Source organism: Pelodiscus sinensis, chromosome 17 (genome assembly GCF_052426305.1).
Source record: "Pelodiscus sinensis isolate ZL-2025 chromosome 17, ASM5242630v1, whole genome shotgun sequence".
NCBI classification, from domain to species: Eukaryota; Metazoa; Chordata; order Testudines; family Trionychidae; genus Pelodiscus; species Pelodiscus sinensis.
Window position 1 is genome coordinate 33,422,907 of NC_143068.1, and position 60,948 is coordinate 33,483,854.

The 60,948-nt window shown below is 55.0% G+C and overlaps 1 protein-coding gene across 1 annotated transcript; it reads left to right on the forward strand.

The window, feature by feature from the left end:
* The first annotated feature begins 29,286 nt into the window (after window positions 1-29,286).
* Window positions 29,287-58,982, forward strand: RSPO4 (R-spondin 4). Its single transcript, XM_075900895.2, has 5 exons — window positions 29,287-29,684; window positions 47,540-47,728; window positions 48,071-48,214; window positions 50,796-50,981; window positions 56,477-58,982. The coding sequence occupies exons 1-5, from the start codon at window positions 29,606-29,608 to the stop codon at window positions 56,554-56,556; spliced, it is 678 nt and encodes a 225-aa protein (XP_075757010.1). The 5' UTR covers window positions 29,287-29,605; the 3' UTR covers window positions 56,557-58,982.
* The last annotated feature ends 1,966 nt before the right edge of the window (window positions 58,983-60,948 follow it).

The following is a 60,948-nucleotide window of genomic DNA, read 5'->3' on the forward strand; positions in this document are numbered from 1 at the left end:
CACTTTCTGTCCCGGCCACCTATAGGAGACAGGCCTCTGCTGGCTGCAATCATGCAAGTAGCAGCTGGGGAGGAAAAGTATTGCTTCAATTATTTCCATTCTCCAAAGCCAGGCTGTTTAATACACACTCCCACCCAGGCACGAAAGGAACGCAATAAAACAAACACGGAGAGTGGGTTCCGTGGGCAGGAGGGAGGAATGACTTCTGCCCCCCTGCCTCCCTCTCCCCCTTTCCTTCTCTTCTCCCCGTCAGCTCCTCTTCTCCGCCCCCTACCTCCCTTCCTCCGGTGCGGCGCGACACACATGTTGGTTTTCCCGTTCGCTTCTGTTCTGGCACCGAAACCCTCCTGGACTCCCGCGGCATTTGGACAGCCGCGATCCCAGCACAGATGGATTTTGCCAGCCCTCTGGGGCGGGAGAAGGAACATTCCGGATGGCTCTCTGGGCCCGGCAGGCTTTTAAGATGTTCTGCGTCGGTCCGGGCGCGAGGCCCAGGCGCATCGTCGAGCCCCCTGGAGGGAGTTCGGCTTTGCCTGGCTGGTGGGGAGTCCGGCAGAGGGACACTCCTGTTGGCGTTTCTCCCTCGTCTCTGGGGGGAAGAGAGGAAGCCAAAGCCGGGCCGCTGGCAGCAAAGGAGCTGCCCTTTTGGCCGGGAGAGGGAACGCCAGCTAACGTCAACCCGGATTCAGAAAAGCTGCCTGGCTCCTGCTGGGGCTTGTTTTGGAAAATCACATGAGGCCGGGTGGGGCTGAAAGAATCCGCAGTGGCCTCCCTCAGAGCCGTGGTGTGGAGGCCAGGTGTGCAGCGGCTCTGTTTCTGCTGACCGCCGCAGCCAGGGGGCCGGGCCCACCTCTTCGGAGCGGCTCGTGCCCAGGGCAGATGGCTCAGGTTTACGGCACTGCCCTCGCTGGCCTGCCACACCCGGGGCATTATCCCCAACGTACGGCCCTGTCCTGTCAGGCACTCAGGCCGGGTTCCAGGCCCTCTCCAGAGAGCCGGCCGCCAAAGCCAAGCGGAGCGCTCCTCGGCGCACAGGAGGCCCAGACGCCTTCCACCAGGGAAGGAGGCTGTGTATAGTCTGAGGCCTTTCCCCGCAAGCCCCACTGGGGCGGCTCACAAAGCCCAGCCATTCTGGGGCGGCACTTTTCAGGGTTCCCTCAGGCTGGCTGAGGGAACGGAGAACCTTCCGCCCCCACCCCCCTCCCAAAGATTCCGCCACGGGGACGACTTCCTCGCTCGCTCTCAGCCGCAGCCTGGGGCAGGCCCCGCGTCTCTGCAGAGAGACTCCCGCCATGGGGCAGCATGGCCGTGGGTACCTCCCTCGTTGGTCTCATAGGGCCGGGGTCCCCCACTGACTCAGAGATTCAAGCCAGATTAAAACCAGCCCATGTCCCATGTTGGAGCGTGCAAAGAGAAGACTGAGAGGGGACATGAGAGCAGTTTTCAAGTATCTAAAAGGGTGTTATGAGGGGGAGGGAGAAACATTGTTCTCCTTGGCCTCTGAGGCTAGGACAAGATGCAATGGACTTAAATTGCAGCGAGGGAGGTTTAGGTTGGACATTAGGGAAAAACTTCCTAACTCTCAGGGTGGTTAAACACTGGAATAAATTGCCCAGGGAAGTTGTGGAATCTCCATCTCTGGAGATATTGAAGAGCAGGTTGGACAGACACCTGTCTCGGATGGTCTAGACGGTGCTAGGTCCTGCCTTGAGGTCAGGAAACTGGACTTGGTGACCTCTCAAGGTCCCTTCCAGTTCCAGGAGTCTATGATACTATGATTCATAGAATCCTAGAACCATAGAGCTGGAATGGCTGAATGAGCACGGGTGGGTCGGCTGGGACATGCCAACTAGACCTGGATGTTTTCTCAGTGCTTTTCTTCGTCAGCAGAAGTCGGCGTGGCCCAACACTCTCCATCCCCCGTCCTGGACTAGGAAACCCCCTGCCTCCCCAGGAATGACTCAGGTGGCCTTAGCTCAGTCTGCCCAAGTCCGAGAATGGTGCTATGGGTGCGGCCTTCCACCAGGGTGGACAGTCCGGGGCTTGCTGGATGCAGATCCTAACCCCGTGGTGAGCTCTGGTTCCTCTCTTCCTGTTAAAAGTGTCTAACGGAAGCTTGAGGAAGCTGCCAGCTGAACTGAACAAGTTACTGGGCTCAAGCCAGGGGTAACTGGGTGAAATTCACTAGCTCGTGTTACTCGGGAGGTCAGCCTAGAGTATCCCAGTGAGACCTTCCCACCTTAGAAGTTCTATGAACTGGCAGCTAAGGACAAATGCAGCGCTTTGACAGCATGAACACGGCAGACCGTATGTCGCTGAGCTGGGGCAGATGTCACAGACAGAGGAAATATTTAGAGGCTATCGTATCCACTTCCGAAATGTTCTGTGTTTCTGTGTCCTATGGGCCTGCCAGGGACCGGGCTCCGGGCTCAACAGGGCAGCTAAATGATGCTTCTGCAGGAACCGAAATCACGGGGTTGGGGGAGGAGGGGAGGTAATTCATGTAAATTCCTAAATCAAGGCCGGACCGAGTCATTCTGGTGCCCTGGGCAGACAGCTGAATTGTGTCCCGGGTTGCACGGCCCCACCCCCGCCCAGCACATGGGAGAGGGCACGTGGAGCTGGCGGTGGCAGGATGCACGTGCCCGGCCCGGCCCAACCCAGCTACCACCGCTGATGCGTAGCCCAGGTCTGCCTGGGGCTGGCCGAGCCAGGCCGTGGAGGGCCCCGCAGCTGTGGGGGGAAGGGTGGTGCTGGCCGGCACTTTGGGGGTTAATGTGGCCCCCGTCCTGGCTGGCCACTGCAGGGTGCCCACTGGGGGCTGATGCAGCCTGCAATCTGGGAGCCGGGCGCACGGCGCCTGATGGCAGCTATAAGGGATGCTGCGTGCCCCTTACAGCTGCCATCAGACGCCCCCCATAGGTTGGCACCCTGGGCAGCTGCCCAGCTAGCCCATGCCTTAATCCGGCTCTGTTCCTAATACAGGGAGAAGGCTGGGGAAATTACAGCCCTTGGGGAAATATCCGGGATTGCTCTGTCCTGGTTCAAGAGACCTGGGAGGCAAGGATCAAACTGCGTGTGGAGAGACAGCCTTGATCTGGCAGCAGGGACTCCCTCCCTGGCTCCAGAAACTGACATGAAATGACGAGGAGTCCGGTGGCACCTTAAAGAGTCACAGATGTATTTGGCCACCAGCTTTCGTGGGTAAAACCCACTTCATCACATGCATCTGATGCCCAAATAAATCGGTTCGTCTCTGGGGGTACGTCTACACTGCACACTTATTCCAAAATAAGCTATTCCGGAAGAAATCCTCTGAAATAGTCAATTTCAGAATAGCACGTCTACACTGCAGGGAAGCCTCACCATTAGTCCGAGGCAGGCTCCTCTAACGTGGACGGGTTACCTCGATTGAGAGCCCCAGGAGGCACTAGGGAGGATTTACTCTGATTGGCCCTGGGGAGGAGCTATTTTGAAACAGCAGCAGTGGCGCGTCCACACTATTTCAGAAGAGGCGTTATTCCTCATGGAATGAGGTTCACTGAAGTCGGAATCGGCCCTCCCTCCGTTTTTGCGCATGTATCACGGTATTGCCGTGCAGACGCTCACATTGTTCTTTCGAAATAACTGTGCTGTGCAGATGCACCCTGAGATGCCACAGGACTCCTCATCGCTAACCTGGCTCCCTCGCCGAGACCCGGCATGGAACTGTGACCAAGAGAGGGACGGGGGTTCTGTGCAGGGCCTGAAGTAGTTCAGTGGCTTAGTCCTAGCGGGGCTCCGTCTGGAAGAAGAGCAAGCGCCTGGCACCCTGGACGAGCCTCTACACCCTCAGGAGACAGGGCAGCTGGTGCCGAGCCCACGCCGGACCTGCTGAGAGAGCCCCAGTGAACTGCGGCCTACAGTCCAGGAGCAGAGGGAGAGAGCTGTGGGACTCCTCATAAGAGCGGCCAGACTGGGTCAGCCCAAAGGTCCTTCTAGCCCAGTGTCCTGTCTGCCCACAGTGGCCAATGCCAGGTGCCCTGGAGGGAGGAAACAGAACAGGGAATCATCCAGTGATCCCTCCCCTCTCGCCCATTCCCAATTTCTGACAAACCGTGGCTGGGTACACCATTCCTGCCCATCCTGGCTATCAGCCATTGATGGACCCTAACCTCCAGGAATGTATCTAGCTCTTTTTTTGAACCTTGTTACAGTCCTAGTTTTCACAACATCCTCTAGCGAGGAGTTCCACAGGTTGACTGTGCATTGTGTGACGAAATACTTCCTTTTGCTTGTTTGAAACCTGCTACCTATTCATTTCATGGGACGATCCCTTGTTCTTGTGTTATGGGAAGGAGTAAATAACAATTCCTTATTTCCTTTCCCTTCCCCAGTCATGAGTTTCTAGATTTTTATCATATCCCCCTATAGTCTCTTTTCCAAGCTGAAAAGTCCCAGTTTTATTAATCTCTCCTCAGAGGGCTCCCATTCCAAACCCCTCATCATTTCTGTTGCCCTTTTCTGAACCTTTTCCAAATCCAATCTATCCTTTTTTTAGATGGGGTGACCAGATCTGCATGCAGGATTCAAGATGTGGGCATACTGTAAAGTTATATAGAGGCAATGTGGTATTTTCTGTCTTACTCTCTATCCCTTTCTTACTGATTCCCAACAGTCTGGTTGCTTTTTTGACTGCCGCTGCGCATTGAGGGGATGTTTGCAGAGAGCTCTCCACAGCGACTCCACGATCTCTCTCGTGCATGGTAACAGCTAGTGTAGACTCCCCCCCCCCTCGGTTTGTACGTGGAGTGGGGTGCTTCCCAGTGTGCATGACTTGCATTTATCAACACTGACGTTCGCCTGCCATTTTGTTGCTCGGTCACCCTATTTGGTAAGATCCCTTTGTAGCTCTTTGCAGTCAGCTTTGGGCTTCTCCTCCCAGAGCAAGGAGACGGCAGGAGGCCTGACCCCTTTTGGGGGACCCCACACAGGCAGCGGGGGGCAGTCACCTCTGGCTGACAGTAGAAGAGGCGACGGATTTTGTTCTCCCTCTCTCGCACTGGGGGAATTCACTGGGCCCTGTAGCAAGGCCGGATACCCAGGACCCCTAGTCCGAATGAAAGAGGGGTACCCCAGGACCCCTAGTCGGAATCCAGTTAAGCCCACCCTTGCCTTTTTACTCTTGCTTTCGCTTGTTCTAGCCGGTATGCCCGGGGTTTTTGGTCAAAGTTCAAACTCCGGCCCGGGTCTCTCACTCTGGAATTGCTACTTGTCAGTGTCAGCGGACGCGATGCCGACCCTCTGGCCCCTCAGAGTCTCTGGGGTTTCACCCCCTTGTCGTGGCACCTGGGGAGAGGGAAAGCAAGACTTCCTAGTCCAGCCTGAACCCTCTTTCCTCCCTCCGCCTCCTCGGGGCTCCAACTCCCCCTTTTCAACCACCTGGGTCGGCCCCTGGAGATGACGTCCGCTCTCCCTCGCCCGTCCTGCGGAGCGGTGCCCAGGGATGACATCAGCCTGCCGTGACTGCCTACTCCCCAGGGACACCCTGCCCCTGCCTCCCGCGCGGGTGCTGGCCTCTTCCTCGTGGCACAGACGGCCGCCGAGTTGCCAGGTCTCCGGCCGCCAACGTGCATGCGTGGCATCCAATGCCCGGAGACTGCCGGATGGCGGTAGCTCACACCCCGCACCGGAAGTTCGAGGGGGGCGTCTGCCTCCGGGCGGAGGGAGGCGATCCCCTGTCACAGACCTGCTCCTCAGCAACGGGGAGGATGCGGGACAGAATGGCTCACCTTGTACTCGACTAAGCCTTAATGGCATGAAACTGGCCACAGTGCACTCTTTGAAGGCAGCCCTCTTTGAAGAAGCCGCAGTGTCTCTTTGATGTGTCTGCTGGAAGGCTGGGGAACAGAGGGAGAGCGCGGGCCAGAATTTCCCCTGAAATGTGGAAAATCCCCACACACACACTAAAGAAACACGCCGGCATGCGAGAGGCTGTCGATGTCCATTCTTGTGAGGGCTGGGTTGCTACCACCCCCCCTTCGGGGGCTGGTGTGCTGGAAGAAGAATGCCGGCTATGTTTCGTCCTTATCCCTGGCCATCCCTTCAAATCCTTCGCTCACCCCATATTCACCCTCCTGCGTGCACTTGAGTTTCTCCCTGTGGCAATCGCTCCACCAGGGTTGACTCCAACACAAATGTGTCCACACAAATGTGGAACGTAGCTCGAGCAAAACTGCCTCTTGCATTCCCAGAAAGAATGAATTCACAATTTCACAATTTCTCCATCACAATTTCTCCCTCCTCTTTCCTTCTGTCGTCACCGTCAGCCCTCTGTTTTCAACACGCTCCAGAAAGCGCTTTCTCGCCTTTCCCAGCTCTGCCCTAAGACAACCCTCTCTTGGAATGCATTTCTTCTCTGTTTTCTCGCCACGCTTGGCACAGAACAATTCCAGAATAATATCAAAGGGTCCCTCCTTCATCCAACACCAGCTTATTTGCGAAAATTCTTGAGATTCTTAGTCAATAGGTGGCCTGTGAGCCAAATCTGGACCGCCAGATGCTTTGGAGCATATCCTGAACTCCTTTTATTGATTAGTATTTTCATTATTGTTATTAGTGGTTTAAATTATTGTCGAGGAGTCTGGATCTTGGTTGTACCTTAACCAATCCATTTGGACCTTCATGAAAATAAGTGCCTCTCCCCATTCCAGGGACATCTGTTAGACCGGACTGTTGTTTGGGAGCCTTCAACCATGAATTATTTTGGAGGGCCACAGACTTCGTCTAAGAATTAAAGAGAAAAAAAATGGCCACGTTTCATTCCCTTCTGAGTTGTGGCAGTGAGAAGTGACGGTGGAATTACTCACTGGGACTAATACCCGGGTATATTTAGCCCTTTGTTCTGATTTCAAATCATTCTTCAACTTCTTCCATGCAACCCTTATTCATACGTATTTGCTGGGTGTTTCATGCAGACAAATTTCAGCCTGTGGAGCGTTCACAAATGGTGAAACCGTGCCCATGTCAGGTGGTCCAATTTGCATTTCCAGAGCGGAGACCCAAAACTTTGCCAACGGAAGCATCAAAACCGAGTGACTGTTTCAGTCACAAATAACAGATCATTCATCCTGCCCAGGACATATGTTCCGAGGAGTAATCCCACCCACTCGTGTTTGTGAAAGTGTCCGGACACATCAACATTTTCACAGAACCCACCTGAATACTCACTAGCGACAAACCCTTAACATGACTTGTGGTCGCTAGCTTCGCTCACGCTTTCACGTGCAAAGTTCCTGGTGCTGATTGAGCAGCAAAAATGAGGAGCTGAAAGACTTCCTGGGTGTTGTTACAAAGGCTGTGTCTAGACTACATGCCTCTGTCGTCAGAGGCAGGTAGATTAGACACATAGGCAAAGGCAAATGAAGCCGCGATTTAAATGATCGCAACTTCATTTACATTTACACGGCTGCCGCGCTGAGCCAACAAACAGCTGATCAGCTGTTTGTCGGCTCAGCGCGGCAGCCATGTAAATGTAAATGAAGCCGCGAGCATTTAAATCGCGGCTTCATTTGCCTTTGCCAAAAAAAACAAATCTACATGCCTCTGCCAACAGAGGCATGTAATTTAGACGTACCCAAAGAGGACAGACTGTAAATGACACCCAGCCTGTCCGGTTGTGGACCACCTTCTGTGAGAAAGTAAGTAGGCCTTTGACCACAATTTTTGTATCTGACAAGTGACATGGTCCTACCAAAGAACATGAGGTCATGTGGAACAAGATAAATAATGGGGGGTGACAGGAGTCTTACTCCGAAGCTACGTCTAGACTGGCATGATTTTCCGCAAATGCTTTTAACGGAAATGTTTTCCGTTAAAAGCATTTTCGGAAAAGAGCGTCTAGACTGGCACAGATGCTTTTCCGCAAAAGCACTTTTTGCGGAAAAGCGTCTGTGCCGATCTAGACGCGCTTTTCCGCAAAAAAGCCCCGATCGCCATTTTTGCGATCGGGGCTTTTTTGCGCAAAACAAATCTGAGCTGTCTACACTGGCCCTTTTGCGCAAAAGCTTTGCGCAAAAGGACTTTTGCCCGAACGGGAGCAGCATAGTATTCCCGCAAGAAGCACTGATTTCAGACAGCAGGAAGTCAGTGCTCTTGCGGAAATTCAAGCGGCCAGTGTAGACAGCTGGCAAGTTTTTCCAGAAAAGCGGCTGATTTTCCAGAAAAACTGGCCAGTCTAGACACAGCCCGATTGTTGATCCTGCAATAAGTGGATCGAAGCTGATTAGGTCTCAACTGGACTATTGTATCCAGGTCTGGGCACCGCATTTCAGGAAAGATGCGAAGAGATTGGAAAAGAGCAACAAAAAGGATTCAAGCTCTAAGAAACATGAGCGATGAGGGAAGACTGAAGGAATTGGGTTTGTTTAGTTTGGAAAAGAGAAGACTGGGACGGAACGTGATAGCAGTTTTCAAGTATCTAAAAGGGTGTCACAAGGAGGAGGGCGAAAAATTGTTCTCCTTGGCCTCTGGTGATAGGACAAGACGCAATGGGCTTAAATTGCAGCAAGGGAGGTTTAGGTTGGACTTGAAGAAAAACTTCCTACCTGTCCGGGTGGTTAAACACGGGAATAAGTTGCCTGGGGAGGTTGTGGAATCTCCATCCCTGGAGATATTGAAGAGCAGGTTGGACAGACACCTGTCAGGGATGGTCTTGATTGGGGCGGGGAATCTTGTGAGTTGGGGGCCACTGACCCACAGAAAAATCAGGCGGGGGCTGCACACATGTGGAAAAAAACCCCAAAACGCCCCTCACTGATGTGGGGGAGAAAACACTCCCCACATTCCCCCCACATGCCAGAGCCTAGGAGGGCCCACTAGGGTTGCCAGATGGTTGCAACAAAAATACCGGACACCCTTGACATGACGTCACAATCGACATTCCATCTGAGTGAGAAAATACCAGCCAGTTCTATTTGCTCAGTTATATTCTTTCAGGTTGTTTCCCAGACAGAAAGCTCAAATACTGGACTGTCCGGTTCAAAACCGGACACCTGGCAACCCTAGGGCCCAGCCTACTAGATTTTGTGTGCTCCAGCGCCGTGGGGGAGTAGCAGGGGGGCTGGAATGCCTGCACAGGCTCCCCAAAGCCGGGAGGGTGGGGCTAAGCCTTGGAAGCCAGATCCAGGCAAGCTGGGAGCTGCATCCAGTCCCCAGGCCTGAGGTTCCCCACCCCTGGTCTAGATGGTGCTCAGTCCTGCCGTGAGGGCAGGGGGCTGGACTTGATGACCTCTCGAGGTCCCTTCCAGTTCTAGTGTTCTAAGCTAGGTAGACTTGAGTGACGCTACTAACGTAACTCACATGGCACAGCTAGGATCGGCTTTTCCCCCTAGCGTAGACCTGCCCTTAGCCACAAACGACACCGCAGCTCAAAATCATTGCTAAAGAGCTCCCTCTACTACCACTAAACGCAAGTTGTTTCTTCATGAGAAGCATCCAGCTGGCCACTAAAGAGACGATTTAGGAAGCTAGTGGTGTTAATCCTGTAATTTGTGTTGCTCATAATATAGGGAACTCTTGCCAGCAAACCGAGGGCAGGACACCGATTCTGCTCTAGAGCGTCTACTCATCTTGGAAAACAGCCTATGTCCAATCACTGAAAAAAAACCCACGACTCTGAGACTCATGAAATTTCATCTTCCCCTTTTAATAGGTTTGACTTTGGGATTGTTTTCTGGGAATTTGCTGTCAGTTTCAATTAAAGAGACAAAAGACACACAGCTGGGGAAATGGGAAGATAAAGGCTGGGGTTTGGGAGGAGGATTTTTCGGAGCTTAGGTCAGATCTATGTTGTGTACTAAGTAACTTTATGGCCCTTCAGGGAAGTGCTGCTTGAGTGTCTGACAGAGGCTTTGATTTACAAGAGGGCTTTGTCTCCGTACCAAGGGAAGTTTGAATAAGGGACCAGCTGCTTGCTGGAGATTTAATTCACTTGCGCCAAAGCTGAGCTCGTGGGATCCCGAGATGGGACTGCTCTCTGCCCCCTTCATGTTGTTTTAGGGCCTATGCCTGGGACAGCACATTACATTTCCAGTTACTCAAAGGGGTCTCTATTAGGGAGCCGAGGAAACAAAGCTACCGAGGAGACCGATGTGAACAGGCCAATCAGCTCCTCCCAAGCTGGTACTTAAAGATCTGAGACTCTGAGATGTTGTGAGCGTCAGCAGGATGGTGCAAAAATGAATCAGTGCTGCTGAGATGCCTCTACTGACCATAACGGCTTTACGTCCGTGACAGACGTGTGGGTGGCTAAGCAGCAGTTTGGCAGAAAAGAACCTGGGGGTTACAGTGGATGAGAAGCTGGAGATGAGTCAACAGGGCGCCCTTGTAGCCAAGAAGGCTAATGGCATATTAGGGGGCATTAAGAGGAGCATGGCCAGCAGATCCAGAGATGTCATCATTCCCCTTTATTCGGCTCTGGTGAGGCCACATCTGAATATTGTGTCCAGTTCTGGGCCCCTCACTACAGAAAGGATGTGGATCCATTGGAGAGGGTCCACCGCAGGGCAACGAAAATGATTAGGGGGCTGGAGCATATGACCTACGAGGAGAGGCTGAGGGAGTTGGGTCTGTTTAGTCTGCAGAAGAGAAGAGTGAGGGGGGATTTGAGAGCAGCCTTCAACTCCCTGAAGGGGGGTTCCAGAGAGGATGGAGAGAGGCTGTTCTCAGTGGGGGCAGATGGCAGAACAAGGAGCAATGGGCTCAAGTTGCAGTGGGGGAGGTCTAGGTTGGATATTAAGAAAAACTCTTTCCCTAGGAGGGTGGGGAAGCACTGGGCTGGGTTCCCGAGGGAGGGGGTGGAATCTCCATCCCTAGAGGTGTTTAAGTCTCGGCTTGACAAAGTCCTGGCTGGGTTGATTTAGTCGGGATTGGTCCTGCCTTGGGCAGGGGGCTGGACTTGATGACTCCTGAGGGCTCGTCCAGCTCTAGGATTTTAGGATTCTGTGATCAGGCATCACAAAGAAGTACGGGCCCAAATGTTGGTCGCAGCTGTGTGTGGGGTATGTATATGGCTGTTGTCCCTACCACACATGTTCATCAGTTCTCCTACAGACCCAGGGTTCAATTTTCCAAAGGGGTTAGGCATTGAGGTAGGCATGTGGTGTTATATGCATTTTATACCCAAAACTGCAGAGCTCTCAGGAGGCTCTGGGTGGGAGGGAGGGCATGGGAACGGAGTAGGGGTTCGGGGTCAGGGTGGGAGGGAGGGCGCAGGAGCGGAGTGGGGGTGCGGGGTCTGGGTGGGAGGGAGGGCATGGGAGTGGAGTGGAGGTGCAGGGTCTGGGCAGGAGGGAGGGCGCAGGAGCGGAGTGGGGGTGCGGGGTCTGGGTGGGAGGGAGGGCGCAGGAGCAGAGTAGGGGTGCGGGCGGGAGGGAGGGCATGGGAGCAGAGTGGGGGTGTGGGCGGGAGGGTGAGCGCAGGAGCGGAGTAGGGGTGCGGGGTCTGGGTGGGAAGGTGGGCGCGGGAGAGGAGTGGGGGTGCGGGGTCTGGGCAGGAGGGCACGGGAGTGGAGTGGGGGTGCGGGGTCTGGGTGGGAGGGGGCCCACAGGGCTGTAGCACCGCTACACCAATGCTGGGGGGCGCCCCAAGCCTCAGGGGCTGGATCCAAGCAAGCCGTAGGCTCCCCAGCCCTGGCTAGACCCTTCCAACGTGATGTGCTGCAGTACACTTGAGTCCCGAGGGTCACGCCGTCTCCATTCCCACGCCCTGGGGCACGCTCTGAGACGTTGCAGAGCTACCGATCCCCTTTGCACCAGCCTCCTCCTGATCCCACCCCTTCCAGTTAAAGAGGATGCAGGCTGGGCAATTGCCATGGCCACAGCTGATGTCCCCTCCAGAAAGTTGTCCATGTTTCAGAGACCAGCCCTCGCAGCCCCTCCCATGATGCCGCTGACTGACCCGGGTCCCTCTGTCCTACAGGGAGGGCCACCAGGCAGCTTTCCTGGGCATCTAACAGGTATTTGTTCTGAACAAGTAGAGCAAGTGGTTTCGGATCTGGCCCAATCCGCATCCTTCCTGCCACCACACGGTAGCCTCTCGCCGGAACACTAACCAGCTGTCTGGACTACTGTGCTTGGCGCCGAACCTGGAGAGCAAAAGCAGGTCAGAGAGCTCTTTCTTTTGCCTGTTTAGGGCTAGATTTTCAGCAGGCCGTCCTAACTGCACCCGGGAAGTTGCACAAGTACCTCCGCTTTGCACGTGCACATCGGGGGGATCTGCAGCCACGGGTCCCCGCCGGCTTTCGTGTGCTGGGTGCTATCGTAGAGATGAGCTCCGAAAGGGGTAAGGAAGCTGGTTGAGTAATTGACCATTTGGGTCTCTTTGTCTCGACGCTGGGACGTGCTGGTAAATCAGGAGGGTTCCAGCTCTAGACGGCTGTGGGCGAGGGGCACGGGAGGGGTTCTCCCTGCGTCTGGAAAGGATTTTCCGCAGCGCAGCAAAAAGCAATTTTAGGAGAGGAATATTTCCAGCCGCAGATGTGCACTGATGCACAACCCCCCACGACCAGCCGTGCCCACAGCCTTCCCGGCTCCCCCAGCTCCACCCAGTGCTGGGGGGGAGCCTCGTCACTTATGCACACGCCGAGAGTCCTGCTCCCCTGCCCGCACGGACACGGACGGGGCTGCTTCTCCCCTCCCCTCCCCTCCCACATACACAATAGCACACGCTCAGTCGGAGCACCCTTTCCACGCACACAGACACACACACACACACACACAGGCTGGCACTCTCAGACGGGTCTGCTCCTCCGCTCCCATATATACTCACACAATGGCACATGCTCACACTCGGAGCACCCTTTCCACACACACAGACACAGAGATACACACATATACACACACACTTACATACACACACACAGGCTGGTACCCTTACAGATGGGTCTGCTCCTCCGTTCCCATATATACTTATACAATGGCACACGCTCACACTCGGAGTGCGCTTTCCACACACACACACACACACACACACACACACACACACACACACACACACACTCAAAGACATACACACAGACACACACTCTTAAGCGATCCGGGGATTGAAACCCTTCCAGGCATTGCTTTCAGCTTGTTTGTTTATGGAATGATACGCTGAGCCAGATGCAGAAAACCTGCATTTTAGGGGTAATTTTTCAATTTATTTCACACTGGCATTTAGAAACAATCCCAGCCATTATTACTTTTGCTTTCCGATGGCAAGGGCCAATGGTTCTTAAATGGCCTCCTGGTTGTCAGCATCTTTAACTCTTCGGGACAGGGATTGCTCCTGTCTGATGAGAGGGGAAGAGCTGGGGCAGAGGACAGGACTGTGAGGGGAAGACACCAATGTTCCCTCTAATTGTTTCCATCTGTGTGTGGAATAAATTTTGTTGTATGCGCCGAGGCATGTGCAGATGTGCACTACCAGTAGAAACACATTCTGCCGGCTGCTTAATCAGCTGGGCGGCATTTGAATCTCTACTGGGCATCCGCCCACGCGCTCAGGCTAGAGGGAACAATGAAGGACACTGCTAGAAAGGAGGGAGCAGGAGAGAAATCCAAGCAAAGAAACAAAGACAGGAGAGAGGAAAATTCAGCCTTCACACACCTCCTGTTAATTTCATTGGCAGCTGAGGCTGCATGCACCCCGAGGGTGACATTTTGCCCAGAGAGGGTGGAAAGGAGAGGAAGGAATCCAAGTGGCCCGACATCTCCGCCTGCTGCAATCCAAGCCCCTGGTCACGCTGGAATTCCCTTGCATTCACAGGCGTTCTGATGACGAGCTGGAAAGCCCGGCCCAGGAAGAGCTCTCTGATCTCCCCAGTGTAAGCAGAGCTGAAGTCGAGTTACCGGCGAACGCTGCGATGTCAGAGCGCTGTCGACACAGCCGCCTATCCCACACCCCACCCACACCAGGCTGCAGGCTTGCACCTGGATGCGGCGTAGACCTGCCCCAGGCTGCCAGGAGCCACTGTTCAGTGCTCAGTCGCTTGGGAGGGGAGCCTAGTCCCATTGCTACGTCCCGGGTGGCAGAGAAGTGACGTTAATAAACTGCGCTCGGCAGCAAGCACCTAGCTTAGCCGTGAAGAGCCTTGTGGAGCAACACCCAAGCCAGCATCATTATCGGGGGCGTGGGAGGGGCACTTTCCTTGCAGATTCACTGCAACTGAACACTACTCCGGTAACGACAGGGGCCTGCCCAGAGGCGATGGCCGGGCAGGAGGCTGGATCAATGTGTGCGGGGGGGAGGGGGGGGGCGCTGAGAGCCATTGAACCAAACCATAAGCCCTTTATATAAGTGAAACCGCTTCAAGCCTGCAGTACCCCCTGGTGCCTCTCGCTTCAGCCGGGGTTCCCTGTAAGCTGAGCGCTTGGGCGGCCGCTTGGGAGAGAGTCACCTGCCACCCAGCTGATTGGCAGAGCAGCCCAGCCTGGCAGCCTGTGTTCCTACTGGTGGTGCACATCCACACCTGCCTTGGTGCACAGAACAATGTTTATTCCACTCATGGATGGAAAAAGTTAGAGGGAACTTTGGTTCCAGCACCTATATGAGTGGGAACAGATTACCCATCCGGGGAGCCTCTGATCAGGATTTATATTGTGGTAGCAGCACCTTGTGACACGTGCTCACACGGAAAGAAGAGCCAGGTCCTGTCCTCGGTTGCTTACAGCCTGAGCCGAGACCTGGGTTTTGCCTGACACCTGGGTCTAAACCTGAGTCAGGCTGCACACAAAGGGCAGGGTTAGAGTAATAGAATCCTAGAACACTAGGACTGGAAGGGACCTCGAGGGTCATCAAGTCCCATCCCCCGCCCTAACAGCAGGACCACGTACCCTCTAGATCATCCCTGACAGATGTCCGTCTAATCTTCTCTTCAATATCTCCCAAGATGGAGACTCCACAACCCCCCTCGGCAATTTATTCCAGTGCTTAACCACCCGGACAGGTAGGAAGCTTTTCCTAATGTCTAAACTAAACCTCCCTTGCTGCAATTTAAGCCCATTGCTCCTTGTCCTGTCCTCAGAGGCCAAGGAGAACAATTCCCCCCCTCCTCCCTGTAACATCCTTTCAGATACCTGAAAACCGCTCTCATGTCCCCTCTCCGTTTTCTTTTTTCTAAACAAAGCAAGCCCCAGTTCTTTCACCCTTCCTTCCTAGCTCCTGTTCTCTAAACCTTTCATCATTTTAGTTGCTCTTCTCTGGACCCTCTCCGATTTCTCCGCATCGTTCTTGAAATGCGATGCCCACAACTGGACACAAGACTCCAAGGGTTCATCTAAACTACATGCCTCCGTTGATGGAGGGGCGTGTAGATTAGTTTATTCGAAAAAGGGAAATGAAGCGGCAATTTAAATAATCGCGGCTTCATTTACATTTAAATGGCTGCCCCGCTCTGCTGACAAACAGCTGATCGGCTGTTTGTCGGCAGATCGGGGCAGTCTGGACGTGCCGCGGTCGACAAGGAAGCCTTTGTCAATCGGCGCAGGTAAACCTGGTTTCACGAGGCATACCTGCGCAAATCGACAAAGGCTTCTTTGTCGACTGTGGCGCGTCCACACTGCCCCGATCTGTCAACAAACAGCTGATCGGCAGAGCGGGGCAGCCATTTAAATTTAAATGAAGCCGCGATTATTTAAATCGCGGCTTCATTTCCCTATGCCGAGCTGTCTAATCTACATGCCTCCGTCGATGGAGGCATGTAGTCTAGACACACCCCAACCGAGGCCTAACCAGCGCAGAGTAGAGCAGAAGAATGACTCCTCGTGTCTTGCTCACAACAGTACTGCTCATGCCTCCCAGAACCATGTGCTTTTATTGCAACAGTGTCACACTGTTGACTCATATTGCACTGTCCTCTCACCCCCTGACTTAGAGCCGTGCCGGAGAGAGCAGAATCCGGCCTATAGCCTCACACCCCACTGAGCTGAGCGTGCCTGAGGCTGGGGGTTTGAACCAGAGTCCTACCATTTGCGAGCTGGAGGCATTGCCATCTTCAGCCTAGCGTGGGCATGAATGCGTGTGCCTAAAATAGGGCTCTCCCACTGTGGTCTACCTTCCAGGCGATCCGTGGCTTGAGCTCAGCTCCCTCCGTGCTCCATCCTCGTCCTCCCTCCCCATGAAGTTGGAGCGCCTGCGTTCGTTTCCCGCTGGGGGGTGGAGAGAAAGCCCTGAACCTTGCTGCACAAGCCTGCGTGCAGGGAAGAAGCACTCCCCCTTCTCCCCATGCTGGAGGCTTGCCCCTCTGCTCCCATTGGCCGGAAGCCAGCCAATGGGAGCAGCAGCCGGAAGCCAGCCAATGGGAGCAGCAGCCGCCATACTGGGAGTGGCGCAGGGCGTGAAGACAAGTAAGTGCTCCCACTCCCACTCATGCCTAGACCCCTGCACCCTCAGCCCTCTCCCCCTGAGAGAACCCCCCGAGCCTGTTCCTGCACCCTCCCCCTGGCCAGGCACCCTACCCCAGGCCTGCTCCTGCACCCTACTACCCATCCAGACCTTGCACCCCCATTCCTCTCACTGGCAGCCCTCTCCTATACACCAAACACCCCATTTTTGTCCCAACCCCAGAGCCTAGGGGAGTCCCCAAAATCCACTCACCCTGGAACCCCAGAAGAATAAATCTGGCCTATGGGAAGCCCTGGACCTCAGTTCTCCCTGTCCCTGAGTGAAGTGTCTCAGCTGGCGGCCACATTAGGATGGGTTGGGGTTTTGTGTTGATGTGTTTTTTTGGGGGGGGTGGGTTGCTTCTCACTTGTGTGGTCCCCAACTGATTTTTCTGTGGGTCAATGGCCCCGACCCAAAAAGGCTCCCCACCCCTGCCATGAATAAAGAAAAACACGGGACCCTTTCGGGTTGGACATACATTAATATTTTACTTTCTTTAAACGGAAGTTGGATAAACTAACGTGAGGAAGTTAAAGCCCTTTGTCAGTTTAATCGTTTAAATGAATATTCAAACACTGGAATAAGTTGCCTAGGGAGGTTGTGGAATCTCCATTCCTGGAGATATTTAAGAGGAGGTTTGATAGACATCTGTCAGGGAGGGTCTAGACAGTGCTGGGTCCAGCCATGAGGGCAGAGGACAGGACTCGATGACCTCTCGAGGTCCCTTCCAGTTCTAGTGTTCTAGGATTCTATGATTTTTTGATTTCCTTTCTCAGGCTACATCTAGACTGCATCCCGCTGTCGACAGAGGGGTCAGCACGTCGAAATTGCTAATGAAGCAGGAATTTAAATATCCTGTGCTTCATTAGCATAAACATGTCCACTGCTTTTTTTCCGAAACGGAGCTTTTTAAAAAAAAAAAAACGGCAGTCTAGATGCAGATCTGTCAAAAATAAACCCTTTTTCGACAGCTCCTGTATTCCTCAAAAAAGAAGTTTAAATGCCTGCTTCATATTCATTAGCATATTTGAATTCCTGCTTCCTTAGCTATTTCGACGTGCCTAATCTACATCTCTCTGTCGACAGAGGGGTGTAGTCTAGACACAGCCTTACTGAGTCCATCAAACCCTTCTCCCTACCTGCAGCACTAGCAAATTGTTTCGGCTGTATGTATGTCATTAACGGCGCGTTTCCATTAGCACCTGGTGGTCCATGCAAAGGTTTGCACTGAGCCAGGGGCCAGAAAGTTTGAGAACCACTAGCTTAAAAGAAACCCTGAATATCCTTTCCTGTGGGCTGCGTCCCTTCCTGTCTGCTCCCGTGATGAATTAACCTGCTCCAGATGCCCCACACTTCCCCTGCAGGATGTGAGTAATGTCCATTGAAATCACTGTACCAGTGAGGGGGCAGAGCAGGCCAACACCTCCTTTGGCTGACTGGAAGCCACTGGAAAGGGCAAAGGGCGTCTGTAGCTAGGTGCCAAGCCAGCGGCTTCCTGCTGAGGAGAACGTAGCAAAGTCTGAGACACAGAGCTGAGGAGTGAAGGATGCTGGTCTGCACAGAGAGGCTCCTCATGGCTCCGGAAACAGCTGGGAGCCCTCAGAGGAAGTGGGAGGGCAAAGGAGCTGGACAACACGCCACCCACTTTGCATCTCACATTCTCCCCCAGGGCACCAGTTTCAGGCTGCTAGTTTGGCCCATGCAACGCCCAGAGACGCTGGCTGGCTGTGGTCAGACTCGAACCTGGGACCTTCTGGAGCTTTCTGCAGGAGCCGCCACCATGCGAGCGACAAGCCGGAGGGCTCTCCACTAAGGCTGCGCAGCAGGGGTGGGGAACCTTTTCGGCCTCACGGAAAAGCCCGTCGGGCCGCACACGAGTGAGAAGCCAAAAAACCAACCAGCCCTTCACTGTCGTGGGAAGGAGAAAGACCCTCCCCCACATTCCCCACACACGCCAGAGCCTAGGGGGGCCCAGGCTGGTCGGTTTTGTGGGCTCCAGTCCCACAGTAGGTGCAGGGTCCCTGGTGCTGGCATGGGAGGAGCCCGGGACCCCGGGGGCCGGATCCAGGCAAGCCAGGGGCCACATCCATCCCCTGGGCCTGCGATTCCCCACCCTGCTGCAGAGCATGCTCATTCTGTCTCTCTGGACGTGGTCTCAGTGCCAGTGGGCAGGGCAGGGCAGGGCAGGGCAGGGCAGGGCGCCACCCACAGGAGGTGGGTGGGTTTGGTTCCCATTCCTCCTATGCAAAAGGAATTGAGGCCGGAGGAGAACCTTTGCCGGCTGGGCACTTGGAGCAGGACCGGCGTTGAGGGGCTCGGCCCTGATCTGCACTAGTGAGTTATTTCGAAATAATTCTCCCTTCTTTCGAAATAGCAAGCGGAGCGTCCACACGGCCCAGCCCCCTATTTCGAAATAACGGGCTTTTTTCCCCGCTATCGGGACGCCTGCTTTCCTCGGGGCAGAGCGCTTCTTTCGCAGTAGCGGCCGCATGGACGCGCCGCTGCTGCCCTTTAGACACGACGACTCCCCAGAGGAATTCGAAGGGACGACTCCCCAGCGCCTCCTGGGAGTGCGTCCACGTTGAGGGAGCTGCCTCGGACTCGTGCCGAGGCTCCCCCATAGTGGGGACGCACTAGCTCGAAATGGTTATTCCGGGAGCGATTATTTGGGAATAACGTCCTAGTGTAGACGTGCCCTGTGTCAGTGAGCATGTGACCCAACCCGGCCACGCTCCAGGTGGAGGTTGGGGAAGCAAAACGTGGCTGCTCACGCTGGAATGTTGCCAGGACCTGAGGTTCACGCGCTGACTCTTCTGTAGAGTTTGGGCTGAACCTCTCTGCTCCGGGACTCTCTGGTCCAGCAACGTTACAGGACAGAAGGCCTCAGCTGTGGAAGTTGCCAGCGGCTGATAGCCCGCAGGGCTAGTGGCCTAGGGGCAGGGAGCCCCATCAGTCGGGGCATGGAGTTCTGCCCGCCAGAGCAGGGCCAGCAGCAGCGGACAGGGAGCTCTGCCTGCCAGGGGCATGGAGCTCTGCCATGGCTGGAGAGAGACCGGCCCAGAGGGAAGCCCCACTGCCTAGGGGAAGGGAGCCGTGTCAGCCAGGGTGGGGCCGGAAGCCCATAGAGGAGCCCTGCCAGAGAGATGGGGACAGTGCTCTGGCTGGGGTGCGGCTGGGAGGGGACCCCTGGGAGAGCCCGAGGCCTGACCCCCCTGGTCCGGCAAATTCCCTAGGTGCCAGACCAGGGAGGTCCAACCTGTACCATGGTTTCTTCAGTCCTCAGCAGGCTACATGTTCTGCAAAGGAGGCACCTAGAGCAGTGGGCGTGCACTAAAGAATATTCCCAGTTGAATCCCCAGTACTATTTTCCAAAACAGGCACGGCGGATACTCCTCAGCAGCCTCCCCCCGAAGTACGAGACAAGCCCAAATCCGCTTGAAAGAACGAACAGGATGACAGCACGTGGTGGAGTGCGTGTAGGTTCTCCATCAGCCGTCCGGGCAAGCAGAAGAGATACCTGGGTTTCCGTAGGTCCTGCACTTTGCTCTTCCAGGAAGTACCAGAGGGTTTTAGCGTATGGGCCAATCTGCCCTAAAGGATAACAGGAGCGAAAAGCTGAGGGGCGCGCAAGTGCAGAATTGAAACATACTTCAGGGCTGGTGTTACCCAGAGTATCCCCTCCGAGAGACGGCTGGATTTCCCCCTACGATGGAAGATGGAGTCGGTGGGCTCTTGGTTCTTTCCAAGCTGTTCTGAATGTCTCGTTTTCTAGCTGCCGTAGAATCCTTTGGGCGTGGGCCAACACAAGACGAGAGCCTCTTGAAACATGACCCCTTTGCGGCAAGGACTTAGCAAGTGGATCCTCTCTGGAGTCCCAGACCGGACGGGTGGGGTCGGGCCTTCCCGATTTGTCGGATTGCCTCTTTAAAAGGCTGCGGTTGACTTTACTGTTTCCACCATCTCTTTCCCAAGGAGGAGGACTGCCGCTTTTCCACCTCTTGGCTCCAGGAGGCTGGCTCCTGTGCCCTTGCTCTGTAACACAGCGTCACCCCTTCCTGAGTCACGTCGAAGGCAGAGCGGCCAACGCCAGGCCATTTTAAGGGCCGTTATGGGTTACCCAGGCGTGTCCCCGTCTCTGGGAAGTCACAGGGCCCTCCTTACGAAAGCCTTGAGAGCCACCAAGTCCTCTTGTGGGACGTGCTGGCTGGAACATCTGGAAGGGTCCCCATAAATGCCACGTCCATGGCAACCACGGGAAAGTGCTTCCGGTTGCCTACAGAGCAGCTGTTTCATTGTTCTGAGGAACCCTGCTGAGTTGAGTCCGTCACTTTTTACCTACTTCGACATGAGTAACCACTTCCATTGATGTCATCCAATGGAGGATGAGTCACATGAGCACGAATCACAGACTCAGGTCTTCCATGCCAAGATAAATGATCTTAAGACAAGAGACCATTGCAGTTGAACTTCCCACAGGTTTGGCTCAACATCCTCTTCATTAGTCTTTCTCGCATGCTTTTTAAGATGGCTTCACCACGGGTGGTGGGTGAAGGTAGGGCTGGGGCAGTTGAGCCCCCCAGGCCTGTCCCCAACCCCCAGCCTTCTGCCCAGGCCATATGAAGGGAGATTTAAAAGACTGGGACTTTTTAGCTTAGAAAAGAGGAGACTCAGGGGGGAGAGGATCGAGGTCTATAAACTCATGACTGGTGTGGAAAAAGTGAATAAGGAAAAATGATGTACATGTTCCCACACCATAAGAACTAGGAGCCACCAAATGAAATGAATAGGCAGCAGGTTTACAACAAAGAAAAGGACTTTTTCTTCATGCAGCGCACAGCCAACCTGTGGAACTCCTTGCCAGAGGATGTTGTGAGGACCAGGACTTTAACAGGGTTCAAAAAAGAGCTCGATAGATTCATGGAAGTTAGGTCCATCAATGGCTGTTAGCCAAGATGGGTAGGAATGGTGTCCCCAGCCTCTGTTTGTCTGGAAATAGACAACAGGGGAGGGATCATATGAGGATGATCTGCCGTGTTCCCTCCCTCTAGGGCATCTGGTGTTGGACAGACAGGACACTGGGCTAGATGGAGCTTTGGTCTGGCCCAGTCTGGCTGCTCTTATGCTCTTATTATGTTCTTATGGTCAGGCCCCACCTCTAGCACCAGGTGGAGATGCAGCAGTGCACAACCCCCATGTCCCTTCCAGCACCACGGGGAGGAGGACGTGCAGGCTCAGCCTCGCCAGCTCTGGAGCAAGGGGAGGGCGGGCGCTGGGGGCAAGCACAGAGTTTCAGGAGGGCAGGGGATGCAGCAGCCATGTGCATCAGGATGCCGCTTGCTTTTCTTCCCATTCCCTGGACTATCAGAGAGCGAGGGGAAAGTACTTGCAGTCTGTGATTTACTCATCTGCCCCGTCCCCTCACCAGCCAGGTGTGAGAGGTGTGCACGGAATGCAAGTACTTTCCCCTCACTCCCTGGTAGTCCAGGGAAGAAAAGCTAGCCATGTTCCATGGTGCATGGCTGCTGCCCCCCACCCCGCCCTCCTGAAACTCCGCCTTTGGCTGGGGGCAGCAACACTCCTCCCCCATTATGCCTACAGTGGGCAGGGCCAGGCTGGCAATTTGGGAAGGCAATGCCTACCCCCGCCTCCATACGCACCGCCCCTGGGCTTCTCTCTTGTTGCCGTTTCAGAGAGAAGTCGCCCTCAGTTTGCACAAGCTTTGAAATGGGTACGGTGCTCCTGACCTACCTCACAGGAGTGTCACAAAGCTTTGCAAAAATGCTGGGCAACCTTTAAACACAGGGGGCTGGCAAAGTGCAAACTATTCTCCGACGTGCCATTCCCTTGCGCCCCGTTGTCTGTGGATGGAAAATCCATTAGCGACGAGCACAGAACGACATGTGGGAGTGGAACACCCAAGAAATGCGTGAGGCACAGAGGATGGATCCCAGTTTTTCACTCGGTCAGTGCAGATCTGTCATTGATTGGCTTCTTGTAGAGATTAACTGCTACCTCCCCCTTGTATTTCCTTGTTTGGCAAAGTATGAACGGATGCCATCTCCTCTATTTGAAAAGCCCATAAACTTTTGAAAGAAAGAAAGAAAGAAAGAAAGAAAGAAAGAAAGAAAGAAAGAAAGAAAGAAAGAAAGAAAGAAAGAAAGAAAGAAAGAAAGAAAGAAAGTGTTTGTACAGGTTGAACCTCTCTCGAACCTCTCTCGTCTGGCACTCTCTGGTCCGGCAACCTCCCTAATCCGGCATGATTGCAGTTAGCCAGATGTCCACATCTCATGGGTGTGGCCAGGTTTCCCATGGTCCCATAAAGTTTGTTTACAGCCACCAGTCCTGGCTCTCCATGTTCTGTGCTGTTCTTCAGCTCAAATTTACCCTTCGATGTTTTCTAAGAGCCCAGTAAGCGGTAGAAGAGGTGGTTGTGCTGCTAAGCATAAGCATGGTTTTTATACCTTCTCTACTGATTTGTGTGCGCCAATGCAGTAACATTGTGTAGCAACACTAACTTGATATGAAGAGAGGCCTTGGCTAGGGGTAGGAGTAGGCTTATTTCGGGTGTAACCGTACCCTCAGACATTATTAAACAGCATTGCAAGCGCTGTTCCACTTATTCACCTCCATGAAATAAAAATACAGAGACCCACTCACTATAATATTTCCCATGGTTAGGCAAATTCTCTGGTTCAGCACTGGATGGGTCCCTGGGGTGCCGGACTAGAGAGGTTCAACCTGTACTTAGGCCAGGGAGCACCTTTCCCCCAGCCTAGGGAGACTGTTGAGGCCACCTAGGAGTCTCCAGCAACTGAGGCACTGGGGTGACTGTAGCCACCAAACTCACAGCTCCTCCTCCTGATGGAGCCTGGGGCCATGCTCACCCATGACCCCCAAGAGGGTGTCACCCCACGAATTGGACGATTGGGGCCGGACCCCAAAGTGAAGGGGTTCTGGTAGAACGTATCCCAGGGCAGTGGCTTTAGACTCTCTGCTCACCGTGGCTCTGTTCAGGGATCTTCTCACACAGGACCCTGGATGGGGACCTGGTGGAGTGGGAGGGACCCCCCATGGCCTGAAGGACGGAGGCGCCATAACCAGGGAAACAAGGGGCCAGAAGTCAGATGCACCAACCACTAGGCTGCCCAGCCCTCCAGCGACCCACTGTTACATGTACATCCTACTTGAACCACACCCACTGCCCTGGGGGTTCAAAGTGACCAGAGCGCTGGCTTCCTTTGTGCCCAGTTTGAAGCTACTAGCAGATTTACCCGGCATTGCCTTGTTCCATTTCTTATGTTTGGAAAATAAAATGACAACGTCCAGGCTGGGGCGGAGGGGTTCAGTCTGCAGCTTGCCCCAGAAGAGAGGACAGCCCCGGCCCTCTCACTGCAGCAGCTTGGGGCCAGGTGAGAAGCGCCTCTCCATGGCCGCAGCAGCTCTAGGAGGCACAGCCGGGGGCAGGGGGCAAATCCCCTGGCTGGGCCAGGTCCAGGTTCGTTGCCCCCTGCACTCCCCAGCCAGAGGGAGGAATGCAGCAAACTGGGCATTTTCCCATCGCTCCCTAACAAAGGGGAACAACCAGCAGTGTCCCCAAATGAACTGGGGGAGGGGAACTTCATCCCTCCACCCCGAGGGTGCCAGGGGGTCGGAGGCTTGGGGCTGGGATGCCCCCCAGCCTGCTTCTTTCACTGACCTGGTGATTCTGTCTCTTTTCGGTATGGTGTTCTGAGAAGCAATCCCATTCTAGGCACATCCATTTTCCTGGCCAACCAAACCCTCACCTTGCTTTCTGTTATAATAAGAGGAAGCTGTATATTGAATTCGGTGGTCCTAGCTCTTAGGGTATGTCTACACCGCAAAGTTATTTCGAAATAACAGCCATTATTTCGCAATAACTTTCCTAGCGTCTACACAAGCCAACTGCTATTTTGAAATTAATTTGAAATCGCGGAGGGCTTATTTCGAATTGGTAAACCTCATTCCACCAGGAATAGCACCAATTTCAAAATTGCTATAGACGCGTATTTCGAAATACAGCGCCTCCAACCTTTCCCAGGGTGCTCTGCTGGCTGCTCTGGCCACAAGGTAACTTCTGACCTGATGCCCAGCCAGAACCAGTTCCAGCCGGCCTTAAATGTGATTCAGCGTCCTATCAGTGTGGACGTGCTATTTCGAAATGCATTTTGTGTGTAGACGCGTTAGTTCTGAAAAGCTATTTCGAAATAACGCTGTAGTGTAGACATACCCTCACTGTTTAGGGAGAGCTCTAGAACAGGCAGACAGACAGACACACAGGCAAACAAACTTTCAAATGTATATTAGATTCACAGCACCGTCTCACATAGCCCCCTCTTTTATGTTTCCCAGCTTGGCTAGAGGCCCCTTTTCCACGAGGGCTCAGTTTTCTCCCCCTACCTTCTTATGGAGGGGGTGACACCCCACTGCTGAATTTCCCCCAGCTGGCCTTTTTGCAGCCCATCCTCCATCCACTGTGTAGGCGGGGGTCTACCCCCACAGTTCAGTTTTATCACCATTCTTCCCTGTAAGCTGGGCACTTTGTACAGCCACTCCGATGAGATTCCAGTGCTGCCCAGGCATTTAGCAGAGTGCCCACAGTTAGGAATGTGAGTCTACTGGTGGTGCACATCCGCACATGACTCAGTGCACACAAAATTATTCCGCACATGGATGGCAACTATCCGCACACGGATGGAAACGAGTAGAGGGGACAATGGTCATCAGACTAACACGGCTACATTTCTATTACTAACGGTCATCAGGGACAGCCTACAACTCTGGTCCACAATCTACCCAGCCCTTGTAGAGGCCTCTGAGTTTTCCTCCACAAACAGCCCCCTGCACGCCGACTGTCTCTGATCCTCCTGGGCAGTTAGGCCTTTGAGACTGCTGCCTTACTGGGAAATGGCGTGTTCACACACACCCCCTCCCTGAATCCTTCCTTTGGGTCACCCCTGCTCCAGTTTCTCTTCTGGCCCAGTATTCTCCACTTGCTCCCCACTTTGGGGGCTTATTGTGTTCTGCTTAGGGTGTTCTGGTCTCCGCCTGTGTGGGCTCTGAATTCCAGGCTTCATCCCAGCCCCTCTTTTCCTGGGGGTTCCTTTCCCCAGGCTTCCCCCCTTCTCCTGAAAGCAGGGGTGGGGGACCTCAGGCCGGGCTCGGATGCAGCCCCCAGCTTTTCTGGAGCCGGCCCCCGAGGCCCAAGGCTCTTCCTGCAGCATTGGGGAGCCTGCATCTACTGCAGGACTGGAGCACAGAAAATCTCCTTGCCTGGTGTGTGCGGGGAATGCGGGCAGAGCCTTTCTCCTTCCCGCTCAGGGGACACGTCCTTAAGGGGCCGTTGTTTGGGGAGGTGTTTTGGCTTCTCACTTGTGCGCGGCCCCGACCGGCTTTTCTGTGAGGCCGCGGCCCTCGCCCCCAAAAAGGTCCCCCGCCCCTGCCTGAAAGGGAACAGGTTCCAATCATTCCCCCAGACTGTCCACCTCCCTGCCCTTTTGCATTGGAACTTAACTTCCCACGCTCCTCCTGTGGTACTAATGCCGCTGGGTTGGTTTTCTGCCTGTGCACACACCCCTGCGCCGGGTTTCCCCCTCCTGCAACCTCTGCAGTTCTACCTGCCTGCTGGAGGAGCAGGGAGACTCTTTTGGATTTGCCGGCACAGCGGTGCCACCAGACAGGGAGGGCAGCCACGTAGACTTAGTGGGACAGGCCCAGAGAATTTCTGTAGGCGCTGAAGGACTGGGCCAAGGAACAGCTGAGGCCAGGGGGGCAAGATGGGGAAGAGATCGTGAATGCCGTGATAGTAGAATAATGTATGCAGATCCTCCTGGACACCTCTACAGTCCGAGTGAGAAGACACCAACCGGTGACGGGGAAGGCAGTGGGAAAGTTGGGTGAGGAGTGTGCTGGGTGGCAGATTTTCCCAGGAAAGCAACTCATCCCTCCCAAGGGCGGGGTGGAAGGGACTAAAAAGATGAGATCTGAGTGGCAAAACAGGCCACTTCAACCAGTCAGAGTGTGACCTGCTACCAGGGTGGGGGAAAGGCCATATTCAGTGGGACTGCCCGAATACAAAACGGTGCAGGGGAATATTGCAACAGAGCAGGGGGATAGAGATATCCCTGTAACGGGGGGAGATAGACCAGGACCATTATTGACTCGCTGGCAGATCCTTCCCGGATGTGGAGCACTCAGTGGAAGTGGCTCGTCTCCCACCAGACAAGAGTCTTGCCCTAACCCAGTATCCCAGCCCACACCAGTTCTCTCCAAAGTCAGTAGCAATGTTTCAGGATCACCCACAGGGTCCCTCCCTACTTCCACCCTCCTGCCCCCCAGGAATGTCACATTTCATATGAACCACCTGCCTTCCCAGCATAGCCTGTCGCTGGGATTTCTGAACTACCTGGACAACCACCACCGGGCAGATTCAAACCTGGAACCTCAGGAGCTTAGTGCAGGGGGTTCTACGGCTTGAGCGATGAAGCCAGCTGGCTCTCAGCGGGGGCTGTAGAGTTCCCTTGTCCTTACCTCTCACTGTACTTGGTCTAAGTGCCACTGCATGGGTCAGTGAGCCACACTCATGCATGTGACGAAGTGGGTCTTTGCCCACGAAAGCTTATACTCCAACACTTCGGTTAGTCTATAAGGGTGTGTCTAAACTAGATGAGGCTGATCGGCAAAGAGAAATGAAGCCGCGATTTAAATAATCGCGGTTTCATTTAAATTTAAATGGCTGCCGTGCCGAGCCGACAAACAGCTGATCAGCTGTTTGTCGGCTCAGCGCGCTAGTCTGGACGCTCCCGCGCCGACCTCAAAGCCCTTTATCGACCTCCCCGTTATGCCTCGTAGGATGAGGTTTACCGGGGAGGTCGATAAAGAGCTTTCATGTCGGCAGGGAAGCGTCCAGACTGCCTCGATCTGCCGACAAACAGCTGATTGGCAGAGCGGGGCAGCCATTTAAATTTAAATGAAGCCGCGATTATTTAAATCGCGGCTTCATTTCCCTTTGCCGAACAAACAAATCTACATGGCTCCGTCACAGAGCCATGAAGTCTAGGCATACCCAAAGGTGCCACAGGACTCCTCGCCACTTTTGCAGATTCAGACTAACACGGCGACCCCTCTGATACTCGACTCCGTGTGTGGTTTCCACCTGCCCTGGCCTCTGTATCGCCTGGTTCTCTACCCGCCACCACATCACTTCCTCCATCTTTTCTGACTTGGCCCTCCCACGTCGCCTCTGAAGCCTGTCTGTGTAGAATCCTAGAACCCCAGGGCTGGCAGAGCCCTCAGGAATCAGAGTCCAGCCCCCCGCCCAAAGTAGGACCAACCCCAACGAAATCAACCCAGCCGGGGCTTGGTCAAGTCAGGACTTCAAAACCTCTAGGGATGGAGACTCCACCCCCTCCCTTGGGAGCCCAGCCCAGCGCTTCCCCACCCGCCTAGGGAAAGAGTTTTTCCTAATCTCCAACCTAGACCTCCCCCACTGCAACTTGAGCCCATTGCTCCTTGTTCTGCCACCTGCCACCACTGAGAACAGCCTCTCTCCATCCTCTTTGGAACCCCCCTTCAGGGAGTTGAAGGCTGCTCTCAAATCCCCCCTCCCTCTTCTCTTCTGCAGACTAAATAAACCCGAATCCCTTGTCAATCGGGTGCTCCAGCCAGCTCCCCAAGCATTGTTGCTTTAGTTTGTGGCTATTGCGTGGTTCCCAGACAAGCCCTGCCTATGAACAGGGACCTGCTCCCTCCGCAAGGAAGCCTTGGTGTGAAAGCCCTCTTGAATTAAGCAGCACGCAGGCACACCACGGTAACTTCACCGCCTGTGCTGATTGCTTGCCTCCTTATGGCTACAGCAGGCCCTCTCATATCAGTCCTGCAGCCCTCCACCCCATCCCCTGCGCATTTCCTGCTGCCCGAATTAGCCTTTTATGAACCTGCTTCCCTTCCTGGGTTCTCCAGCTGGTGAGCTGTTCACCTCCTTCACTCATCAGGCTCCCTGGTCCTGTCTTCCTTACCCACACCCAGTGCCCGGGGTGTCCAAAGTGACCAGGGTGCTGACTTCTCCAGCGACCAAGTTACGCCTGTCACCAGCACCCTGTCCCTGTCCCCAGCACAGCAAAGCCATTGTAAAAGCAACCCAGACAGCACGCCTAGTGGTGAGCTCACAGCCGTGCCACCGTTCCTATTGTCAGCATTTAAACAGCTGTTCCTCTCCAAATCTTACAGCCGAACGGCGTGGCCAGGCCCAGGCTGAGCGGGACTGGCTGCCAAAGGGAGATGCACTGGCAAACTCCAGCGCAGGGACACAGTTTGGGGAGAGAAATGCCAGGTTCCGCAGTGCTCGGTGAAACCGCTACTGGCAGCTTGGAACGGAAGACTCGGCCACAGCTCTAAAGAGAAGTGTGGGAAGAGCCTCCGGGAGCATAAACCGGCTCGGCTCCAGCTGCGGCCTCCATCTCCGGCTCCGGCCGAGATTGTCCCCATGTGCCTCTCCCCGCGCCCCCCACCCCAATAGATTTGTCAGGGAGTGTGGTTTAGTCAATTCAAGCCATTGATTTTTCCCCTTCCTAGAAGAAAGGCTGGTGAGACCAATGCTGTGCCTGACTCATTCACATGGGCTGGCCTGCCTGGGCCGGGGGCATGGGGAAAAAGGCCAGGGGACCAAATAAAGCTTGCCGGCACAGCCAGGGTTAATCTCCCTGACTCCACCCCAAGAGTGTGAGCAGTGGACTCTGCGCGGAACCTGAATTCTCCAGCCTGGCAGAGGTACAAGCACTGTGCAGCAGGGTGGGTCGGGTCCCAGCTGAGGTGGAGCCGAGGGGTAAACTCCAGCCGCTTTGCTTGCCAGTGGGGTTGGTGCTGGGGGGGCTGGGGAAGGGTGTGCGGGTGGGGGGCTGGGCTCTGCATATAAAGGAAGTGCTCCCCGGACCGACTACCACTTCTGTGGCACCATGATCTCCGCTGGGGACGGGGAACAGCCGGGGTCTTCGAGGCTCCCTTCATGCCCCCTTCCCCGCAGCGCTGCGTGACGGCTGGAGCCGCGCCGGGGATGCTGTGAGCCCTGCGTTTGCAAGAGGCGCTTTCTCCCTCCGCTGCCCTTGCTCGGGCTGCGTCCGGCAGGAGGCTCGCCCGCCGCCTGGATGGTCTGATTCCTTTCCGGCACTCCATTCCTCCTGCCCAGATGCAGCGGAGACTTTGCATGCTGCTGTTATTCATCAACTCTGTGGAAATGCTCCGGCAGGACAGACGGAGGAAACAAGGTACGGGGCGCGCTGCGGTTTGCCTTCCTTGCTCGGCAGCGGCGGGGAAAGCTGCTCCCGGAGAGGGCAGCCGGGCCGCCGAGCGAGCCGGAGGGGCAAAATAATCATCGGCTGCCAACTTTATTGCCCCAGGATACGGGAGGCATGAAAGGGGGCATTTTAGCTGGAGCGGGGCCAGATGGTTTGTTTCTAGGGGTCGCGGCACTGACCAAGGCAAAACGAGAGGCCAGGGTTAATTCGCGGCAGCCGACACAAACGTTGCTGTTTGATCCCTGCCGCCGGGGCACCTCTCATCTTTCGCTCGCTCTCGTCTGTCCAGCGGGGCGAGTATTTGCCTCCTGCCGCGGTGCTGCAGGGCTAGCTCAGCCAGTGGATGTAAAACCGGGAAGAGGCAAAGCACAGTGTGCGTGTGACATGCTCTTATCGACCGTCTCGCGTTGGGGAAGGGAGATGGATCACGTAGCTGGACTGTCCCTTGGAAAGCGGGTCCAGGAAGGCCAGGAGTTTGAGACTATCCAGACCGGGCTGGGGTTCAGTTCTGTGGCATAGCAAGAGCTGGGAAGCAATGCTATCTTACGGGAGCCCAGAGGAGTGGGTGAACCATAGCCAAGCACTGAAATCTTGTGTGCAGAATATTGGCTACCCCGTTGTTTAGGCGCCGCTATTCTGCTGGGGTGGGGAAGTTGGGGCAGTCGGGGCCAAGGCTTCTACACATACCAGAGTATCCCGAAATAGTTTTCCCGCGTCCTCAAAGCAAGCCTGTTATTTCGAGTTTGCTATTCTGACGTCCCTGTAACCCTCGTTCCATGAAGAGTGCTTTATTTCGAAATTTGGTGCGGTGTAGACAGCACCAAACGAGGCAATACGCTATTTTGAAATAGCATCGAAATAAGAGATGCCGTGTGTGTCGCTCACTTACTTTCCAGTTACGGTGCAGTGTAGACACACCTCAAGTCAACTGCAGTTCTTTGAGAGTGTGTCTACACTGCGCCCAGAGTGCAAAATAAGCTGCGCAATTTAGGCTACACAAATTGCATCGCTTATTTCGAGTCGCTTTCGAAATAGCTGATTTTGTCATTTGGCGCGGTCTACACAGTGCCAAATTTCAAAATAACGCGCTATTCCAAAACGTCTCTTACTCCTCATGGAACGTGGTTTACAGGAACGTCGGAATAGCGAGCCCGTTATATTTCAGGTGTGCCGTTAAGATGCGGGATAGCTATTTTAGGACACCTCCAGTATCCCAAAATAGCTCCACAGGGCAGCCGTAGCCTGAGGGAAGTTCTACTTCGGTGAACTCCTCTAATTTCTTCTGCCTTTAACATCTGCATTTTCACATTCAAAGCTATGCCTGGGACATATCCAGGCCACTTAATTAGCCCCATTAACATGGGTCCTACCATTGACAGGTACTTCTGCTGCTGTTCTATAGATCTCTTGGTTTTTGTTATTTCCTCTCCAACACATCTGAGGAAGTGGGCTTTGCCCACAAAAGTTCCCGACTCTGTATAGTTTGGTTAGTCTCTAAGGACGACTCGTTTTTAAAGTTACAGACTAACCCGGCCACCCCTCTGAGACTCCTCTATTCCGTACAGTTTCCTGGGATTCACTGGGCCAAAGGGGTGTTTGCAACGTGGCTTTGGGGGGCCGCGAGCAGCCTGCGATCCGAAGGCTCTGGCTTTGCTCTTTCCAGCTGTTCTTGCTGATCCCCCAGGAAAGAACCAACTTGCTCAGCCAGACCATGTGTGCTGTTGCTCTCAGGCTGGGGGAAGGGGCTGGCCTCCTTAACCCTCTCCTTTGGGCCTCCCCTGGACAGCTGTGATGGCAGCCAGAGCCAACGCCCAGCGCGGGATGACGAGGAAAGGAAGGCGGTCAGACCCATCTGCCTGCCTTCTCAGCCAGCAGGGCTACCTTAGAGCTTGCCCTGTGCCCGGAGCAGCTCACGGTCACAGTCAGAATCTGCTGGAGAAGTGGCCAGAGTTAAGGGGAAAAGGGCTACTCAGCTCTCGCACATGGGGGTCAAATCACTTTTCTCTGTTTCCATTCCACGCTTTCGTAAGGGGCGGGGAGTTGACAGGCAGGCGTGTATTATGGGCTGTGCGAGATGTGTCCCTCGCCAAGCTCTAGGGCCACACACGGCACGTGCCAACCTGCGCTGGAGCCACGGGCCAATGTTCCTGATGTTCTGTGGGCTCAAGATGTGGGGCCAGACCCCCAGCTGTTGTAAATTCGCAGGGGTCCATGGAAGTCCAGGGGGTTGTGCTGATTTACATCAGGTGAGAATGTGGCCCATCGGCTCAGTGGTGTAGATAAACAATCCTAAGAAAATCAGAACGGCCAGACTGGGTCCGACCAAAGGTCCCTCTAGCCCAGTGTCCTGTCTGCCCACGGTGGCCAATGCCAAGTGCCCCAAGGGGGGTGAACAGAACAGGGAATCAACCAGTGATCCCTCCCCTGTCACCCCTGGCAAACAGAAGGTGGGGACATCATTCCTGCCCGTCCTTGCTAATAAGCATCGATGGACCTAACCTCCATGAATTTCTCTAGCTCTTTTTTGGACCCTGTTAAAATCCTGGTCTTCACAACATACTCTGGCAAGGAGTTCCACAGGTTGGCTCTGTACTGTGTGAAGAAATACTTCCTTTTGTTTGTCTGAAACCTGCTACCCATTCATTTCAGTTGGGGACCCCTAGTTCTGATGTTATGGGAACAAATAAATAACTTGTCCTTATTCACTTTCTCCATGCTGGTCATGATTTTATAGACCTCTATCATATCCCCTCTGAGTCAGCTTTTCTAAGCTGAACAGTTCCAGTCTTTTTAATCTCTCTTCCGATGACACCTGTTCCAAAACCCTCACCGTTTTTGTTGCCCTTTTCTGAACCATTCCCAGTGCCAAGCTATCTTGAGGTCTCTGCTTTCGTCCTAGCGTGGGCCCATAGAGATCCTGGATTCTGCTCTACCCTCAGGCTTCCCAATTGCTATTTTCTTTCCCCCCTTCGGCTAGTGTGGCAGGAAGCGCATCCAGAGAGCCAGGCATTACCTTTGGGAGTGTGTCTGGCAGCAGAGACAAACCAGATGCCAAATTTTTCCTCAGAGAGCAGAGGTGAGGCAGGCAAGCATATCTCTGGTCACGGGGGGCTCGTGAGAAGCCAGCCCGGGAAGAGAATCTACTTTAATCAAGCGCAGTTGCTGTGAATCTGCAGTAACCGTCAGAAATTCTATGGCAAAACTGCATAGAAAACAGGCAAAACTGGGGCTAGAATCTGGCTCATTGTCAGAGATTGTGGAAGGGTGGAATCCTGGGTTCTGTTCCTGATTCTGCCACTGATTACCTGTTTGACTGGAGGCATGTCACTTATCCCCCTCTAGGCCTGATTCAGATTTCACTTGAATGGCGGGCGGAAGGGGGGTAAATCAAGACTTACTCTCTAGATGTGAACGGAGCTGTGGTCAGGCCAAGCCCCATGGTGCTCAAAGCCGTCCTTTAGCAAACACAAGTGCCTGGGCGCCAGCGAACTTGAGAACGAGAAAGACCCGAGACAGGGAACCATTTTGGAATGGAAGAAACGTTTTCACACAACCCTTGATGGTGCCAATGTCTGTGATTGCTCCTGGACCCAGGGTCCCCTTACGGTCCCCTTCACAGCCCCTCATTGAATGATCGCTCCAGCCAGGAGCTGGGCAGGGGTCCAGCAAAGGGCATTTGGGGCACACCCCAACGGGAATAGCCTGGAGGACAAGGAGTGTTCTCCACCCATGATGCCCACTTCCTCCTGGAGGGCTATGTCGACCTGGCCTTCAAGCTGCCACGGGTCCCAGATAGGGTCCTTCGGGTTCAAGTCCCTCGCGGGATGCTTCACAGCGGTCGGGATGAATGGTTCCGTGGGCATAAACTCAGCCCCACGGAGGTTCTGAGGGCCAGCTGCCCATGACTAGAGCAGCAGGGCTATGGAAGGCCAGGCTAGAAGGCTTTTGACAGGGTGGTGTGGCATGGGCGGCATGGACCCACCCCTCACCTAACACCTGGCCAGAACACTCAGCCTCCAGCACTGGGGTCCGTGAAAAGACAGCCATTGAGCTCAGCTGGCTTTGGAGCAGGCTTCCTCTGTGCACCCCAGATGTGACCTGCAGACTTTAAGGGCAGAAGGGGCCGTGCTGATCACCTGGTCTGAGCTCCGGTGCCTTGCAGGCCCCAGAACCTCTTCCACCCACTCCTGTGATAGACCCTCCCCTCTGAGCTACTGACAGCCTCACAGCCTGGTCTAAAGGCTCCGCGTTACTGAGTTTACACCCCTGCGAGTATCCTGTGCCCCGGGCTGGATGGAGGAAGGCAAAAAAACCTCCAGGGTTTCTGCCAATCGAAGCCAGGAGGAATTCCTTCCTGACTCCAAACTTGGTGATCAGATAGACCCTGAGCACGTGGGCAAGACCCATCCACCAGACACAAGGGACAGATTCTCGGTAGGAACGCCGAGCCTGCCCCAGCTAGTGTCCCGTCACTGGCTCCTGGCCAGCCTTGCTGCTCGCTGCCACAGATCCGTGGTGTGTCGCTGCAGGCAGCCTCGTCACCCCACGCCCGTAAAGGAAGCAAGCTCCGTTTCCAAGCCTGGTAGCTTTTCTGGCCCCGCAGCTCGCCTGGGAAGGCTGTTCCAGACTCTCCGCTGATGGCCAAGGCTGATCCTGCCCATTCACAAGACCCACAGCCACATCAGGCACCACACAACTTGGGGCACCAAATTTCATCATGCCCTAGGCAGCCGCATGCTGCACATGGGCTCCAGCTGCCCCATTCCCCCCCCCCCCCCATACCCCTCTCCCAGCTCAGCACTGGTCTGGCTGCCCCAGCCACCTCCCAGCCACCGGCTCCTGGCTCAGCTCCCAGCCCCCACTCACCGGGTGGTGAGGGGCTCTCATGGGCTGGAGACCTCGGATGGAGCAGGGGCAGGTGCCTCCACCCTGTGCCTCCCTCCCAGCCTGCTCCAGCTTGCCAGCTCCCCCGGACCCAAAGGACCAGACCACAGGTTCTGCCCCGTGTGCAGAGCGGCCATTCCCCCCTGGGGGCAGCGGGGCTGGGCTGCAGAGGGCACCAGCCTTGGCAGGGGTGGCCCAGCTGATGGCAGACGGATAAAGGTTTTTTCCATCCCTCCTCCTGTGGTCCCTGAAGTTTGGAAAGCGAGTGATCAGCCCAGGGCAGCTCTTGCTCCGCTGGGTCATTGGCTCCCTCCGCTGGACAGTCACTGAGCTCCCTCCCGTTTTCCTTGCTTCGGGGCTCTTGCGGGACAGGTCCCCCGTAGCCCAGAGCAGAGCAGGACTGGCGCAGCAGTGAGGCCTTGGCTGCTGGGCGTTCCCACTTAGCCCGCAGAGCCGGTGGGAACAGGTCAGCCCCAGTGACGGGGCTACGGGGATCTGGTCCAGAGAGAGACTCTTAGGCTTGTCTGAAGGGCACGTTAGCCAGCGACCCGTCTCTGCTCTCCCAGGCAGATCGTGTACCGAACAGGGCCCTGCTCCAGCAAAACACGCCCGCGTCTGCTTTGCGGCCGGCTGGCCTGCCAGTAGCCTCGCTGAAGCACCGAAGAGCTGCGCTGGATTGGGGCCCGAACCCCCAACACGCTCCCGGTCTCCGAGTCACTCAGTGACCAGAGGCCTCCGGGCTGCCACAGGATTCCGAGGCCTGACTGGAGCTCTGGCCCAGCTGTGAGATGTGGACCGGACTCCAGGCATCACCCGACCCAGGGCCTGAGGGATTTGGGGCAGGGAGCAGCCCACTGGGACTTGCCAACTCCCTGCCCGGCTCAGGAGTGCGCGTCGGGCAGGTAGAGTTGCCAGGTGGATTGGGATCGTCTCTAATAAGACCCTTAAGGTTCTGTGTTTTGCCGGGGGGGGGGGGGGAGGGTCGGGAGCCGCTGGCCCACAGAAAAATCAGTCGGGGGCTGCACACACGTGAGAAGCAAAAAACCAAAAAACCCGTCACTGACGTGGCCCCCGACTGGGAAGCAGAAAGACTCTCCCCATGTTCCCTTCACACACCAGGGCCTACGGAGGGCCCGGCCTAGTAGATTTTGTGTGCTCCAGCCCTGCCGGGGGATGGAGCATCCATGGGGGTTCCCCAATGCTGGGGGGAGCCCTGAGCCTCGGGGGCCGGATTCAGGCAAGCCGGAGGCCACACACGCACACACTGCAGGCCGAGGAGCGGCGTGCACCATCAAAATCCACACTTCAAATAACGCTTCTAATTCCAATCCCTCTGTTTGGCGTCAGTCATAGAACCATAGAGCTGGAAGAGCCCTCAGGAGTCATCAAGTCCAGCCCCCTGCCCAAGGCAGGACCAGTCCCATACGCCGTCCATACGCCCCTCTCCCCTCATCTCCAGAACTTCGTCCTGTCTCCGGTGCCTCGCGCGCTGGGCGTTTCTCGTCCTAAGGCCTCTCGGGGCCGGATTCCCAGGCATGGTGCCTGGGCGGGTGCGTACATCCCCCTCCCACCTCGGGACTTGGAAAGGACAGTTCCAGCCTTGGCGTCTCACTTGTTCTCCCTCTCTCCCTTCAAGTGCCCAGCGTTGGCTGCTTCATCCTTTTCCCTTGCCCAGATATTTACACGCCCTCGCCTCAGCTCTGCTGGTTAGGAGGAAATGGAGCCTGACATGGTTCGGGGGGAGGGAGGGGGGACTATGTGAAACCCACCCCTCGGCGAGGGGGTCTCTGAGCCAGGCCTGCCCAAAACTTCCCACTTCCCACCAGTGTGGGGTCTGTGGGGCCGAATCGGGTAGCCGGTGTAAATCAGGAGTAACGCCACTGAAATCAGCAGAGTTCCACTGGGGCAAATGAGGCCAAGATCAGCACTAACATTGTCTTGTCCGTTACGTGTCTTTAACGGGCAAGACCAAACTTGCCAAGCAGAATGGGCTGGTGCCCAAAAGGCAGAGGGCTCGCAAACAGCCTGTGTGTGAGGGGAGATCTGGGGGGGGGGGGAGTGTTAATCCCAGGGCCATCCTTACCCAGACACAGAATATGCAGCTGCACAGGGCACCTGAAAATCTGGCGCATCGCTGGGTCTTAATGCCCACCCACCCGCCTCTTCCTGCCCCTGTCCCTCGGCTTCCTCCGGAGAGGAGCTAGTTAACTTACAAGTGAAAAGCCTGGCAGAGCTATTAACAGAACATCCGACCTGTGAAGGAGCCATTCCCGTGGTCATGAAGCCTTTTCCCAGGGCTGTATGGTCCCTTTCTGAGTGGGCTGTTGGTCGACAGGGCCGGAGTTTAACATTCGTTTTAAAACTCTTTCATGAGTGTGTGGCTGGAGATTGTAAAATCACAGCTCTGAAAGGCGTCATCTCCTCTCCCCCTCCTCCTGGGCTGCCAGAGGGCACCAGTTTAATAGCACTACGTCGGACATTTTCACAGAAGAGGCCACTAATTTCTACACTGTGAGTTAGGGGTGTGATTCCCCTCCTCTGCTCCTCGTCACTTTCACCGAGCCGATAGCAGGGGGTAACATCGTGGAGCGGGGGCATGGCTGAGCCGGGCCAAGCACAAACTCACTGGGCTCAGGTCGGTTTCTACAGCTGAGCCCTGCCTCCCTGATGCTATCCCCGCTGCGGGTACACTGCCATTTGTGCTTATGCTAGTCCGATGAGTGCGAGGCTGAGCGTGTGTACACGCGGAACAGGGCATAGCCTGGCATGCCTGTCTTCTCACATGAATGCCTCTGCTCGGTTCAGCTCTCTTCTCCTTGCACTTCCTTCCTGGGCCCTTTCTCCATTCTACCAGTTAACAGGCTAGATATCCCCTTAACTCTGCCCCATTAGGGTAGAACTCAACCTAAGCCCCCTTGGCCTCAGTCAGGCCCGCTTTGGGGAAACTAATTGGATTTATAGTGAGACATGCTGATTTGACTTCTGGTTCTTAGCACCCTGGTGCACGGCCCCAAGCTCGTAGTGTGCACATAACCTGCTTCTGTCGATCTCTTCCCAAGCCAGGCCGGACACTCCAAACTTCTTTCCGCTGCTCTGCTTCCATCTCCCAAAGAAACTGTGCAAGGCGCATGCCAGAAAATATCCTCACACCCTGAAAGAGCAAAAGGCCCTTGTAAATCCTTCGGCATGTCAGCAGGGCTGGGACTCAGGACATCTTGGTGTCTCCAGCTCCGGGGCTGCCTGGCTGGCTCGTGCTGGAGGAGCCGGGAGCCGGACGCCTGGCGATTTTCCTGCGGGCGTGAGAAATGCTCTGACGGGTCCTGACTTCTCTGGGCCAGCCCCTTGCCTCCACCGGAGCCCAGTGCAGGGGGCTGGCTGCCGGCCGTGCTGAGACTGGCGGGACCCAGTGGGGCAGGGAAGGGCCCCTCTCCCCTGCCCCGGCCTCCCTCTTCCTGGCTGCATGAAGCACAGAGCCAGGTGGCGGGGTGCTGCACTGGAGAGTCCCCCTGCCAGTCCGCTGGGGTTCCTCGAGGTTAGCCGGGCCCCAGGGCTAACCCCTCCATCCCAGCCCTGTGCATTCTTGGTTGGCTTCAGAGAGCGTTAGTGTCCACAAAGGGTTCAAGGGAGCGCAAGGCTCCGGGGTGAATTTCCCCGTCAATGTAGCCGCTTTTAACTCACTGTGCTGAACTGGGGAAGAGTCTCCAATTCGTACAGGCCCCCCCGGCCTCTCTTGTCTGAACCCCTAGCCCCACCCTGTTCTCCCAGGTCGACGGCGAGCAGCCAGCCCCCGAGAGCCCGCAGCACCAGCCAGCCCGGGCCGGGCGGACGGAGACTCTTTCTAAAGGGGCCTCGCAGGGCGGTGGGTGACACGCCGGAGAGGGGTGGGTCTCCTGGGAAGAGGTGGCGGCAGCTCTGTGGGAGGGGGCCGCAGTGGGGGGGGGGGGCTCATTCCTTGAGATGCCCAAGCCCGGCACTTCCGGCTGGTCTGTTACGCCTCTAGCCTCTTCTGGGCACGGGCTGGGGGCTCCCTTGCGGCTGGACAGTCGCTCGCTGGGAAGAGCAGGATTAACAAAGAGCACAACCCCACCTCGCCCCCACCCCCTTCTGCTTTCCTGATGCCCTGCCCACCGGCCAGGGCCTCTCCTTGTCATATTCGGAACTGCTGGGGGGCTGGGGGTCCTGCGTTAGCCCCCCCCCCCCCGTCACGCCCTGCGCTACAGGCCTGATCCACTGCGCGGGAGACTTTCCCCTCCTCTCGGTGCCGTCTGGATGTGGCCCCCCCTCTCCCCCGCGAAGACAGACCAGGGACAGGACCCCCCTAGGCTGCCCTTGCTGCTGTGGCGCCGCTGCCGGGGGTGGAAATCTGAACCCGCCGCTGCCCAGGGAACGAAGAACGGCTCCGTAACGCCAGCTGGCTGTGGGCCCGGATGTTCCAAAGGGCGGTCGCACCCTGGGGGGGGCAGTGAGGCTGGGGAGGGAAGCACCGGAGGGGGAGGGCGGTCCTGGCGCCTGCACCCTGGCGGAGGATGCCAGCGGCGATGGAGATCGGCGCCAGGGTAACGGGCCCCAGCTGCCTGGCCCAGCTGGAGTGCGCAGCTGCCCTAAGGTCTGGCGCTGGTTCCAGCCCTGAAGGAGGATTCAAGAACTGGGCTTACAGACCGCTGGGAAACCTGGATCAAAGCCCACCCTTGGGGGACACAGCCCCTGCCTTGCCCAGCCGCCTCCCCGGCTCTCCAGGCTCTCCGGGATGTTACACCACAGCAGGCTGGTCCCACAGAGCAGGATCCTCTCCTGGGAGACTTAGGGGACATTTTGGACCACCCCTCTACCCCCCGCCCGGTGTTAGTGCACGGGCAAGGCACACCCACAATTTGGGCTCGATACTGTGCCCCTTGCACAGTGCTGGGGACCCCTAACGTACAATGCCAGGCAGCAGGCAGATAGAATCAGTGTCACGTTTGGGTCTCGCTTATGAAACTAGCAGGCAGATCAATGTCTTGGCGTTGATAACACACGTGGCCTTTCACACTTCCCTTCCGGCATGTCTACACCACGCAGAAGATTGATGCTGCTACGGTCGATCTTCCGGGGTTTGATTTAGCAGGTCTAGTATAGACCTGCTAAATCAAATTCAGAGGGTGCCCCGGTCAGCGTCGGTACTCCTGCTCCTCACGAGGAGTAAGGGGAGCCAACAGGAGTGTTTGCTCCTGTTGCCACATGGTGGGACGGCGCGGAAATGCAATTTAAGATACATTGACTCCAGCTCCATACTTAATGTAGCTGGGGTTGCGTATCTTAATTCGACCTGCTGCAGCATCGACCGGCCCTTCTAGGCAGAAAAGAATCGAAGGGTGATCCCGCTTATCCTGGGATACCAGGCGCAGCTCTTCAGAAACCATCAGAGCCCTGCCAGTGGACAAGAAAATCAGAGCCCAGCTGTTTGCATTTTCACAGGTCAAGTTTTGTGGCTTAACCTTAGAATCATAGAATCATAGAATAGAATCATAGAGCTGGAACGTTCTCGGAGATTCTTGTCAAATGACATCCCAGGCCTGCGGAGAAGAGCCCCCCTGTTTACTGATTCCTTGCGTGGTCCTCTTACCGCACTTTCACAATCCATTTAATTGGCTTTAAACTCTATTTTGCCAGTAGACCGGGACCTATCACGGCCGTGGGCCATGCCATTTTTAAAGATGCCAGTGACCTTTTTACGGGTCTTTATGCTACAAAAATATTTGTGCACGGTCCGCACACTCTGTTGCAGTTTTATGTAGGTAACCATTCGCAAACGCATGCCTCTGCAGTGCGGTTTAAGTGTCAGGTGCAATGAAAGTGCACAGAGAATCAAGGGTCTGGTCTAAACTTCTTTGAAGGGAGCAGGAAGACTCCTAACAGGCGTTGGATCAAACCCCAGAGCTGCATCTAGACTGGCATGATTTTGCGGAAATACTTTTAACGGAAAAGCTTTTCCGTTAAAAGCATTTCCGCAAAAGAGCATCTAGATTGGCAAGTGCCTTTGTGCAAAAGATTTGCTTTTGCACAAAAGCATCTGTGCCCAGCATAGACGCGGTTTTGCGCAAGAAAGCTCCGGCGGCCATTTTCGCCATCGGGGCTTTCTTACACGAAAAATTCCTGTCCCTGTCTACACTGGCCCTCTTGTGCAAGAACACTTGTGCAAGAGGGCTTTTTCCTGAGTGGGAGCGTCAGAGTTCTTGTGCAAGAACACTGCCAATCTTACATTAGATCGTCAGTGCTCTTGTGCAAATTCAAGCAGCCAGTGCAGACAGGCGGCAAGTTTTTGCCAGTCTAGACGCACCCCAGATGTATTAATCTGTAGAGTCCCCTAGATCCTGGGATTTTAATGGTGTCCATTTAATGTTCATTTGGATTTGGCTCTGTGAAAAACCCAGCTGAATGCAATAAGCTCCATTCCAGAGTGAGCTTGGAGACACACCAGCGACTCTGGCGAGGTTACTGCAGAACATAAGAGTTCATTAAAACGCCTTAACTGTCTCGCCCTTTCTATGAGCAAATGCCCCCCCACTTTCTCCGTGTGACCGGACCCAGCCAGAGGCTGGGCTAGCTGTTTTGGTGCGGTGCATTTACAAAGTAGGGGTGCATTTTTGTATCTGCAGCTGGCCTCCCTTTTAATGTGGTTGAATGGTCTCATAGCCAGGCGGCTAGGCAGAACCAGCCAGTGACTCTGGGATCCTGGCTTGGGACTGTGGCTGGAACATGAGTAGTTGGGACCGTTAGTGTCCTAAGAAGCCAGGCAGAGCTGAGCCAGGCGGCAGGTTTTCGCACCCACATTTCACTGCACTCACAAATAGGGACACCCCCGTTTTGCATGCGTGTGTCAGGCAGCCGGGTGGCCAGAGAGCACCTTGTGCGTGTAAGCACCTTGTGGGGACCGGCCTGTGGCAGATGGAGGCACGGTCTCTTCTGACACCCCACAAAGTTACATGAGCTAGAGGGGAGCCGCAAAGGCCGAGGCAGGGGCTGTCAAGGACCAGTCCGCGTTGCTGTATGAGGCTGCTAAACTCAAGGCAGGCTGGGCAGAAAGTCTGAGAGCCGGCCGAGGCATGATGCAAAAACCAAACCGCTTGGATCTCACTCCGGGGTGCGTGTGAGTCCATGCTGAGCAGGAGAAAAAGTTTTGGGACCCGGGTGGAAATCAGCCTCCCTCTGCTTGTGATATGAAAACATAAGGAGGGCCAGGCTGGGTCAGACCTAAGGTCCATCTAGCCCAGTGTCCTGTCTGCCCACAGTGGCCAATGCCAGGTGCCCCAGAGGGAATCACCCAGTGATCCCTCCCCTCTCACTCACTGACAAACAGAGGCTGGGGACACCGTTCCTACCCATCCTGGCTAATGAGTATGGATGGACCTAACCTTCATGAATGTATCTAGCTCTTTTTTGAACTCTGTTAAAGTCCTGGTCTTCACCACATCCTCTGGCAAGGAGTTCCACAGGTTGACCATGCACTGCATGAAGAAAAACTTCCTTTTGTTTGTCTGAAACCTGCTGCCTATTCATTTCATGTGGTGACCCCTAGGTCTTACGCTATGGGAACAAGGAAATAATTTTTCCTTATTCACTTTCTCCACACCGGTCATGACTTTTTAGCCCTCTACCCTATCCCCCCGAGTCTCCTCTTTTTTAAGCTGAAAAGTTCCAGTCTTTGCAATCTCCCTTCACATGGGACCCGTTCCAAACTCCTCAACGTTTCTATTGCCCTTTTCTGATCCCGGAACTTATTTCATGGGCCGTATTTCTCTTCTAGCAGCTCCAGACTTTCTCCTATTCACATCAACCTCCTTGCCTGGCAGGTGCCAGGACCCAGGCTAAAGCAAACCTCAGCCGCAGTGCCTCTAAGACTCCTCCCCTTCCAGCCCCCTCCTTTTTAACACGCTCTGATGCCACCTGCTCCTAGCGTTTCCCCCAAGGTGCTATATCGGAAAGAGAGTCAGAACACCTGGGTTCTTTTCCTGGCCCTTTTTTGTGGCGTGACATTGGGGTTATATGATTTAGCATCTCAGTACCTCGGCTTCTCTCTACCTTGGGTGCAATGCCACCTAGCTCCACAGGGTGTGCTCAGCGGTCTCCAACCCATCGATCGGGACCCACCGGTCAATCGCAGTGTCTCCAACAGTCGATCTCTGGGTTCCTGCTAAGCTGTACGGCTACACACACAAAATTCTCCTTGTTCGCAGAGCTGTGTGGCCACACTCACCACCACTTACTTTCCTGCTGGAACAGAAGGTGAGTGGTGGTGGTGGTGGAGGCCTGGTGGGCTCTGGCCTGGCCACATTGTGGTGGCAGGCACCTGCTCCCCTTTGCTCTGGCTTCATTTCACATGCTCGAAAGGTCATCAAGTCCAGTCCCCTGCCCTCCCGGCAGGACCAAGCACCCTCTAGATCATGCCTGACGGGCATCTGTCCAACCTGCTCTTCAATGTCTCCAGTGATGGAGATTCCACAACCTCCCCAGGCAATTTATTCCAGTGTTTAACTATCCCGACAGGCAGGAAGTTTTTCTCATTCCAGGGGGAGTAACGGTAGTTCGAATTAGGATCTCTAATTCGAACTACCTACTCTGTGCCGCTTGTAGCCGCGGGCACGGAGTTCAGACTAAGGGGGATTTAAAAATGACGGCGCCCGGGAACATGCAAATGAAGCCCGGGATATTTAAATCCCGGGCTTCATTTGCACCTCCGATTGCCCTCATTTGCCTACCTAGCTCGAACTAACGAGCTAGTGTAGACATACCCTCTGTTAGTCTATAAGGTGTCACAGGACTCCTCGTCGCTTCTGCAGATTCAGACTAACACGCCTACCCCTCTGATATTCTCGTGTCTTGCTCACAACACCCCTGTTAATACATCCCAGAAGGATATTTGTTTCTTTTTGCAACAGCATCACACGCTTGACTCATATTTAGATTCCTTTCTGCAGGACTCCTTCCTAGATAGTCGCTTCCCATTCTATATGGCTGTGTCTAGACTGCATCCCTTTTCCGAAAGATCCCTTATTCCTCTTAAAATAAGGAATAAGGGATCTTACGGAAAAGGCTTTATTTTCCGAAAGATCCCCGTCTAGACTGGCGCTTTTTTCCGGCAAAGCTCTGAGCAGGAAAAAAGTGGCAGCCATGTTTATGCAAATGAAGCAGGGGGGATTTAAATCACCACTTCATTTGCAATTGCGATGTGTCTAATTTGCATCCCTTTTCCGGAAAAGGGATGCAGTCTAGACACAGCCTATGTGTGCAATGGATTGTTCCTCCCTATGTGGAGCTCTTTGCATTGGCATGTGCTTAAATCCCTCTGAAATGTCAAATGAATCATGGACTTACATGCTTTGCAGAATTAGGGCCTTAGTCCCTACTTAACTAGCACTGCTATCAAGTGCCGAACTCACGCAACTCCTGTGGAATTTGGCCTGCCTCCAGGCTAGGCAAGAATTGCAAGGGCTGGCCCATGCGGTACATTTCAGTTGGTATTTACCTCCCTTTGCCACATGCAATGTCCTGAAAAATCTTCCCTTCGGATTCCTGCCTGGCTAATTTGCTGGGCCTGGATTTATGGAGCTTTATGTACCCCACCCGCACAGGCAGCTCCGGGTTCGTTAGCATCCGTGTGGTGCTTGGGGTGAATGGTGTAGGGGAAATGCCGAGGGGGTTGTAGTGCTGGCCACTGGAAGCCAACAGGAATGTTGGAAAGACAAAAGGTGAAATTCATGTCATGCGATTTCGCGCAGTCACGACAGGCCAACAGCTGTTGGGAGCCTAAGAGCCACGAGCCCGTCGCTTCCACGGCACCCGCCCAAACTCCGGCCAGTGGCTCCAAAAGCCACGCAGCCCGTGTGAAATCAGGGGGCGTCCTCGTTCCCACCCCGCAATCCGGACAGCGGACAGCCTGGGCTGAACCCGCCACAGAGGGGGTGCAGATGGGGGCTGGGCTTCTTCCCAGCTGTGGCCAGGAGTCCTGTAGCAAAGCTGGCTAGAAGGCCGGGCCCAGCGGGTAGTGATCAACAGCTCGATGGCAGGCTGGTGGTCGGTTTCTAGCGGAGTGCCCCAAGGTTGAGTTCTGGGACCGGTTTTGTTCAACCTCTTTATTAATGACCTGGATGAGGGGATGGATTGCACCCTCAGCAAGTTTGCGGATGACACTAAGCTAGGGGGAGAGGTAGATACACTGGAGGGCAGGGATAGGGTTCAGAATGACTTAGGCAAATTGGAGGATTGGGCCACAAGAAATCTGATGAGGTTCAACAAGGACAAGTGCAGAGTCCTGCCCTTGGGACGGAAGAATCCCAAGCACAGTTACAGGCTGGGGACTGAATGGCTAAGCAGCAGTTCTGCAGAAAAGGACCTGGGGGTTACAGTGGATGAGAAGCTGGAGATGAGTCAACAGGGCGCCCTTGTAGCCAAGAAGGCTAATGGCATATTAGGTTGCATTAAGAGGAGCATGGCCAGTCGATCCAGAGATGTCATCATTCCTCTTTACTCGGCTCTGGTGAGGCCACATCTGGAGTATCATGTCCAGTTCTGGGCCCCCAATTACAGGAAGGATGTGGATGCATTGGAGAGGGTCCAGCGGAGGGCAACCAAAATGATTAGGGGGCTGGAGCATATGACCTATGAGGAGAGGCTGAGGGACTTGGGTCTGTTTAGTCTGCAGAAGCGAAGAGTGAGGGGGGATTTGAGAGCAGCCTTCAACGTCCTGAAGGGAGGTTCCAAAGAGGATGGAGAGAGGCTGTTCTCAGTGGGGGCAGGTGGCAGAACAAGGAGCAATGGGCTCAAGTTGTGGTGGGAGAGGCCCAGGTTGGATAGTAGGAAAAACTATTTCCCTAGGCAGGTGGTGAAGCGCTGGGCTGGGTTCCCTAGGGGAGTAGTGGAGTCTCCATCCCTAGAGGGGTTTAAGTCTCGGCTTGACAAAGCCCTGGCTGGGTTGATTTAGTCGGGATTGGTCCTGCCTAGAGCAGGGGGCTGGACTTGATGGCCTTCTGAGGTCTCTTCCAGCTCTATGGTTCTATGATGCTAAAGGGCGCAGGAGGGGCCGCTGGCTGGGCTGGGAACGCACCAGCCCTCCGGAGCAAGTCTACCTGCAGGAGGCAGTGGGGCTGGAACCCCCTTTCCCCGGGGTTCTGTCTGCAGCGTCCCATCGCCAGGGCGAACGCACGCAGGCCGCACGCCAGTGCCCAGGTGCAGAGCTGGGAACGGGGGCAGAGGCGTGAGAGCCTTAAAGGGGCGGAGCAGAGGCCAGTGCTGGGAAGGGAGGGGGGAAGTGTGACTGGGGAAGCCCAGCTGAGAGCTCCCACCTGGGTGTAGCCTGCATGGGGGGGGGGCTGAGAAGCGGTTCAACCCCCTCCTGGCCTGCTGCAGGGATTCTTGCACCTTCCTCTGCCACAACTCAATGAGGCATGGCTGGTGCCCCAGCGGGGCTCCCGCGAAGCTGAGTGCATGGGCAGCCACCCAGAAGAGAGTCAAATGCTGCCCCGCTGATTAGCAGAGCGCTCATGCCCGGCAGCAGGTGTTTCTGTGGGTGGTGCACATTCCCACGTACCTTGGCGCACAGAACAAAATGTATTCCACACATTGATGGGAAATTACAGGGGGCATTGCTCGGCACTGAACGTGCTCACAAGAGCTCTCTGCTTTCACCTGGGTCCAATTCCAACTGGCTGTGCCTGTGGGTTCAAAAACCCCACCCAGAGCTGCACAGCAGCTCCCCGGGACTGTGGCTGGGACGCTCAGCCCTTAAAGGCACAGCCCCTAACATCACACATCATGGGCAGACACCTGGGAGATGGGCGCAGTGGAGAGCCCTAAGCTAACTCCTCCTGGGTCCCACTGGGTGCTGCATTTGGTGCCTTTCAGCCCAGCCTTGGGCGATGGGCGTTACGCAGGACAAAAAGCTTGGTGTTGTTTGTTCCTTCCTTTTTCCCTCCCCCTGCTCCTAGCTCCTTCGAATGCACCAGCTGATGGCCACAGCCAGGGCCCCAAATGGGCGCCTGAAAATCTGGGGCACCGCTGGGTCTTAATGCCCACCTCTTCCTATCCCTGGTCTGTGCCTCAGTGTCCTCCGGAGAGGAGCTAGTCCATGTACAAGGGAAAAGCCTGCCAGAGCAACCAGCTGGACCTGGGAAAGAGCCATTCCCGGGGGCATGACGCTGTTTTACAGGCATTTGCCAACCCCAGGTCTATCATAAGAACATAAGAACGGCCGTACTGGGTCAGACCAAAGGTCCATCTAGCCCAGTATCCTGCCTGCCCACAGTGGCCAGCACCAGGTGCCCCAGAGAGGGTGGACTGAAGACAATGATCAAGCGATTTGTCTCCTGCCATCCCTCTCCAGCGTCTGACAAACAGAGGCCAGGGACACCATTTTATCCCCGGGCTGATAGCCTTGTATAGACCTAACCTCCATGAAATTATCTAGCTTCTCTTTAAACTCTATTATAGTCCTAGCCTTCACCGCCTCCTCTGGCAAGGAGTTCCACAGGTTGACAACACGCTGTGTGAAGAAGAACTTTCTTTTATTAGTTTTAAACCTGCTCCCCATTAATTTCATTTGGTGTCCTCTAGTTCTTCTATTTAGGGAACTAATAAATAACTTTTCTTTATCGGCCCTCTCCACACCACTCATGATTTTATAGACTTCTATCCTATCCCCCCTCAGGCTCCTCTTTTCTAAACTTTTCTATCCTGCCCCTTTCGGAATTTACTGTCTTAAGCTCCAGGAGTTTACAATTCCTTTTAAAACTATTTCATTCCTGTGTGTCTGGAGATGATCAAATCGCAGCTCTACAGAATACATTGCCTCCCACCTACCCCCCGGCTGCCATGGGGCCGAGGGGCACCTGTTTAGTAGCCCTGCGTAGGGCTCACAACTCCTAAGGGCGGCTCTGGCCACAACCTTTCTGCTCATTTTTCTCTTGCAGCGAGCGCCGCCTTGTTTGAGAACTGCACAGGCTGCGTCATGTGCTCGGAGGATAACGGCTGCGTCGCCTGCCAGCAGCGCCTCTTCCTGCTGATCTGGAGGGACGGGATCCGCCAGTACGGGGCGTGCGTGCACGCCTGCCCACCCGGGTACTTCGGGGTGCGAGGCCAGGAGGTCAACAGATGCACAAGTACGTCGCCCTGCCACGAGCCGCCGCCCTCCCCCGCCGGGCCCCACGAGCCAACGCGCTGGCCCTTCAGCGCGCAGGGGAGTCCGGATTCCCCTTCTTCCTCCCCTGCCTCCTCAGTCAGCTTGACAGTGCATGGGGAGCAGGGCAGCCTAGTGGTCAGAGCACTAGGTTCTAGTTCTTGCTCCGCCATTGCTCTGCTGTGTGATGGGGGGCGGGGGGAGGAGCTACCTCACCTTTCTGCATCACTGCAAGGGGGAGGGATTCAGCATTGCCAAGCGGGTGTACACTGGAGGGAGCCCTGCTCTGCCGTCCCTACCGCGTCTCTCCCCTTGTTCCCTGCAGAGTGCCGCTCGCCGAGCTGCGAGAGCTGCTTCAGCAAAGATTTCTGCATGAAGTGCAAAGAGACGTTTTACCTGCACAAAGGGAAGTGCCTGGGCACGTGCCCACCGAACACCACGGCCCGGCCCAGCACCCGGGAATGCCAGGGTAAGGCTGGGCATTGTCCGCTGCTTCTCCCTTGGGGAGCACCTCACCAGCTCCCCCGGCTTTCCCGCACCTGTGCTGATTCCTGAGCAATTCCCCACGGGCCCGGCACCCCCCAGCCACAAATCCAGGTGTTCTGTCCAGAGCCACATTTCTGCCAGCCTTGCCCATGCTCAGGGCATTCCAATGGCTGGTCACGAGCCCGCTGCAAAGCCCATTGGCACCCCAGGCAAGACCCTACGGGCATAAGTGAGCTTTGGGGAAGTGTCCCAGGCACACCAGGGTGACCGGGGAGGGTATGTTTTCCCAAAGCCCCGGGCTGTGGACTCTGCAAGTCTGAATGCACCATTACTCTTGGGGGAGAGGGGATGTTGTTCTGTGCCAAACCATTACAAATTCTGTGCCGAGAAATTAAGAATTCTGGGCCAAAAAAAAATAAAAATTCTGCACCAAAAGAATGAAAAGTTCTGTGCCAAACCATTACAAATTCTGCACCCCAAAAATTAAGAATTCCGGGCCAAAAAATTCAAAGTTCTGCACCAAGAAATTAAGAATTCTGGGCCAAAAAAATTAAAAATTCTGTACCAAAAGAATGAAAAGTTCCGCGCCAAAACATTACAAATTCTGCACCCAAAATTAAGAATGCTGGGCCAAACATTTAAGAATTCTGCACCACAAGAATTAAAAATTCTGCACCAAAAAAAGAAGACTTCTTTGCCAAACAAATAAGAATGCTACTCCATAAAACTTAAGAATTCCGTACACAAAAAATTACAATTCTGCCCCCAAACATTAAAAATTCGACACCCGAAAAACAAAACATTCTGTGCACAATATCTTAGCAGTCTGCACAATGCTGCGTATTTTATGTGTCAAAGCATGCTGGTTTCAATGATTTTGGTCATTTATTGAAACTCCAAGGCAATGGATGCAGAGCGGGGGAGGGGCACCCTGGAGAACATCCCCAACCCCCTTGTCGAGCAGTAATGGAGCCAAGACCCTTTATTTCACGTTACTCGAGAACAAATCTATGCAGCCAGGTGTGCGGTGTGACAGCAGAGGGAATGGACCAGCAAGTGAGGGTTGGGGGCCCTCAGGTTATACCGGCTACTGGCCATCCCTGGACAGATCCGTAGCGAACAGGTGAGGGAGCACATCTGGAGAGGAATTTTTTCAGTCTAAATTCAGTTGAGTTCTAATCACCAAAGCACTGTAGGCGTGTCCAGGGCCACACTGTCCTTTACACCACTCCGGCCACGTAAAGGAGCTTTAAACAGGCTTCCCTCGAATTTTTCCCCACCCTGAGCAGAATGAATTTTCTCTCTGGGGTGGGGACGTGTGACACAGAGGGGGTGTGAGACACGTCACCTTCCTATTGGTGCACAGAACAACATTCGTGTGGCGGGGGTGGGGCCAAAGGGTTCTGAGTGTGGGAGGAGGCTCTGGGTTGGGGCAGAGGGTTGGGGTGCAGAAGTTTGAAGGCTCCGGCTGGGGGTGCAGGCTCTGGATTGGAGCTGGGGTTGAAGGGCTCAGGGCTGGGATAGAGGATTGGCGGGGGGGGGGGCAGGTCTGGGGTGGAGGTAGGCAGGAAGGGTTTGGGGTGCAGGCAAGGGCTCCAGGTTTGGGGACGGGCTCAGGGATGCAGGAGGGGACACAGGCTCTGGAAGGGGATGTGGGCTTTGGGGTGCAGGAGGGTGCTCAGCCTAAGGGGGCTCAAGGCAGGGCTAAGGTTGGGACACAGGTTTACCTGGGTGGCTCCCTGCTGGGGCTGGCAGGGAGGGGCTCCTTCCTGTCCCCTCTCCCCCCCCCCCCACCCCCATCGGCCCTGGCAGCTTCAGGGCTTGGGAGAGGTGTCTCTCCTGGCTACAGCCCTGAGCCCCTGCATGAGGCTTAACAGGAAGCCATGCAGCTGCACGGCCACGCAGCTTAGGGGAAACGACGGCATTAAAACTTTGCCACCTGGTTTAGACTCCGGTGGGAATTCACAAAGACAGTGGGAACAATCCTCTAAGCAAGGAGGCTGCTACATTCTGCTCTGCCTCAGAGGACAGAGCCTGGCCCCCGCCTACCTCCTCAGAAGCACCCCGATGCCCTGCCCCTCCATGCTGAGCAAGCTACAACAGAGGGACCGAGTGTCTCTCTGTCTCATAGTCATAACTGCCAAGCCCTCCACCCCTTCATCAGCGACTTGCATCTCTCCCAGCCGCTCAAGGAGCCTTGTGGTGCCGGCAAAGGGCACGTAACGCTCTCGCCGCTTCCCTTTGTTTCCCCATCAGAATTTATTTTTCTGCGGGGAACCAAAGAAATCTGCGGGGAACGTGGATTCTGTGCACATGCAATGTGGCAAAATTCCCCCAGGAGTAAGAGCATTTACCTGAGCATTCACCCCCCCCCCCCCCCCCGCCCCCGTCCCTGCCCTCCCGCTGTGCTTGCAGGCATCTGGCTGCCTGGGGTTTGGCACATACATCTGAAAGCCTGCGCACACAAAAACTTGGCCTGTCGAGCGGGAGGCAAAAGGTCACTTCTGGAAAGGCCACCGTAGGGCCTGCTGAGGCCTCACTGCTCTCTTTCTTGCCCCTGCCAGAGATGTGCGAGATGGGGCCCTGGAGCGAATGGAGCCCCTGCAGCCACGAGGGGAGAACATGCGGCTGCAAGTGGGGAGTGGAGACCCGGATGCGCGAAGTCGTCCAGAGTGCCAAAGAGGAGGCAGTGACCTGCCCGGCCCTGCTGGAATCCAGGAAGTGCCGAATGAGGAAGTACTGTCCTGGAGGTGAGGCCTGGGGTGTGGAAAGAGATGATACCCGAGCTGTCTGGCCAAGCAGACTGTAGTTAGAGTCGTTTAGGGGAAATTCAGGCTCAAACCTCGTCGATGTCTTTCCACAGTCAAAAAAGGCGGGCGCCGGATGAATCTGATTTCCCCAGAACTGCACGTCGGTGGTGCCCACAGATCCCATCTTTGAAATCAGCCCAGGCCTGTGTTCACGGCCCATCCGGCGATGACGAAAATGGCGCTTGCACAAGCTTCTGCATGTGTGAAGCAGCCCCAGAGCTGGCCCTGCAATCTGTCCTTTTCCTGGGGGGGTTCTTCTGGCAGCCTAGCCAACAGCCGCACAAACAGGCGGCCGCGGTGTGATCAGCACCGGGGTCTGTGAGTGCCTGGCTGTGGCTTGAAGATCAACCAGAGACAGTCAGAACAGCCCAGCCTGGACGCATCTATAATTGATCAGACTTCCCCGGGAAAGGCTGCGGCAGAGCCAAGAACTGAACTCAGCTCCCTTTGGGCACACAAGCCATGGAGCCCAGGCCAACAGCTGCTGGCAGGGATGCCCTCGCCCATATGCAGAATGCAGAGCTACGTAGGGCACCTGAAAATTCAGGACACCGCTGGGTCTTAATGTCCACCCTCTTCCTATCCCTGGCCTGTAGCTCTGTTTCCTCCAGAGAGGGTCTAGTTAACTACTCTCTAAAAATCATCACACACCCATGCACATGTGGGGCACAGGGGCACCATTAACAGCCCTGCGCAGGGCCCCATAAACCCAAAGGACGGCTGGCTGCAGGCTCCTGCTAGCAGTACTAAAAATAATGGTGGAGCTACCCACAAGGCCTTCTTCCGCCAAAGCAGCAAAATACAGGAGGCTGCCAAACCCAAGGAAGGGGGCCAGTTTTGCCAAGCTCAGAGGCTGTTGCGTGCGGGGTGTTTTGTTAAATAGCACAGTGAAAACCACAGGATTCTAGTCCAGGCTTTGCTACTGCTTCATGGACCTTGAGTGAATCACCATGCTGCTCGCTGCCTCAGTTTCTCCATCTGCCAAAGCCCTGGCTCAGAGCCAAGGAGTGAGGCACGATAGACATTACAGCTTGGAAGTTCGCGGTCCTTGGATAAAACGCTCGCTGGAGCGGCAAAGTATTAGCTACATGCCCGTTTGCAAAATTAACATTGAGCGTGATGACGGCGATTTCTGATCGGTGTCTTGCAAAATGAGCCTGACCAGGGACGCAACCCAGAGAGGTTTGGGCTAAATTGGCTCTCACGTTCCCTTCCCAGGCCAGGAAATCCACCCTGCACTCAAAGTCCAACCCTGCCCCGTTCCACTGTCCAGCCTAGGGCGCCTCCAGATTCAGGGATTGCCTGCTGCTGCAAAAACCTAGACCCCTCTGTTGCCACCCTGGGCGGTGGATGAAGGCCCAGCTGAGAAAGGCAAGCCCCAGCTCCGCCCCTTTCTCCTGAGGCCCCGCCCCTTTCTCCTGAGGCCCCGCCCCTGGAGTCAAGCCCCTCCCACCCTCAGCCAGGTCTTTCCTGGCCAGGTGGAGGGCTGGGGCTGCCATGCTGCAGCCCTGGCCCGTCCCCAAACCTGGCCCTTCCCAACGAGCTGCCAGGGCATGTAGGCAATTCTGGGAAGGCAGAGCCTTCCCTTGCCTTCATTACCAGCCACGCAGGCCTGCCACCACCTCCTGTACCCAGCCCACCGCTAACGAGTGTCCCAGGACAGGGCAGGTGATTCTCTGCTTAAAATCCTTGCAGTGGCACTCGGGGCCCAGTGGAAACCAGCAGGGAGCTGAGGTCATTTCTTGGATGCGATTGGCCGGGTTGTGAGTGCGCGCAGAAATAGCTGCCTAATAACTGGCAGCAAGAGGGGTTGCGAGAAGTTCTGGTCTGTCTCCCTTGGAAGAAGATCAGAGCTCCTGGCCCCGGCGTTTGAGCGATTTACGTCTCTCCCGCCTCCTCCTCCTCCTTCGCCCTTTCAGGCTGGGTTAGAAATCAAAGAGGTTGCAAATATTTTCCCCTAATAATGATGCCTCTGAGCAGTGATCTTCCCCCAAGCGCATTGTCGAGAGTAACTGGGCGCGTAATGGGAGCCAGGCGGCGTCTGTTTAGGGGCAGTTCTGCTTTCTCCTCTGGTTGTGAGTCACTGACCTTTTGAAACGACGTGCTGCTCCTGTCACAGCAATTCCGTCTCCATCTCCATCTCCTCCTGCAAACCAGATCCAGGCAGGACAGCCCCGCTGTCACCTCGGAGGGAGCCTGTAGCAACAACACTGACTCAGTGCCAGGCTTCACTGCCACCCCCTTACAGGGCTGGCACACAAGAGCCAGGGGGCTGAAAAGGGTCCTTCCTGAGTCAACGTAGCTTGAGCTTCAGAGCCACCATGACAGGTGTGGTCCCCAGGCCTCCCGCTATCTCTGCTGTGGAAAGGGCTCTGGTGTAAGGACCCAAAAGAGGATGGAGGAACTAGAATCGCAGAGCCATAGCACACTAGAATGGGAAGGGCCCTCGAGAAGTCACCAAGTCCAGCACCATCTAGAATCATAGAACCATAGAACTGGAAGAGACCTCGGAAGGTCAAGTCCAGCCCCCTGCTCTAGGCGGGACCAATCCCAACTAAATAAACCCAGCCAGGGCTTTGTCAAGCCGAGACTTAAACACCCCTAGGGATGGAGATTCCACCCCCTCCCTAGGGAACCCAGCCCAGGGCTTCCCCACCTTCCTAGTGAAATAGTTTTTCCTAATATCCAACCTGGACCTCTCCCACCACAACTTGAGCCCATTGCTCCTTGTTCTGCCATCTGTCACTACTGAGAACAGCCTCTCTCCATCCTCTTTGGAACCTCCCTTCAGGACGTTGAAGGCTGCTCTCAAATCCCCCCTCACTCTTCGCTTCTGCAGACTAAACAGACCCAACTCCCTCAGCCTCTCCTCATAAGTCATATGCTCCAGCCCCCGAATCATTTTGGTTGCCCTCCGCTGGACCCTCTCCAATGCGTCCACATCCTTTTTGGAGTGGGGGGTCCAGAACTGGACACAATACTCCAGATGTGGCCTCACCAAAGCTGAATAAAGGGTATGTCTACACGAGCTCCCTAGTTCAAATTAGGGAGGCTAATGAGGGCGACCAAGTTGCTAATGAAGCGCAGGATTTAAATATCCCGTGCTTGATTAGCATATTCCTGGCCGTTTGCCATTTCGGAAACTGACTAGCCCGAAGTAACTGCCCCCGTCTACACGCGGCAGAGAAGCGGGAATCCGAGATAAACCCCTTAGTTCAAATAAACTGTTTTGGTCGATTGCCTTTGGCTCAGGCCTAAACTCCTTAAAACCAGTGGGACTCTTCCCTGTTCTCTCGGCTCCGGCCCTCGTGGCCTGCGAGACTATGTGGGGTTGTTCTGGGCGAGCTGTTTAGGGGGCTTCTTTGCGTGTGGACTCACCTATGAGGTTTAGGGAGCTTCGACCATCTCTCTCCCCCACCCTGCTGCATGACCTCCCCCTTCTTGGCACACGCCACAGACGGGGCCCACCCTGCGGGAGCCAGCTCGCTCGGGGTTTGGCTGTGTGGCTGGGACCACAAACGAGAAGAAAAACGCAGAACGAATCTCTGGATCCGTGGGAAGCCCCAGGCGGCCGCTGGGCTCCTGGCAGCAGAGCGGAGCCGGGAACAGCCGGGCCTGGGAGCCGCCCGCCAAGCAAACGCCATTCTCATGTGTTCCCAATTGCCCAGATTCCAGATCTGGGGGGAGCTGCTGCCGCCCCCGGCCAAAGTCCCCGGGAGGTGGGGAGTCTGGCACAATGCCAGGCTTCCCTGGGGAATCTTGTGTCCCGCCTCTCTAAGGGCCCTCACTCCCTTCGGCTTTCCCGTGCTCCCGCGTGTCTCCTTCCCTTCCTCTTTGCAGCTGCCGGTGGCCCAAGGCGGGGGTGGGGGCCTTCCGGGGGCTGTCCTAGCACCCCCACATGAGATGGTGTCTGGGAGGGACACCGTGTTGTTCTCCAGGCTCAGTGTGGAGCTGGTTTGATACCCTGCCCTCCCAGCATGCACTGCTCCCTGCCCCCGGGAGGTGAGAAGAAATCCACCCGCACGGGGCAAATTGTCGGTCCACCAGCACCAATGGGCATTGGATCAGGCGGGTCTCTCCTTAAACCACACACACACACTCACACTGCTCCTGAATGCCCCGCCTCCTGCTCGAGAGAGGGTGGGGTCACATCTGTGCTGTTCTCATAGGGTGCGTCTACACTGCACCCGGAGCTCGAAATAAGCTACGCCTTTGGAGCGACGCAAATTGCGTCGCTTATTTCGAGTCAATTTCGAAAAAGCTTATTTCGAAATTTGGCGCTGTCTACGCAGCGCTTATTTCAAAATAAAGCGCTATTCCGAAACAGCCCTTACGCCTCGTGGAATGAGGTTTGCAGGGACGTCGGAATAGCGAGCCCGTTATAGTTCGAACTAACGGGCGCGCTCAAAAGAAGCGGAATAGCTATTTCGGGATACCTCCGGTAGCCCAAAATAGCACTGCAGTGTAGACATAACCAGAGTCCTCTCTGTGGCAGAGGGGGGGTCTGAACTGAGCACCCCTATTCCCAACTCAGAAAGGCGGGGATGCCTGAATTCCAGAGGCAGTGCCCAGATCCTAGAGGCAGGACCTCAATCCCAGAGGCAGCATCTGAATCCCCAGAGGCAGTGCTCAAATCCCAGAGGTGGGCTCTGCTCTGTTTTTATGCATCCGCTGCCCCTCCCCCTTTTATCCTTTTGCTTTTTCCTCCTTCGGCCCCCAGGGTGCCCAAGAGGCACCACTGACGTGAGCTGGGGGGCCCAGAGGCACATCTGGCCCCTTTCTGCCTCTTGGCCAGGCTGTTTGCTGGGGTGACCACTCTGACTTCCATGGAGCTTTTGGCTCAAAGAGCCTCGCTAGGAACTTTGCCAGCCAACCGCTGGCCCTCACTGCTCTGAGTTTGGGCTGAAGGTGGAGCTGCCGCCCGGGCCTGCTCTGCCTGTGAAGAGAGAGGTGGGGCCAGGGACCAGGTTGGGGATGGGCTCTATCCTCCCATTTCACAGATAGGAAAACTGAGGCCAGAGAGACTAAGTGGACTGCCTCCGGTCACCCTGGGTGCCTGGGACAGAGCAGGAGTCTGAATCCTGAGTTCCAGCTCAGGCCACCCATCCTTACCTCAGTAGATGCGGGGGAAGGGCAACAGTATTTTTTTTACCCATTTCACAGATAGGAAAACTGAGGTCTCAACAAAGCGACTCAGGAACCATCCCAAGGGCACAAAGCCAGTCAATGTGGGACTTAGGAGAAGACCCCGAGAGTGCTGCTGGGCTGGATGGAGGGTGGGGCTCCCAGGCTCCTGTTTCAACCCACTGACTCTTCTCCTTGCACAAACTATCTGTTCCCAAACAAACTTCGCAGCAGCGGGCCGAGAAGTAAACCCAGGTTTCGACGGCATTCCTGGCCTCCCAAGCCAACCCGCCCTTGTTTCTGTGTTGCAGAGAAGCCGGAGAGCATCAAGAAAATGAAAAGGGAAAAGAAACAGAAGAAGCAGAAGGCAGATTTGCTGGCGGGAACCTAGCCAGCGTCCTCGCAGGTCGGACTGCGGGAGTCCGTGTTGCCGGGGCCTCATGGGAGCACCATCGGACACAGAAGGAGTCTTCACCCTGGAGGTCTCAGCAGCATTTTTCCTTCTTGGCTTTTCTTTCTCCCCCTTTTCCTCCGAATATTGCACAGTCCCCACCCCCGTGCTTCTTTAGAGGCCGTTTGCAGCCTGTAAAACATTTCCCCTTCCGAAGTTCGGATTGGCAGCTGGATGGCGCTGGCACAGCTCTGGCTTCTCCCCTGCCCCCAGGCATCCTGACAGGTCGGCTCCGTCTCTGGCGCCCCCAGAGCCGGCTGCCTGCGGGGGTGAGGTGACGGCGCACGCGGAAGCGCTGCTGCCTGAATTCTATTTTGGGGGGAAGAGGAGCTTTGAGGCCCTCATGGAAGGGCACAGAAAGACCCTCCGCCTTTATGGATGGAGAGGGGCAGTTTGTCACCACACGGCGCTGGCGCCCAGCGCTGCTGCCCCACAGAAACAGCCAGTGGGGCCTTCGATGGACACGCAGCTGGCAGGCCTCAGGCTGGGTTCACCTGGCTGGTCCCCCCCACACTGGAAGCAGAGTGGAACGCCTGCGACGGACGGCGCCCAGTGGCCTGTTACCAGAAGCTGGGGAGAAACTCTCTCGAAGAGCCCCATCCTGGCTACATTACACCTCAGCCAGGCTCCATCTCCCTCCCAGCGCCTTCAGGCCCCTGCCGTGGCCTCGCAGCCGTCTGAGCTGCGGGTTAGAAATGAGCTTCAAGGCGGAAACAGAGCCAAGTGACTGAAAAACATTTCCCCAGGCTGAATAGCTCAGCCCAGCAGTTCTCGGACAGGGGGTCAGGGCCCCAAAGTGGTCGCAACCCCCTTTCTATGGGGTGGCCAGGGCTGGTGTTAGACGTGCTGGGACGAGGGGCTGAAGCCCCCGGCCCACTGTCACAGCCGGAGCCCAAGGGTGTTAGCCCTGCATGGCGGGGCTCAGGTTACAGGCCCCTCTGCCGGCCACGAAGGCAAAATCGGCCCCCGGACGTGCCCTGCGGGGATCTGGAGACCCTGCAGTGTGGACATGCAGAAGGGGTGAGACAGTAGCTGCAAATTCAGCAAATATGGGTGTCACCGAGACGTGTCCCCTAACCAAACCCACGCAGGGCGCCAGGCAGGGTGGCGGCTCTCGCTGTCCAGGTCCAGCCTCCTGGCAGCTTTCACCTGCCGGCAGGAGAGTTTAAGGGAGGGATCTCAGGACATTGAGACGCAAACTCTCCCGAGAGTCCCTCCCTGAGAGCCGTGTGGCTGTCGGAATCGCTTAGGGCAGCATTCCAGATTCCCTAGGGCGGGAAGGGGACGTGACGTGGGGGACGTTATAGCATTTCAGCGAAGCAAGAATTGTTCTGTAGAATGACAGTGAGATACGCGAGAGCTGGGACCGAGCCCAAACGAGATCTAAACTGCTCCCCAAACTCTGGAAATTCTCAGCCCTGGCTCCAGATTTAGGCTTTGTACTTTAGGGCCTTCTCCAGCCATGCCCACACCCTCAACTTCTCCAAGCAGGGTCAGATGCCTTCTAGCATTCTAACTCATTTCTGTGATTCTGGCAAATTAGGTTCTACTGTCTATATAAATAAATATATATATTATATATATATATATATATATATATGAAATATAGAATTTATTTCTAGAAAATAAGTATTTAAAATGTCTTTTCAGCAGCTATATTTTTTTCTTATTCTAGTTTAAGATGAGTATTTTATTTGAAATAAAAGTATTGCGCCTAGCAATTTGTGCTTCCCGCTTTGACCACAACGGGGTTGTCACAGCCATATGTTGCTAATTTTTTGTCGGTTAGCGATGCGAACCATTTCCTCGAGACCCAGAGGGTCCTGTGGCACCTTAAGGTGCGTCTACACAGCAGCCTTACCTCGAAATAAGCGATGCAATTTGCGCTACACAACTCGCATAGCTTTTTTCAATCTTATTTCAAAATAGAGCGCTGTTCCAACAAGGCCCTTAACCCATGGGGAACAAGGGTTACAGGGATGTCGGAATAGCGTGCTCATTATTTCAAAAGATATTTTGAAATAACGGGTGCATTTAAAGACACGGAATTGCTATTTCGGGATACTTCTGGTATCCAAAAATAGCCCCTCTGTCTAGACATAGGCTTAGAGACTCACAAATATATATGTATATATATAGTATCATGAGCTTTCGTGGGCAAAACCCACTTCTTCAGACGAGTGGAGGAAAAAAGGGGAACCTTGAGAATATATAACAGAAAAAGAAGGGAGGGGGGAAAGAAAAAATAACCTAGGGAGTGCTGTGTGTCATTTTTACCAATCACCACTAGGTGTCACTGCCAAGTAAGGAATGGCTAGTTGTAGTTTCTGCTTACTGATACAGGTATTCTTGAGAGTTCACTGTTGCTTCCCGGTGGGAAAGTAACGTTCAAAAGCATCGAGGATTCTAACCATTTGGGTTTGTGTATCACCCCGTACTGCATCCAAAAGGGCAGCGGGTTGATTGCTTTACTAGTCAATAAATATATTAAACCCTGCAGCGTGTGCATCGCATTTTTGCTCACGGAGGATGTTGGGAATTGATTTTTGCCTTGCTGAAGGTCGTGGCTGCAGTGGTCTCCATTCCTTCCGGGGGCGGGAGGCCAGGGGCTGTGGCTGGGGGGAGCAGAGATGGGTGTCTACTCCAGGCTAATTTGCCTGGCCAAATTATGCCCTGTCTCCTAACCCCAACCAATCAAAAATCATAAGAACGAGACACGATACATCTTGGATCCTTTTCAGTTGCCTTCTGGCTTTTTCAGCCTGAGCGCTCATGCTTTTCTGGGCTGCCACCAGGCCTTGGGGTATCAAAAAGCTAGCTGGGCTCCACACCTGATCCCCTAGTTCCGGGAGTTGGGGTTTTAAGAAAAACAGCAATTTTCCAAGAGCCGTGTTCTCCATCACCTGCAATTTTTCAGTCTAGCTTAGATGTTTGTCCAAGGGATTTTTTTCAGGGCAGGTCTCTGGCCTGGTCTGTGCAGAGGGTCAGACTGCATGCTCGGAGTGGTCCCTTGTGGTCTTGAGAGCTACAACTCTAGCATGGGACTTTGCAGAATTTGGCAACAGTTTGTGACGTGATAGCCCAGTGGAAAATAACGTGAGACAATGGATGAAAAGTGCTACATAAATATGTCCTCCTATAAGGATAGTGAATACAGCAGACCCCAAGTTGGGGTCCTTGGTGCTGCCGTGAGGGCAGGGGACTGGGCTTGATGACCTCTCGAGGTCCCTTCCCATTCTGGGATTCTATGTATTCGATTCTAATGCGCCAGGTGCTGTACAAACATAGGCAATGCCAGCCCCAAGGTATCTAAGATCCAAAAGTCAAGACCCAAGCAGTGAATGAAGCAAACCACCAGGCAGGATGGAATGATGGCCGGCTAACAGATCAGCTGTGCGCACAGTTCTTAGTTCTAATTCCCTGGATGTCTGTCAGGATCACTACTGTCCTTAGTACCCGTGATTGCAGTTCTTGCTGGATAGAGAGACCAGAGTATCCGAGCAGCTTTGAAACTCCACCCCTCACCTGGCTGTCCCCTCCTTACCATCAGGAAGGACTTACCACCGAGAGAGGGTCCGGGAGAGACACCATGCAAGCTCCCACCCCTTGCACTAACCTCAGAAACCAGGGCTGCTATAGGAACTCCTGGGCTACGTCTAGACTGGTATGATTTTCCAGAAATGCTTTTAACGGAAAAGTTTTCCGTTAAAAGCATTTTCAGAACAGAGCGTCTAGATTGGCACGGACGCTTTTCCGCAAAAGCACTTTTTGCCGAAAAGCGTCCGTGCCAATCTAGATGCGCTTTTCCGCAAAAAAGCCCCGATCGCCATTTTCGCGATCGGGGCTTTTTTGCGGAAAACAAATCTGAGCTGTCTACACTGGCCCTTTGGCACAAAAGTTTTGCACAAAAGGTCTTTTGCCCGAACAGGAGCAGCATAGCATTTCCGCAAGAACACTGATAATCTTACATGAGATCGTCAGTGCTTTTGCGGAAATTCAAGCAGCCAGTGTAGACAGCTGGCAAGTTTTTCCGGAAAAGTGGCTGATTTTATGGAAAAACTGGCCAGTCTAGACACAGCCCTGGGGGGGAAGGGTCTTGAATAGCTGTAGGACTCCCACCCACATTGCTACACCCACGTTGGAAGACAGACACCAGACCCGTCAGGAGCAGCTGTGAGGCTCGGACGTTGCCTACAACAGTTTGCTACCATGGCGGCCCTGGCCTCTGTTTGCCAGAGGCTGGGAATGGGTGAGAGGGGAGGAGTCGCTTGCTGATTCCCTGTTCTGTTCCCTTGACAACTGCTGCTAACTCAAAAACTCTCCCAGTGGGAC

What these genes read in the sequence shown, in the direction of transcription:
- RSPO4 (XM_075900895.2), top strand. Translation starts at nt 29,606, where the DNA reads ATGCAGCGGAGACTTTGCATGCTGCTGTTATTCATCAACTCTGTGGAA. An exon ending in GGAGGTCAACAGATGCACAA is followed by an intron (nt 47,729 to 48,070) that starts GTACGTCGCCCT and finishes TGTTCCCTGCAG; the next exon opens with AGTGCCGCTCGCCGAGCTGC. An exon ending in GAGGAAGTACTGTCCTGGAG is followed by an intron (nt 50,982 to 56,476) that starts GTGAGGCCTGGG and finishes TCTGTGTTGCAG; the next exon opens with AGAAGCCGGAGAGCATCAAG.